The sequence below is a fragment of the Magnolia sinica genome, chromosome 18 (genome assembly GCF_029962835.1).
Source record: "Magnolia sinica isolate HGM2019 chromosome 18, MsV1, whole genome shotgun sequence".
Taxonomy (NCBI): Eukaryota; Viridiplantae; Streptophyta; class Magnoliopsida; order Magnoliales; family Magnoliaceae; genus Magnolia; species Magnolia sinica.
In genome coordinates, this window is record NC_080590.1 from 58,988,417 (window position 1) to 59,060,505 (window position 72,089).

The 72,089-nt window shown below is 39.5% G+C and overlaps 2 protein-coding genes and 1 non-coding gene across 6 annotated transcripts; 1 reads left to right on the forward strand and 2 right to left on the reverse strand.

Annotated features, from left to right (window-relative positions):
- Positions 1-2,565: 2,565 nt before the first annotated feature.
- On the reverse strand, positions 2,566-2,672 carry LOC131234147 (small nucleolar RNA R71). The gene has a single exon (XR_009165556.1). It is a non-coding gene; the product is annotated as a small nucleolar RNA R71 (small nucleolar RNA).
- Positions 2,673-8,963: 6,291 nt separating this feature from the next.
- Positions 8,964-40,449, forward strand: LOC131232454 (uncharacterized). Its single transcript, XM_058228689.1, has 11 exons — positions 8,964-9,881; positions 10,337-10,404; positions 11,546-11,628; positions 12,288-12,387; positions 12,624-12,709; positions 19,863-19,945; positions 21,020-21,156; positions 21,244-21,345; positions 24,014-24,307; positions 24,402-24,524; positions 39,830-40,449. The coding sequence occupies exons 1-11, from the start codon at positions 9,347-9,349 to the stop codon at positions 40,211-40,213; spliced, it is 1,995 nt and encodes a 664-aa protein (XP_058084672.1). The 5' UTR covers positions 8,964-9,346; the 3' UTR covers positions 40,214-40,449.
- A 5,196-nt stretch (positions 40,450-45,645) lies between these two features.
- LOC131233666 (cysteine-tryptophan domain-containing zinc finger protein 3-like) lies at positions 45,646-59,960 on the reverse strand. Of its 4 annotated transcripts, none has more exons than XM_058230457.1 (9): positions 59,691-59,958; positions 58,323-58,393; positions 54,443-54,552; positions 54,130-54,316; positions 53,660-53,934; positions 53,012-53,172; positions 50,306-50,466; positions 49,302-49,438; positions 45,646-46,047 (listed from the first exon to the last, which is right to left on the reverse strand). In XM_058230457.1, exons 1-9 carry the CDS (start codon positions 59,708-59,710, stop codon positions 45,943-45,945), a joined length of 1,227 nt encoding a protein of 408 aa, XP_058086440.1. In that variant the 5' UTR covers positions 59,711-59,958; the 3' UTR covers positions 45,646-45,942. The 4 variants fall into 4 exon arrangements, 3 of the variants coding, with proteins under 3 accessions (XP_058086440.1, XP_058086439.1, XP_058086441.1); XM_058230456.1 differs by having other exon boundaries at positions 54,124-54,316; positions 59,691-59,957; XR_009165325.1 differs by lacking the exon at positions 45,646-46,047 and adding an exon at positions 49,910-49,978 and having other exon boundaries at positions 49,303-49,438; positions 54,124-54,316; positions 59,691-59,960.
- Between the last annotated feature and the right edge of the window lie 12,129 nt (positions 59,961-72,089).

Below are 72,089 nucleotides of genomic sequence, written 5' to 3' on the forward strand. Positions count from 1 at the left end.
ACACTAATGGAGGATGTAGATTACAATGCATACATAAGTGGGTCCCATGTGGGGCCTACCATAATTTTTATTTTCCATCCAACCCATTGATAAGGTCACTCAGACCTGGGGCCCACAGTAATGTTTATTTGCCACACAACCTGGGCCCACTGTAATAGTTATTTTCCATCCAACCCTTTGATAAGGTCACACGTGACCTGGCCCACAGTAATGTTTATTTGCCACACAACCTGTTCAAAGGGTCACGTGGACCTAGGGGCCCACTGTACTATTTATTTGCCATCCAACAGTTCATAAGGTCACGTGGACCTGGGTGGGGCATGGGGCCCACCGTAACATTTATTTGCCATGCAACCTGTTGACAGGGTCACACGGTCAGGGAGGGGGCCCACCGTAATATTTATTTATCATTCAACCTGTTTATAAGGTCACGTGGACCTGGGGAAACTGGGGCCCACCGAATGTGGTTTGCAAATCCAGTCCACCCATTATGTGTGTCCCACTTGGCTGAGGGTTCAGAGCAAGTTTCAGCCGCATCCAAATTTCAGGTAGGCCCCACCAAGTGTTTTTATATGTTTAGGCATGTCTTCACATGATTTTAAATGGTGTGGCCCACCTGAGTTCCGTATACAGATGATTTTTGGGGCAGCCTCCTGGTCCGAGGGGACCCATCAAATGCATGGTGTTGATGGTCGAAACGCATCAGGGTGGGGCCCACAACTGGGGCCGTGAGGCCCGGCTCGTCCGTCCGTGCATCAGGCACAGGCGCTGCCTGCGGACGCTCTGACAACAACAGCGCTGCTGCTGTTGTTTTTTTCTTTAAAAAAAAACAGTTTTTCCATGATTTTTCTAGGGTAGGGCCCACATCAGATCGATCCGACCCAGTCATTGGATTCTACGGCCCATGATCGACCAAATGAGACCAATATGCAATGTGTTTTTGGCGAATAGGAGGATCAAAGTGGATTTTAATAGCAATACCGCTATTTCCTTTGGTATAGCCCGCTTGATTATCAGATTGGTCTAAATTTTTGGTTCAACTGCTAAAATGAACTGGGTAACAAAATAGACGGTGTGGAGCAGTCCCATACATCAAGCTGGGTCCTACATGAATGGCCCACCTCAAAAGTACATCTCTCATTTTTTTTTATTAGCTTAACAATACACACTCATGACAATACACGCACACCATGTTAGCCATGGTCTGTCCAGCGTCCAGGAACGCTGGACGTCATGGATAGAACACGAGCATCATGGTGGGTCCCACATGGATGTTTATATATATATATATATATATATACACATATACATATATATAAATATAATATAAATATATTACATATGCTTAGATCTAGTGGGTGAGATTTCCCTGATATGTGGTGAGCCACTCCGTCTGATGAATGGATTAGATCTAGCACAATTCGGTGGGGCCCACAACATTCAAGGGAAAGAAAAAGAGAGACAGAGAGAGAGTGAGTGAGTGAGAGAAATAGAGAGAGATCGGTGGAGTGGAGGGACCCCGCCACTATGGGCCCTCCATGGATATGTTGTATTCATCAAAATGGGTCCCACCAAGAAGTGGACCCAAAAATTAAAATCAATGGTGGATCACCCACCTCTAGGCCTCCTCCTTGCTCCCTTAGCCTTCTATGCTCCTTACCTTGCCTTTTGATGGTGGTTGATGAAAGATGAATGGTTGAGATGGGAGATGAGAGGGTGGGCCACACTTGTGGTTTTTGGAAAAACTTGGGAATGCTTGGACGTGTGAAATTTTGTTGCTTGGGAGAGAATTTCTTAAGAAATAAGAGAAATAAAGAATTAACGGATGAAGGGATGGGTGGAGTGGTGGTTGTAAGGAGAGGTATGGGTTGGGTTGAAATGTTGGTAAAGGAGAAATGGTGAGAGGAGAGAGAGAGTTGACTTATGGAAAAGGAGGGATGGGTGTTGTACTTGGGGTATGGTTGTACTTGACATTGATTGATTGATAGGACATGACGTAGAGATTCTCTCGATATTCACAACGTGGGGTGTTTCTTCAAAATAAATGCTGACCTACATCTCCTAGCCTGGGTATCGGTTCGGTGCGCGAGTCGCGGCGTTGGAACCGCGGCGATGGCGCGGTCCCTAAGATACAAGTTTCGAGTGAGCCGTCTTCAGTATGCAAGACTCGACTTAGGATTACGCACAATCATTGGATACAGTGCGAAGGTTGCCGGAATTCGATCGGAAGGACCGCGGAAGTTAACAGAATGGTACGGACTAGGATACAGGTCTTACAATGCAGGAAACATAGATTTCAAGTGGTGAGTGATCCAACTACTCCTAAAGTTTCATTAACTAAATTCTAAAAGTCCATATATACATCTCAAGAAATTTGATGAGATTTTAGTGACCTTACACTTTCATAATGTGTCTGACGATACCCTGAGACTAAAATTATTTCCTTTCTCTTTAAAGGAAAAAAGTCAAGTCATGACTTCACTCTTTGAGACTAAGATCTATAGGGACATGGGTTGAGACGACCCAGGAGTTTCTTAAAAAGTTCTTCCCAGTTTATAAAACAACACTCTTAGGAGCACGATCATGAATTTTTCACATAAAGAGGAAGAAACCTTCTTCCAATGCTGGGAAAGATTCAAGGATATTTTAAATGCTTTCCTACATCATGGTTACAAAATTTGACAAGTCATAAGCTTTTTCTATGATGAATTGACTTTACTCATGTGTTAATCCATAGAGATGATGTGCAGTGAGGAATTTATGAACAAAGATCCCGATGACGCATGGGACTATTTTGATATGCTTACTGAAAATGCGCAGTCGTGGGATACTTCATCTAAGCCCACTAACCCCAAATCAACTCAGTCTAAGGAGAAGGGACGAATTTATGTCTTAGAGGAGAAAGATGACATTAATGCTAGGGTGGCTAACCTTAAGGAAAGGTCGAGGCCATGGAACTAAAAAGAGTAGAAATGATTAAACCTGATGAGACCGTTAAGGTTGTTTGTGGTATTTGTGCTAACAACATACACTTGACGCGGGAGTGTTCTACAATTCTTTTGTTCCAGAGTTGTTACATGAGAAATCTAATACCGTAAACAATTATCAAAGGTTATTCAACACTCCAATCCTAAACACGTACAACTCTAGCTGGCAGAACCATCTAAACTTTAACTAGAGGATTGGACAAACGGCTAACACAGATAGAAATCCTCAAGGGGCTCTTCCTTTAATCTTCAATCCATTATTAAATCAGAAAAGATATCAAGAGGATATAATTCAAAAATTCATGCATAGTCAAGAGCAATTCAATCAAAATACGTTGTAAGCATTTCAAAATATTAAAACATTTCTGGGAGTGTTTGCATCATCCATTCAAAGAATATAGTCACAACTTGCTATTAAGGAGAATGGAACTCTTCGAGCCAACCTCTACCTAACCCGAAACCATAATGCGAAATAAGTGACCCAAACTCTTCGAATTAATATGTGGAGCAAGCAAAGTTTATCACCAATCTTAGAAGTGAAAAAATAATTGACAAAAACATCCTGATGAGAGATGAGAAGCCTGAGGACTTGAAAGAATCTGAGAGAGATGGTGGGCCTAACAACGCTACACATGAGAAAGAACCATAAAAACAATATAAGCTAGTCGCTCCATTCTCACAAAGGTTGATCTCACCAAAATTTCTACCAAGTACTCGGGATTTCTTAGGGGTTCCAGAACAAGTGAAAATTAACATCCCTTTGTTAGATGCCATAAAATATATCCCATCATATGCCAAGTTCCTGAAAATCTATGTACGGCCAAAAAACAACACAATATTCAGAAAAAAAAATATTTTGATAGAGAAGGAGAGTGTCATTATCAAGCATGATATGCCTAAAAAATACGAGGATCCTGGTAGTCCAACCATTCATGCATGATTGAGGATCGCCGGATTGAATATGCATTACTTAATTTGGGAGCAAGTGTAAATTTAATCCCATACTCAGTCTATGAATAGCTTGACCTAGGTGAATTAAAACCTGACAGGACCACACTTCAACTTGTTGATCGTTTGGTTTGTATAACGAGAGGGATGATAAAGGACGTGCTAATCCAAGTCGATAAACTCTACTACCCTGTAAATTTTATTATTTGAATACATAGCCCGTCATCAATGCTAATACTCAAATTCTTGTCATCTTTAATTGACCATTCCTAGCCACATCAAACGCCGTAATTAATTATAGGAACGAGGTTATGAAAATATCATTTGGGAACAAGACACTTGAGTTGAATGTGTTTAACATATGCAAACAATCGGAGGATTGTGATGATGTCCATGAAATAAATTTGATCGAATCATTCGTGAAAAATAAGTCATTTTTGACTTTATGCTCTAACACTCTAGAGATGTGCTTAGCCCACTCTACTAATTTAGATGATGACATAATTAGGGAGATGAATGCCTTACTTAATACTACGCCGATACTTAAAACTAACCGGTGGAGGCTTGAATTTGAAAGATTACCTCAAACTGACATAAAGCATCTATTGTATATTGTCAAGGCACCGAAGCTTGACCTAAAACTATTGCCCGCTGATCTTAAATATGCCTATTTGAGTCAAGATGAAACATATCCAGTGGTGATTTCTTCCCACTTGGATGAGGAACAAGAGAGTATGTTCATTTCTACTCTTAAAGAACATAAAGAAGCCCTTGGATGGATGATTACGGACCTCAAATGAATCAATCCTTTAATTTGTACTCTCCGCATCTACCTCGAAAATAATGCGAAAACGTATAAACAACCACAATGCCGTCTAAATCCAAGTATAAAGGAAGTAGTTAAAGTTGAGATATTAAAGTTATTGGATGTAGGTATTATATACCATATATCCAATAGCCAATGGGTGAGTCTAACTCGGGTGGTGCCCAAGAAGTACTATAGGATCACCATCATAACCAATGCAGATAATGAACTCATGCCAATCAGAGTCATTATTGGGTGGAGAATGTGCATTAACTATCGAAAATTAAATACCATCACAATGAAGGACCACTTTCCTTTGCCTTTCATTGATTAGATCTTAGAAAAGGTTAGCATGATCATTCCTATTACTGCTTCCTTGACAGGTATTCAGGATACAATAAGATAGAGATAGCCATAAAAGACTAAGAAAAGAATACATTCACATGTCCATTTAGCATTTTTTCGTACTGAAGGATGCGATTTGGACTATGTGATGCTCCCGCCATATTCCAGTGATGCATGTTGAGCATTTTATTAACATGGTGGAGAATTTTTAAAGGTCTACATGGCTGATTCCTCTGTATTTAACACATCCTCCAGTGAATGTCTAGAACACCTGAAATTAGTGCTGAAGAGATGTGAACAAAAGAATCTTGTGTTCAACTGGAAGAAATACCATTTCATAGTTCAAAACGGGATAGCTCTTGGACACATTATATCGTCCAATAGAATTAAGGTAATAAAGCCAAAATCGATTTAATCTCTAACTTATCTCCATCCAAGAGCATATTCGACGTGCGATTCTTCTTAGGACACGTTGGATTCTATCGAAGATTCATAAATGACATCAATCTCATCTCTCATCTTTTATGCAATCTTCTTCAAAATGAATCTCCCTTCGAGTGGAGCAAGGAATGCCAAAAAGCTTTCACCAAAGATAAAATCATGTTGACTAGCGCTTCCATTATGCAACTACCTGATTGGAGTTTATCTTTTGAAATTATGTGCGATGCGACCGATTATGCAATTGGGACAGTGCTAGGTCAGAGAAAAGAGAGGAAGAGATAAGTTATATACTATGTGAGTAAAACTCTAAACCCTGTCTAAGTGAACTACTCTACTACAAAAAAGGAACTCCTAGCCATAGTGTTTTCTTTTGACAAGTTTAGGTCCTACTTGATAGGATCCAAGATCATTATATTTATTGACCATGCAGCGTTGAAATATCTTCTTTCTAAGAATGATGTTAACCCTTGATTATTAAGATTGATCTTTCTACTCCAAGAGTTTGACCTTGAAATACAAGATAAGAAAAGAATAGAAAACGTAGTGGCTGATAATCTCTCTTGACTTGTTCTATCTGATTCCGTGGAGAGGACGCCTATCAATGACATGTCCCCTGATGAATATATTTTTAAAATCTACCAATTATCTTGGTATGCTAATATTGTTAATTATCTTGTCACATGTACAATTCCTACCTAATGGACGACGCAAGATAAAAAGAAATTCTTTACCGAGGTACATAAGTTCTCTTGGGATGATACATATTTTTTTAAGTATTGCTTAGACCAAATCTTTAGGAGATGTGTGCTTAATAATGAACAACAAAGTTTCATCTCCTTTTGTTATTCTCATACGTGTAGTGGCCACTTTTCAGATAAGAAAACCACAACAAAATTTTTATTGCGTGGTTTTTATTGGCCCACTATGTTCAAAGATACATATGAACTTTATAAAGCGTGCAAGCGATGTTAAAAATTTAGAGGTTTATCATGTGGAAATATTATGCTACTGAACCTCATTCTTATCATTGAAACATTTGATTACTAGGGCATCAATTTCATGTGCTCACTCTCCTAATCCTTTGGACATATTTATATTGTACTTGCTGATGATTACGTTTTCAAGTGGATCGAGGCGATTTTGTGCCGGAATAATGACTATCACACGATCATTAAATTTTTAAAGAAAAATATTTTATCCTGATTCGGAACACCTCGAGTAATTATAAGTGACATAGGATCTCACTTTTGCAATAGTCCTTTCAAAAGATTAATAAAGAATATGGTATTTCATACAAAGTGAGCACCCGCTATCATTCTCAGATGAGTGGTCAAGGTAAAATATTAAATAGGGAGATTTAACAGATTCTTAAGAAAATGGTTAACCCGGATCACAAGGATTGGTCACTTCGACTGACCGATGCGATGTGGGCTTACCATATGACATACAAAACCCATATTATTATGTTACTCTATAGACTTATTTATGGGATGACTTGCTACTTGCATGTTGAGTTGGAACATAAAGCGTATTGAGCTATAAAGAATTTCAACTTTAATTTTGATAAAGTCGGCTCGTTGCGCAATGAAGTTGAAGAAATTCATAATGATGTCACGTACTACATATCTACCTATCTTGGTACTTGGAGTCATAGTTATTCGATTTGAATTAAGGTGCAAATTTAATTAATGCACATCAACACTTGTCACGTGACAGAAATCGAAAACCTAAGCACCAACAATTTGCAGCTAAAGCATATGTTTCAATGAGCTTACTACAATCGTTGGGTCAAACATTACATACACTAATAAAAGATATTAAAGTTAATTTAATAATTAAATTCAAACCCCCATAATATATCATACATATATAGTCACTTTTGGAATCCTTCCATTGTCTGTTTGGCACTTGGATTCAAAATGCTTGGTAATGATTCATTTTTAGCATAGGGTGTTGCAAATCTATGGTGCCAAACGAGGCCTTACCATGGGCCTAAAATTTTTTGAGAGTTGGCATTACGGTCCACCTGAGATTTGGGGAAAGAGATTGGTTACTCCCTTTGCCGCCAACCTGGTGGCTGGTGGTGGGTGCTATGTGGGCCCCACCATGATGTGTGTATTTTATCCATTTCGTTCATCTATTTTTACGAATCATTTTAGGGATCAAATATCCACCATTAAAATCCTGCTAAGGTCTATTGTACTATTTATTTGACATCCAATCTATTGATTAGGTCATACAGACCCAGTGAAGGGGTAAAAAACAAAGATAAGCTTGATCCAAAACTTTTATGGCTCTCAAAAATTTTTTAATGATTAACATTCATTTAACACTATTTCCTGTAATATAGTCCACATGTGAGATTGGGATATATTTGATTTTTGGCCTCATATTATTAAATAATATAAAAAATAATTGGACGACATGGATGAAACACATATATCTTACAACACCGACCACGAGCCATTAGCTGGTGGCTGCGGGAGTAGCCAATCCTTTTCCGAGACTTGAGCCGTTTCATTCAGGATTTTGGAAAAAGATTGGCTATTAGCCCTGCAACTCGCTAGTGGTTTGTGCTCCGTGGGCTCCACCATGCTGTATGTGTTTCATCCATACTGGTCACCCATTCTTTCATCTCATTTTATTGTGTGAGCCCAAAAATGAGATTGATCCAAATCTCAAGTGGGCCATACAACGTTGATTGAGCTGCCACCATTAAAAACTTCCTGGGGTCACAAAAGTTTTGAATCAAGCTGATATTTTTCCCTTCATCTAAGTACGCATGACCTAATCAACAGGTTAGATGTCAAATAACCATTACAGTGGGTCCTAAGAGGTTTTTAATGGTGGGCGTTCAATTACTACTGCTTTCTCATGGTGTGGTCCACCTTAGATTTAGATATACCTGATTTTTGAGATCAACCCCTAAAATTACCTTTGAAAATAGATGGACTGCGTGGATAAAGCACATACATCATGGTTGGGTCCACATAGCACCGACTACTAGCCACCCGGCTGGTGGCAGCGTCACCAGCCAAACCGCGTCCGTTTCATTTTCGTATTCATGTCCCGAATGGACGCGGATTCACTGCGCTGGGATGCAAGGTGGGATCCACCGTGATGTTTACGAGAAATCTAACCCATTGTTTGAGCTCATTTTAGGACACTTGAACAAAAATGAGGAGGATCCAAAACCCAAGTGGGCCATACCAGATGAAGCAGTGGGAAAGTAATGCCTACCGTTGAAACCTCCCTGCTCCACCTTATTTATATGCCATCCACCTTATTTATATGTCATCCAAACCGTTTATAAGGTCATTTTCACTGCGATGAATTGAAAACACTAAAAACTTAGACCGATGCGAAACTTCTGTGCCATATAAATGTTTCAACGGTGGTTACAGAGCTCACGGAAGCCGGTGTTCCTGTCTGTTGAAAGCAGGCGCAGGAAGCCTAACCATTCAAAGCAGAAGAGGCAGGAAGAGAGAGAGAGAGAAAGAGTTGAAGGGAGAGAGGGAGAGTGTGAATAGCTTCCTGCAACGGTCGGATTTCTAAGCCCTCTCCTGCTTTTCCAAATCATCACCGAAGAGGGGTTTTGGATTCCGAATGCACTCTGCCAAACGACCCCGAAGGAGAGAGACAGTTAATTTCTGCCCAGAGGGATAGGGAGAGAGAAGAGTTCGTCATCGGTCGCCGGAGGTAGGGAACGAGAGCCGAAGAGAGAGAGAGAGAGAGAGAGAGAGAGAGAGAGAGAGAGAGAGAGAGAGAGAGAGAGAGAGAGAGAGAAGGACAGATTTTTTGGTTCCTCCTAAAAATTTCGATGGCAAAGGAGAAGAAGGGTTTGAAGCAGATGAAACCGAGGAAGAAGACCAAGTTCGAGGAGTATCTAGAAATGGATATGAAGAGAGGCGCCATCTCAGCCGAAGAGGATTTGGAGTTAGAACGAAAGCTTGCGAAGAAGCTCAAGGTCAAAAACGGAAAATTACGTGGTCTCGATGATGGGATCAATATATTAACGGATGGGATTACGTCAGCCGTTTATTCTGAATTCGATGGCCGTGATGATGATATCTCAATTGCCAAAGAAGAAGAACAACAACAAGCTTCTGGAAAGAGTCCTTCGAGGAAGAAACATCAGAAGAGGAAGTTGGTGAAGGACGCTGAGGACAGTGAGATGGCAGGTGGCGAAACATCGGAAGGAGCTGAGAAGGTGGCAGGTGTTATTGACATGGTAGAAGAGCCTTTTGCAGGGGTGGATGCTTTGAATGAGAATGCGAAGTACGTGCCTCCTCATTTGAGGCCGCGGGAAGGGAATGAGTCAGAGGAGTGTTCTCAAATGCGGCGGCGAGTGAAAGGTATCAAATTCATGCTGATGGAATTTCATTGTCTCTTGTAACTGTTTGGGTTTCTTTTTCGTGAATAAGAAATTTGAATGCTGCTTGTTTGAGTACTGTTTAGAAACCTGCTCACAGGTGCCCGTATGCAGGATCAGGGCTGTTCATCCCAACTGTGGATGCACCATGGCCCAGAAATCACTATGGTTTTCTGATCAGGTGGTCCTGTATTTTGAAAGCTATTGGTCAATTTCTAAAAATTGGTCATTTTTTCTTTGCATGTGGCACACTCAACTAGCTAGCCCGCCTGATTTTTTGGCCAGGGTGCATGATTTGGGACCTACCTGATGAATGGACTGGATGCCACTCCTGCATGCTGTGTCAACAGTGTCTATCTTTTGCAGCACTCTTCTTGAATTGGATGTATTTCATGTGACTTTTGTAGAATTGACTTGATTCCATTTTATGGTATTTAGGCCTGTTGAACAGGCTCTCAGAATCGAATGTCGAGTCGATCACAGAAGAGATATCTACGCTGTTTCGAGTATGGCTTTCTTCTCCTCTTTCTTTAATCACGTAAAACCATCAACATCTCATCGGGACATTTATGAGCAAATATACATTGTTTGATCGATCATTTACTCTCCAATAAACTGCACATCTGGGGCCATCATTCGGTAAACCGAATTGTTCATACGGTGAGCTGCTTGTTTGAAGAGATACCAAAAAATGTTCCCAAACGGATTATCCTAATTGTCCATTTGGGGGCCCATTAAATGTAGACTTTCTTGTAATCGCCCATTTCTATCAGACAGCTGGGGTTGTCTGATACCAGATATTAGGATGACCCAGTCGTTGCTGGATTTCATCAGATCTACAGCTTAGGTTACTAAAAGGTGGGACGTTGACACGTTGTTGAGTCTACCAAGAAGTGTTGGTTTATTGACTGAGCATCATTAAATACCTCTGTTTCTAGAGGGAAACATTTAATGATCAGCCCAAACTCCTGCATTGTTTGTTTGGTTGAGCATTTGTTAGAAACTGGGCCCGTGCTTCAATAATCTGACATTCATTTGGTTGGCGTCTTTGTGGATGACTGAACTGCAAATGCCTACCCAATTGGGCAATTCGAGCCAAGCGATTTTTGTTCTAGAAATAGATGGTTTATTGACTGAGCATCATTAAATACCTCTGTTTCTAGAGGGAAACATTTAATGATCAGCCCAAACTCCTGCATTGTTTGTTTGGTTGAGCATTTGTTAGAAACTGGGCCTGTGCTTCAATAATCTGACATTCATTTGGTTGGCGTCTTTGTGGATGACTGAACTGCGAATGCCTACCCAATTGGACAATTTGAGCCAAGCGATTTTTGTTCTAGAAATAGATGGTTATGAACAAATATAGCCATCAGTCCTGACACTATGGTTCACTGATCAGATCAGATTGTTGAAACTTGGAAGTTGGAAATTTTTGGTCCATCACCCATCCTGTGTGACTCACAAGATGAACAATGAGGATCATGTAAAGGTGTGACCCGCCTGTACTGAAGCCAGGCCAAATGAAAAAAAATAATAATCTAGTTCTGGCTAAGCATTGTGTAAACCCATTTTCTTTAGGAACTCGGCATGTAATGATTGACAAGGTTCATTCACAGCTTCCTCTTTTGATTTCTGATCCTTTTGCAGTCTTTTGGTCGCAGCATTGGTTGTCAGATAATCAGTGAGGAGGTTTTGGCATCATGCTCCGGTGGACCTCGTGGCAATGAACAGTTAAGACCCTTATCTTTGTTTTCTCTTTAATCTTTATATCTCTTAGTTTGTTTTGATGTTGAATTGAAGCTATATACTTTTCAAATGGTTTCCATCTGAACCTCTGTTTGAATTGTCTGGACAGAAATATATTGATTATTGGTTTCCTTTTTCCATCATAAAAAATGCGCATAAACATGGAATCACATGCTAGTATGACAGATATTAACTGATGTTTGCCTTTGGAACTTGTAATTTGAATGATTCCCCAGAAGAAAAGAATGTGTCATTTAATCAACAGTTCCCTTTCAATAAATAAATAAACAGTTCCCTTTCACTATTAAAGCACAACATTTGAACTCAATGGAAATCAGATCCTTTTATGCCCTCACTTCAATCAGCACAGTTAATTAATTAAAAACGCTCACTGATTTTTGGGGAAAAAATGCCAAATATGAGATTGTGAACTTTTGTGGATTCATCTCTTGTTTATTTGTGTTGTGCCCTTCCGTTTCTGCGGGCATTTGTTACCCTGTGGTGTCTTTCATGGTTAAATCTGGGTCATTCATCTTCAGTTGTATTTGCTTTGGTTGCTCTCCAGGGCTCAGTTTTACTTCTTCATCGTTCTTATTTTACTGTTGCTCGTCTTTTGAATGTGCTGTCTTTTCTGTTTGCGAAGGTATGCTGCTGTTTTTGCAGCTTTTGTGGCTGGGATGGCATGTACTGTCGGGATTGACTTTAGTGCAAAGCTGATTGCCTCCCTTGCTAAATCTTTTGAGGTATGTGTTGCAAGTTCAAATCAAGCATTGCATTACTTACTGTTGTAACCAACATTTGTGTAGTTGGACCCATGTATTATTATTTTTAGAAATTCACAAGAATGTATTGCCTGAGCTTCTTTCAAGTTTTCAGCATGTATCATGAGCTGGACGGCTATTTTATCACAAAGATGATGGTTTTCAAAGTGCTACATTCAGGGAGCTTCTTCTAATAAACGTTTTTGTTTTCTTTTCAGGTTGAATACTCAAAGGAAGATAGCCTTTCTTTACGTAATCTGACCCTGTTACTCTCTTACCTCTGCATCTTTGGCATTTGTTCCAGGTGTGCAACATACATAATGATGGAGGATTGCAGTTTTTTTCCCCCTATCATTGTGGAGAATTTCAGTTTTTTTGCATTGGTTTTAAACCAGAAACAATCTAGTAGTTGCCTACTATAACTCTTTTTTGAAGATTAGCGAGTAATCTCTATTGATAAAACTGTTAAGACAAACGTCATAACATAAAAAGTACAACCCTTAAAAAAAGGCTGAAAGAAAGCCCAAGTTACATCCCAAATAACACAAAAATTTCATCAATGATTACATCTTTAATCCCAAACACACATTCTAAAACATCTTTAATGCTTACCTCCTACAACACCCCTCCTTTCATAGACCCTATGTGACTCTTTAATGAGAATCCCCCCAACTAAGAGATTGATTTCAAATCAATCTAATCTACCTAAGATGTTAAAAGCCTAATAATAGTACGGGCAAATCTAAGAAATAATCTTCAAAATCTTCAATCACATTTTTAAATCAGCCCTATATCATCAATCACATCTCTTGCAAATAAAATATTGTAGCCCTTCATATTTAGGCTCTAAATCTATAAATAAATAGTCTAGAATCAGCATGTGCTAGGCGATACGGTTGACCTGCATCACTATGACCAAATCATTTTAGTAGACAAATGCTTCTTTTTTTTCTTTTCTTTTTTTTTTTTTCCTGGATGATGATGGAACTTTATTAAAAAAATGAGAATAACTAATCACCAAAGGGGAGAGGGGGCGCGTTTCCAATACATAAGGAAGAATGTTGAGCACATCCTTCGGCCAAGACTTATGGCAAATTATTCACTTCCCTACCCACATGACATGAGCAAATGAAATGTTTAACAACGAGGCATGGTGATAATAGAGTTTCCATGCCTTTGACTAGCCTTTTTGGAGCCAACCCATTAGACCATTACATTCAAGTATTCACCCTCCCCGGACGGAGCAAAATTTTCACTGCTAAGCAACCCCTTTCTGTGGGTGAACACCTACGTGCCTAGCTAAAAATTCCCCTTCACTGACAGGGCTGGAGGAAAGGATGATCTCATGTTTGCCGTTTCTGACCATTCCACCGATACCTAATTAGTACCCTTTCAAACTACTACCAACCCTTAAGGGTCGTTTGGATTTGGGCAAAGTTGTGTCTCAACTAGTAGGCATGGATAACCCTACATGTTCAGGATTTGTCAACTCCCTTGTGCATGGAACAAATGCACTTTTGGACTAGTCATGTGTATGTGACTGGTAGACCACGGATTGGGTATCTCTGCTGGAGAGGTGGAATTAATTGTCAATGACACTTCATAGTTTCGATGCATGTGAGGATCATATTCATCTGTGCACATGCATGGCATGTTTCAATGTGCCGCATGTGTGACCGTCCTAAGTTCAAGCATCCTACATGTGCATATGTGCCACCATCAATCTACAAGCACTTAAAAATATGGCACATGTGTCAAATGTGCACATGCACATGTGTGAGCGTGCCACCAACTAATCTTTAATTTACCCACATGTGCTACAACCTATATTGTCCATGATCCAGGTGGTTTGACAAACAGTTGGTGGAATACCAGGCAATCTGAAACTTTTTTAAATGATATTCAAGAGAAGAACGTTCTAGAAAGATTCATAGAATTAGAACAAGAAATGATAGAGTACCTGGAGATAGATACAAAAGGGATGGCATGACTAGTTAGCAACAACGTGTCCATGACCAGCTAGCCTTAACAGCATACCATGGATTGCTTGTCCCAACACAACCTTGCCCATATCCAAACTAACCCTTAGGCTGACACCTCCAAGCAGGCACATCTTTAATCATGGTTGGTTCACTCTGGACCATAGACGACAGATTGCATAAAAGATCCAAGTTGGAAATTCCCACATTCTCTTGTACCCTTTGATGGATGTGGTAGGCGTAATCTGCTTTGTAACCGTAAACCTGACATCCACCTCATCAAGCAATCACAAGTGTGATCTACTCATTTTCAGTATTTTTTTCCCCTCCCTTTGGATTGGGTTCCCCCTTTTTCATCACTTTTTTTCCATTCGTCTGGCTTCTTTCCCAACTCTTTTTCCTTTTCTTTTCTTCTCTCTCTCTCTCTCTCTCTCTCTCTCTCTCTCTCTCTCTCTCTCTTTTATTTTTTGAAAATATCTTCTTCCCCAACTTTCCCAAGCCTTTTGTTTTCCTCTGAAGGGACAAAATCTGGAGAGTCCAGCCAGTCCTTATCTTCCTGTCGTAGAATTCGAAAAACATGAACAGGCCTACCTCTGCAAATTTCCTCGCCAACTAAAAATCCTGATCCAAATAATTACATCTCCTCTCCTTTAATATCTACCTGTTCAATTTCAAGAAGCAATAACCCACTGTAGTGAACATTTGTAGGAACCAGGCATGTGTCCGGATTTCATAAATATGGGAACTAGAGACCTCTCCATCATTTAGGGGCTTTGGTCCAGGGAATGAGGTTTTGTAGTATGTAAATCAAAGCCAGGTATGTAATGGTGTTGGTCGCCTCTGAACTAAGAGCTCGGACATCAATATCATGAACTTGCTTTCTAAATTCTTCTTAGCATAAAGTTGTACCTCATCCACCGAAGTTGTGCATGCTAAGGTAAATTTGTACTCATGCGATATATCCATTCTAGTTGGCGCATGTGTTTTTGTTTTTGTTTTTTTTTTTTAAATTTTTGAAGAGTAAACGGAATTTTATTAAAGGCCCGCTGGTAACAGCCAGTGAGGAAAGAATACAAGGAGAACACAACTAAGAGAGAGCCAGAGACTCAACATTCAAGACTTTGCAAGGGAGCCCCAGTCATCACCCTGGAGACTTTACAAAGGACCCCCACTCAAAGACAAGAGCCAAGACATTAGCTATGAGCATCTCAATTGACAAGGAACAGTTTTGAAAACATCGTCTGTTCCGCTGGGCCGCTCATCCTGAGTGTGCCCCTGCATCCCACAGGCCACCCCAATCAAGTCCTGTGTGGAAATGCTTCCGCATTAATCACATCCGGTGAGGAGTCTCGAACATGAGACATCCCACTCTGATATTAATTTGATGCAGGGAAATTAACCACTTGCTCTAAAAGCTCGAACTGATAGAGCATGGCGAATTAATCCCTTTATCTCATAGTCTAGGTGCCAAATCCATGTGTTAGGTCCCCATCCGAACCCTTCTCATGAGCCCCAAATATATGGGTTCCGCCTCAAACGAGCCACCCGCCTCACACGGACTCCAAATCCATGAGTTATGTAGGCCGCCCACCCCGAGTATGCCCCTGCATTCCATAGGCTACCCCAGTCGAGCCCAGTGTGAAAATGCTCCTGCATTAGAAGGTCCTTAACGTTGCTCAGCATGGGCCATGACGAAGTGAAGGGAGAGAGGGCATGCGACCTCACCTTGGAGGTGAAGGAGCAGCAAATAAATAGGTGATCCACTATCTCCTCAGCTTGTTTACAAAGGTAGCATCTATTTGGGATGATCATAGAGTGCTTTTGAAGGTTGTCAATCATTGGGTTTTATCAGTAAAAGATGGTTCAAACTAGTGATATGTGTTAAGTTCTACCAGCGTATGTGCATGTGGTGCACACATTGTTACAGCCCTAAAATGACGGGAGATAAGCAAGATGAAGTATCCTTGTGACAGCTGGGGTAGCAATACTAGTCCTTGAGCATTTAACAACCACCTAGAAAGATGTCATGGAGATAGGGAATCCTCTTCTGAGACAACTCAAAATGAATTGGGTTAACTTTGAAGGTATGGAGGACCTGCACCAAGGACTTCAATAGCCTCACTGCCCTAGGGCCCTAGAGCCTTTGTTCCCCCTCAACAGGAGTACCTAGTACATCCTGAGGGAGAACAAAATTATCACACAAAGGATCAAACTAGGCACGTAATGATCGAGATCCTGGTTTGAGATGGTAATCCAAATCCCAAGATTGACTGTTAATTAGTGTTAAATTATTTCTGTTGGTATGAAATTGCCAAGTCTGTTAAGCTGCATTTCACAATTCTGAAACTCAAGGGCAATAGCCCAGGTGGTGGTACACAATTCGAGAAGACTTCCAATATTGTGGCCTCCTTCCACGGGAAACAAGGAGGAGATGAAGGCAAGACAGCGCAGAGATTCCTGCCTCTTGATTATGAGATGGTCACATTCTAGGAGCTTTCCTTGAGACAAGATAAATTGACCATTTAACAGTACATAGAACAAGATTATGAGTTGACAGTCCAATGTTGGCTACCTTAGACTGCCAAGCAAAAAATTGGCCAATATTGCAATGGACCGTGGGCAAGCATCCGAAGTGAGTTGGGGAATGTTCAATTGAACAATGTGGATGGGGCTTACCAGATGGCAAGTGTGGGATTATAACAGAAGCATGATGACCAGGTGTAGTACTTCTCCAGCGGCGGATATCCAACATGCTGTCCCTGGGTGAGTAGCTCTACCTCGCATTGTTGCACCGCATGCAGGGGAATCACAATGATCACCTATTATCACCAACACGGACAGTCACAGCGCTGTATGCGTTACTGCCCCTAAGACCAGTCATGAAACAGGAAAGATTCCATAGAGAGATCATGGGAATTTTTTCTTACTACGAGTTTGGAGGGAAAGGACATCATGCAGCATCATGTCCTACCAAGAACCCAACTGTTGTGATGAACCTCTAAGAAAAAAAGAAAAAAAACAGAAGAAAAACCAACCAATTTAGTCACTAAGGAAGCCGAAGATGGAGCAAAAGATGGTGTTGAAGACAATGGTGTCTTTCTAAGTGATGATTAAGCAGATTGATCGAGTAGCTAAGGAGGACAATTGAAAACTGGTTGCACAATATTGTTTTTCATACTCGTGGTACAGGTGAAGGAAAGCCCATCAAGGTCATCATCAACAACAGAAGCACCCTTAACATTGTTTTGCAGAAAGCAATTGATCGCAATTGTGAGTGTACAGACAGCCTTACCAAGTTGCCATGATGAGCTGCGAGATAATGCAGGCGACCCATTGATGCCTGGTGATCATTCATTAGGACACTATTTCACTGAGTCTTTATGGTTTGACATCATCTTGATGACTGTCACCTTCTACTCAGCTGACCTTGGAAGTATGATGGTTATGTGAAATGCCATGGGCTCACCGGCACATACAAACCTGTGCATCATGGAAAAGAGGTCACTCTCCACCCAATAAAGGATGATCCTCCATAAAAGGATGACAGAATGAAAATTTGTTACAGTGAGTGGGGATTTCATATGCCATGGTATGATGATTACGAACCAGCTGGTAGAAAGTGTGGTGGACGATAAATCAGCTACACCTTGGAAACAAAAACATCAGGCAGAAAGGAGAGCACCACAGTTTGTGAAGAAGAAAGGGAACCAGGAATAGACAAGTTGTGTTAAAGAGTGCAAACGGGATCGAAGACATGCTGTAGATTTAGGGATAAATGCTAACCAAGTACCTGCCAACAGTAATGCTGAAGAAGAAGAATTGCTACAACAAAGTAGCCGATTGGAAGTTTCTTCTTGATAATATGCAACTTCAGGTTCTTTCAAAGATGGGGGAAAACTGATGCAAGCAAAACCCAATTTTATATCGGATCACATGTGATCTCATGTGAGCCCCGCATGACCACACATGTGGGAGACTGCTGTTTATAGTGAATCATTTGGTTGTTCAAGTTGTTTTCATGCATAAAATAAGGGGAATATATTGAGATGCTTCACTTATGGTCTGTTAGGGAGGAGTTCCTTAAGTAAGGGCATTTTGGTAATTCTACATGCCATTAGGGTTTAAGGCTTTTGTTTAACACTCTACATAAATCCCTCTTGGGTGTGTGATTCTATTAAAGCGAACATTTTTTATGAAAATTTTGAGAAAACTTCATTGAAAGCATGAGTTGCTTGTTGAATCTTACTATATGTTGCAAAGAATCATTATTTTTCCTTTTTCTTCTTTCCCAAAATCATTGCTTTTATATATAAAAAAAAAAAAAAAAATCTTTGATCCACTTTGTATCTCCAGCTGTGTCAATAAGCTTCAATTCTTCCTTCTAATCACATGTCCGGCCTTCAAATGCCATAACTCTGGTCTACTCAGCGCTTATCCAATCACCTCCATCCAACCTCAGCATCCCAGAACCTTTCAAATAATCAGGCAAAGAGCTTTCATCTTTTGGTTCTTGAAGGATCAGTTTCATTTGTAATGATCACATATAAAAGACACACTGGTACATGTGTTAGTGTAATCCTAACTGTTCATCCATCGAAATGTGCCGTTTGGAAAATTTTAACCATTTAGTCAATAGGGTTTTTGTCATTTTTTGAGAGTTAAAAACAAAAGGTTAATAATCAATGGCTCGCAATCATTGGTCAAGAGTCTTCTATTCAAGCAGTTAAGATTTGTTTTACCTGCGTGACTTTTGGGCTATGACCCCATGTCTACCGCGTGTCTCAATGGAGGTGGATGTGAGGGTTTGGAGTGGTATTACGCGTGCATGGTGTGCCATAAAGGCCGTTACGTAAAGGTAACGGTGGCAACCGTTACACGTTACGGGGTCATAACGGCCGTAACAACCGTTATGGAAAAAAATGACCCGTAATTGCCATTAACGGCACGTTACATATACTATAAAAGCTATAATAGCCTCGTAATGGTCTATTACGGGACATATACAGGTTTTTCATACTTTTTAATCAACATTACGTGGCAGATAGACGTTTTTCGGGGGTTTTTTCAATAAATAAAAAAATAAAATAGAGAGACTGTAACGGCCGTTACGGGACCGTAACAGCCGTTATGCCCCGTATCGTAAAGGTAACGGTGGTGGCCGTTACGGCCACCGTTACCATTACAGAACACCTTGGGGTGTGATATTAGCATTCCTCTGGTTTAGCAAGACCATACAATAGCAATGATTTTATTTTTTCAGTTTTCCTTGACAATTCCCTCTTTACTGTTCTGATGACTGATGAGACTATTTGTTTGATGGCCATGGTACTGGAACACCAATAGGCATCTGCTTTTGATGCATACATTTCAGGATAAAAGAAAACTTTCTTTTATATATTGATTTCTCCAGTAAGCTGTATCATATGTTTTCTCATCATTCTCTGCAATTGGCTGCTTTTTTTTCGTGGTGATCTGCAGTGATTTAATATATGACTTCCTGTCCATGTTGAGCAAGCGCTTGACGGAGATGGATGTTGCTACAATCTTAACTATTCTACAATGTCAGTGATCTCCTTTCTTCTTCTTCTTCTTCTTCTAACTCCTTAATTGTACTATCTTAGATGAGCTTTGCTATGTGCACATGCATGTGGAATGAAGTTCATGCACAGGGCACACATTGCAGCATGGCACATAGGTGCGAGATCCAATCCATCTGTCAGGTTGGTTCTTCAAAAGCGCCATCAGAAACAAAGAAATGGTGCGGTTGAAACATTGGAGCAAAGGATTCGTTTTCTCATTTTTACAAATATATTATGATTATGTTTACTGGATGAATTTCCAAATCTTTTTATTTCCCTTGGCGCTTGGATTTGCCTTGCTGAATGGATTTGAATCCCTCCTGCTTTGGGAATGATGAGGAAAGAGGTTGCTCGGCATCGATCAAAAATAAACCTGGTCCACTCAGTACAGTGGCACCAATATTGGAAACAGGCAGATGGGTTAGAAAACTTCAGCCAAGTTTTTCAGAGCCGTACATTTGTTTAGCTATTTGTGCCCCAACTGACCTGTGGATCAACCTGATTCTTGGGCTAGGGCATTGATATAGTGGTGTCATTCTGATGGATGAATTAGGTCCGAGACCTATCATGCCTCACTGCCACATGTGTGGCGTGAGCTTTAATGCACACAAGTGTGGGCTTAGCAAAGCTCATGTTATATCTCGTACTTAGCGGACATTTTCTGGAATTTCGCAATCCTATCCACCTTTTTTTTTTCACTGCCACGTCCTTAGTGCTGGAAATGTGCGGGCTTGCTAGTCAGGCTTCCAGGTCCATTCCACCACATGCTAGAGTTGAGCCAGAGTTTTAGGCCTGACTAATAACCAGGCCTGGCCCCAGCCCAGGCCTAGAGTTGACAACCTTCTCTTTTGACACCAGGCCCAAGCTGGAGTTCAAACTTGTTTATGACTGTAATAGCTCAGGCCCAAACCTGAATTTCAAACCAGTCTAATAAACAAGCTACAGTGGTCCAGCCCAAACATGGAACATAGCCACCACTATATTCCCCACTCCATTTATGTGAGATTTAGCTTGAGAAACTTGTATTCAATTGCTAATTTATTATAGAAGGAACAGGTTGTGGGATGAAGTTAAGGGGCGATGATCCAACGGCCATGAAAGATTTCATACTCAGCATACAGAAAAGAGTTAACGAGTTGAAGTCACCTTCTGGAAGTGTGCCAGATGGGCAGCTGAAAATAAATAACAAAAGAGTACGACTGATTTTTATGCTTCTTCAGAACATTATATGTTTCTTTGCATTGCTTTTCTGATTATCTTATTTGAGACTATACATGCAGATGGAATTCATGCTTGAAACCATATGTGATATCAAGAACAACAAAAGAGTATCAAAAGTGGATCCTGCTCCTCATACTCGCTTGAAGAAATGGCTACAGAAGGTCTTCTTATTGATAAATTCTTTTACATTTATTCGTGTGGAACTAGGGCTGTCAGCGGCTGGGTTTGGGCCGGGCTGAGGTCTGCCCGAGCCTGGCCCCAGAGTAAAACCAGGCTTGAGTCAGAACTGAGTCTGTGACAGGTCAAAACAAGCAGGCCCAAGGCTAATCTGTGATAATCATGCATGACCCAGGTCCAAGTCGAGCCTTTTGCGTGGCTAGCCTCTTTTGTGTGAGATCTAGTCTGTTCATTTGGTCTGCCCAATTGTGCATGCTATTCACAAACATGCCCTCGAAACCTTAAATAGGTTGGGTTCGGGCAGGGTTGATGAGCTCTTAAACACAGCTCGAGCACCGCCTGATTAATAAACGGGCTTAAATGTTGGGCCATGGTCCAATACTCAAGTTTTGTATTTCAGCCCAAACCCTGCCCGAAGCAGGCCAAGCTCAAAAACTTGATGAGCCTACCTGGCCCATTGACAGCCCTATAGGCCTATACAGAATGTGTATTACTATTGCAGGTTCCATTCTTTTCTTTTTAAATTGTGCTTGTGCTACCAATTTTCGCAACCCCTAAATCAAGCATCTCGCAATTAATTTTTCATTACATCAGTAAAAAGGTGGGCAAGACTTTTCTACCATTACGTAAGTGCTGGTGATTCATATCCAGTACACACTTTGATGTACTTATAAGTCAATCTAGACCATCCCAGCCATGGGCCCCATTGTGAATGGATAACATTCTTAAAGTAACATTAATAGGGTATCCTTTACCATCTGATATTGGCTGTTCAATTTGTAGCACTGACTATTTGGTTGTCACCATCCATTGGGTGGCCACTAATTGGATGGTTAGGATCAGAGGATGAGTGTGATTTTCATAATGTTTTATCCACAATGGGGCTAACATCCTGGACAGTCTGAATTGACAGTATTTCATGTCTACGAAGGTGCACTCCATCCAGCCTTGCCTACTTTTGTATGTTAACCTGCCATGATTTTTCTCCTCTGTTCATGTTTCTTCCTGTTTAGTTGGTTGACATTTATCAATTTCTTGCTGATTTTTCATATTAATAAGTCATAGTTTATCATCTATTCAATATAGGTTGGCAAGATGTCTTGAATGTTTTAAAAATTGAAAGCAGTTTAGGAATTAGTCTTCAGATTTCATCAATTAAAAATCACTAGAAAAAATTATATGGAAAATTCATGCCAAGAAAAAGAAAAAAGGAACTGATGCTAGGAAAGAAATGAGAGAGACCTTCAAAAGAAAATAAAAAGAAAAAAGAAAAAGAAAAGAAAAGAAATGAGAGAAAAGGAAAAGAAATGGGAGTTAGTAGGAGTTTCAAGTGGTTGCAAGGAGGGGTTGAGATTGCTTATTGGATGGCTAGGATCTCTTAATCTACCCCAAAGAACTCCCTGGTTCAAAGATACTGGCATCTATTCTTTTGCTTTTTTTGGATTATTATTGAAGGTTTTCTTCTTCTTCATAACTTTCTACTAGGGGTATGGCATGTGCGACACACATGGAGCAGGGTTAGAGAGAGAAGTAAGAGAGAGAGGAGGGAAAGGTGGGGCTACATGCAGTGTGCTAGAGGGAGGGAGGGCCTTTATTGTAAGTCTCTGTAATTGAGACGCTTCATGGGGATGTGAGTTGTGCAGTGTGTGGCATGTGCGACACACGTGGAGCAGGGTTAGAGAGAGAAAAGCGAGAGAGAGGGAAAGGTGGGGCTACGTGCAAAGTGTACTAGAGAGAGAGAGAGAGAGAGTCTCTATAATTAAGACGCATTAAGATGCTTTACATTATCTTTACCATCAGATAATGATATGGCTCACCAAACCAAAGGCCATATACTCAAACTTCGGTCGTGGAAAGTGCCACCACATACTGAGGCTTCGATATCCAACTGATCGCTCCACCCGCTAACACAAACGAGTAACACTAAGTCGACCTTCTAGTCTCCACATTGCCCGCGTAATGTGAATCCACACACCCTACTAACTTAGCCCTTGATTTTTCAAATGTCAAGACGTAGTCCTGCGTACCTTGAATATATTGAAGAAGCCATTTCACTGCCTCTTGCTGTTGCTTACCGAGGTTAAACATGTATATGTTAACATCACCCATTGCATGTGAAATATCCGGTCTTGTACTGACCATGGCATACATTAAGCTGCCAACCGCACTCGAATAAGGCACATGAGATAGAACCTGCATGCAAGTCTCTATAATTGAGACGCTTCATGGGGATGTGAGCTATGCAGTGTGTGGCATGTGCGACACATGTGGAGCAGGGTTAGAGAGAGAAAAGTGAGAGAGGGAAAGGTAGGGCTACATGCAATGTGTGTGTGTGTGTGCGTGTGTGTGTGTGTGTGTGAGAGAGAGAGAGAGAGAGAGAGTCTCTGCAATTAAGGCGCATTAAGACTCTTTACATTATCTTTACCATTAGATAATGACATGGCTCACCAAACCAAAGGCCTCAGATGAATGACACTAAATGACTGATCTAGAATTTCTCAGATAATCTCTTTGTTTTTGTTAATCCGTTCTCAGAACATCAAAACTGATTGGATTGGTCAAGTTCCCAGTTTGATTCCATTTTTCTCAACTTGCGTCTTTGTTAATAACCAATTTGAGGCGTCATTAACATCTTTGAAGCTTCAATTGCAGTTGAGAGTAGAGGATTCTTTACTTCGTGGGCTCAAATGGAAGAAGCTTCTGGATCCTGACAAGAAAGGCCAATGGTGGCTGTCGGGGGATACTGCCTCTACGACAGATGATGTCCGGGAAGTTGCAAGCACGATTGACCTAGAGGTTCTAGAAGCTCAGAAATTGCTGCAGCTCGCAGCTGCACAGAGGATGAATACAGATGCCAGGAGAGCAATCTTTTGTATAATCATGAGTGGCGAAGATTACATTGATGCATTTGAGAAGATTCTGAGGCTGGATTTGCCTGGGAAGCAGGTCCGTATATTGTGCTCCTTTATATCTTTCATCTATTTCTGCCCCCCTCTATATTTAATTGCATATTGGTGTATACATGAATGTGAATGTGCAGGATAGAGAAATCATGAGAGTCCTTGTAGAGTGCTGTCTGCAAGAGAAGCTGTTCAATAAGTATTACACTGTCCTGGCTTCCAAGTTATGTAGTCATGACAAGAATCACAAGTTCACCTTACAGGTATTCATGAATTCCTCCTCTCTCTCCATCTTTCTCATAGTTATGAGATCCAATCCATCTATCAAGATTGTCCAACCTTGTACATGTTTTCCCAAAAATAGATCTGGTCTACCTCAGCATGTGGGCCCCAATATCGGAAACAGCTCTTGGGCTAGGGCATCAATATACTGGTGTCATTCTGATGGATGGATTGGATCTCAGACCTATTGTGCCACAGTGGCACATGGAGTGGCGTGTACATGAGATTTATTGCACACACGTGTGGGCTTAGCAGAGCTCTTTCTTTTCTTATCTAGGTTTTTATCTGCGTTTTTCCCCTGTCGTTCTAGTTTTGAAGTTGCAGCAATGTTTAGCAAATTGAATCAGATAAACTTGTAAAAGAACTGGACCAAATTGGGTGGTAGATGTCTTTGGGTATGTTGGGTGTTCCTACTTTCAATGATCAATGAAATGTGCTCTGCCCACCAAATAATGGTGAGATAATAATAGGTCAGAGCTGTTCTCATCGAGCCGAAAAGGTTGAATTGGATTGCCAATTACAACCTAGTGTACAATAGACCCACAAATCAGGTAAAGTAGAATATAGAAGACATCTGTGTGCAAACAATAGAAATTTGCATGGTCAGCCAATGGTAAATCAGTTCAACTTTGAGCCTTTGCATTGTTACCTAAGTTCCGAGTCAAGTCACCAATCAACTCGATGTTCATTGGGTTGGGTTTGACCTAGAGACTACTTGAATCCATTGTTCGGAGTATCCCCAAGATATTGATAATGTCCCTGATATTATCCGTATCTCCAGCTCGGAGATACCATTAACACTGGTAGTATCAGAAATTCCAGGTGTTGGTGATATATTGCTAAGTATCAATGATGTATCGATATCACTAATGTATTACAAATATTTTCTACTATGTAAATTCTAGGTGTCGGTGTCGCTTGTATCACCAATGTATCGATATTGCTAATGTAACGCCAATATTTCCAACTGTGTAAATTCCAGCTGTCGCTTGTATCGCTAGTGTATTGACGATATTTCGATAATATTGCCAATGTATTGATATCACCAAAAATCTATTTATTAAAAAAATTTCCATTTTTTTTTTTTTTTTTGGGTTGCATGCAACATGAAAGTGCATGTTTGTATGTGTTTATGTATGCATGTATACATGAATGGATGGATCATGGATTGATAGAGGCAATAACAAGTCTTTGATGCCCTTAGATGTTCTTGGCCACACGTGCATTACACTGATGTATTCAACGAGTCTATAGCCTCAACTGACGGGCCAGGGTAATCTTTGAAAATTTCATCGCGATGGGGATAGATCATTGCAATTGTTGGTCTTCAACGAGGAATGTTAGTAAAGTGCAAGTCAGCTCGCGTTGACTACGTCCCTGCCCTTTGTACACACCGCCCGTTGCTTCTAACGATTGAATGGTCTGTTGAAGTGTTCGGATCACGGCACAATGCCCTCACTTGGTGCCGCTTGAGCCCACCGTCTACACGCGATGCCCTTGGTTAGACACTCAAGCATGACGCTCACGCTCGTCGCACCAAGCTCTCCGCCCTTCCTTGGCCGCATGAGCCCAGCGCTGAGGAACAACGAGATTGATAACGAACAAGTACCGTGAGGGAAAGTTGAAAATGACTATGAAAAGAGAGTCAATGAGTGCTTGAAATTGTTGGGAGGGAAGCGGATGAAGGCTGACGACATGCCTCGGTTGGATGTGAAATAGCGATGAGTGGATTTGTCGCTCGGCTCGGGTAATCTTTGACACAAGTATATGACTACTGGTAAGATTAACTTGGTGGTAGCCCTTCACACTGCTTGTGCCACCACCGCCCCAACTCGGGGTAAGGCAACAAAGCAGGCTATCTTTCGATTGGAGCGACAAAAGGAATAGATAGCGGATGCAGCCCAACCAATAGAATCCTCCACATCTGAAAGCACGCACGGGGGTTGTGAGCCAAGGTAGTCTTCGGTGTGTATATTTGTGTGTGTATGTGTGTGTTTCCTTCAGTCAGTGATACATTTTCGGGTATCAACTATAATATCGGCGACATCAATACATGTTTTCGTATCCTCAGCTAACAATACATGTAACGGTACTACTGTTACAGACACTAGTTGAATCGACTCTATATTTAATAATTAAATTAAGAAGTTTTATATTAATAATACATTTTTTGGGAAAGGTTGATTAATAATGGAAGTTTTTAGATTAATAATACATGTTTACAATAGTATTGGTATAAATAAATGTTTGCTTTATCACAGAAGTAGCAAACATTAGAGTGGTTTTGATGTGTGCTCCTCACAAATGAGGTTGGACATTCAAGTCTCATCCAAGGTGTACCATTGGGATAACGGTGGGCGTAACAGTCCCCACTGTTATCGCCCCCTGTAATGGTCATGATTTTTTATTTTTTTCTAAAATAAAAAATAAAAATAAAAATCTATTAAATTCAGAAAATTCAAAATATTCCAAATATTCATTCATTTATAATTTTGAACATGTTTATGATAGTGTAATGATCCACTCTTTGGTGAGAAAGCTATATCGGGTGGTTTGATGAATTTATGAACCTGACAGCCTAGAATTGACTGCAAAATTCATGGATTTAATTTTCTAACTATCTAATACTAATGATAGATATATTAGAATGAATTTAATATCAAAATATCTCACATTTGTAGGTGTTTGCTATTATTTTCCATATTTTATTCTGCAATTCTACATTAGATACCTATCCTTGAGGAGTGTGAGGTGAGGACTTACATAAATTACAATGTTTACTTTATTCTATTTAAAATCTTGAACATGCTAGAGATTTCTCCTCTCTTATAATTCTCGTCCTGTCATCCTCAAGATATAAAAAGAAAAAAAAAATAAAAAATAGTAGTATCTGATTAACTCCCCTACAACTTGATTAAGAATTACTTAATTGGTTGTCAGGAGAGTTATTTTAAGCACAAGTTCGACAGTGGCAATGAATGTGTGGGTAATGGGTATATAAATACTTACCTTAAATATAAATAATGTTTTAAAAAAATATACTTACCTTAATAAAACTCTCGAGTCACCGCCAAAATGAAAATCCGTTTTGTTGTGGTTGCTCAACCCCCACGTCCTCGTCATCATTAGGCTGCGGTTGCGGAGTAGGTGTTGCATATCTATAATATCCCATGCCAAAGGGAAAGATCAGGTCAACAAAACCAGATGATGACTGATCCTGACTAGGCAACGACTCCAACCCCGAGTAAGGACATCCACCAGTGCTCGTCAAATAGTTATACTGGTGCCCGTACTCAGGTTGCTCTGAATAACTTAGATTTGGATCTGGATATTTGTAATCATATGGAACATGTGGATTAAGAGGACTACTCCAACATGAATGTGATAGAATAGGCTCTGTATAATCCCATTGCCCATAAGAATATCCATAATGCTTAGAACCATAAGCCTACTGTTGATGTTACGGACCTCCCGGTGGTGCACCACTATAGCCAGCCTCCCGCTATCTGTATCGTGACTCAGTAGACTCATAAGTCCGACCTCACGTACCCTGTCGATGCTCATCGACCTCACGATCTGTAGACGATTGTATGCCGGTGTACTGAGCAACACCAGAAGTGGGACCAACATCAGGTGCATCATCACCATCGCTACTATGATCATCCGTCTCGGTCTCGTTGTTATTACTGCTCGTACTCTTCTACTGAGCTGGACTTTGCATGAAATATGCCCCTCTTTCTGGGTCCAACACAGTTGCACGATTCTCTTGCTGCGTGTGCGTATTATTAGGTCATCCACTTCCAATTCTTCACTATCCTCTTCTATTTGTTTTTCTCTTGCTTCCAACCAAGCAGGTCATCCTTCTGATAAATATCGTCGAAGTTTATTCGACAATAGTCTGTGTCACAGATAGTTGCTGCAATAATGCTTCTATGATGTCGCCTCATTCTTAGTCCTTTGTTGTAGTGCATGAATACAAGTCTATCCAACATCCTAGTTTGCAATTTATTCTTATTCTTCGAATGAATAAGTGCAAAACAACTCCAGTTCCTTTCACATCTAGAAGAAGATGTTGTCTGGCTCAAAACTCTTACTGCAATTTTTTGGAGAGCCTTCACACTCTCTTCGAAATTCATCTACCATTCGGCAAGTGACAACGTAGATACTGCATGTTGTGGAAGAGTATCTCTAAAGCTACCTTACTGATTTCCATATGTATCTAATTCATTCAACGCCTTTATTTGCATATCTAAGTAAAGGTCTAATATCTTTATCACATTCTTTAGCCTGACATGAACCTCATCATCTGCAACAAATGATTGAGCATATCTGTATCTAGAATTTAGATAGTAACCTGCTGCATGAAGTTCGTAATGGAGTTGTTTTGTCCATCTCTTGTCAATCATCCTCCAATAGACCTCCCAGTTTGAACAATTACGTTGAATTGCCAACTTTGCCTTATCCATGGCATCATAGAGGAAGTTTATGATAGGTGCTTCATCGATTTCAATAAGGAGGACCCTCATTAGTGGCTCCATCACCTTTAGGATCTTCTAGACCTTCCAATATTTGTTGCCCCCTATGGTCTTCACAACCTCATCTGGTGTCCCTGATGTTTTCTTCCGATGTTTTATGTTCAGCCAGTCTTGGTAAGCGAACATCTCACTCAACTCTCCCCTATGCTGGTACAAACTCTCCAAGGCTATAAAGTTAGTTGCAAATCTAGTCGTCGCAGGCCTAAGCAACTCTTTTTCCTTCGTAAACATCCTCATTATTGCAACCAATTGTACAGCATGGGTTGGTGGTGTAAGACAAAGTCGAGGACAATCACATGGACCACTAGGATCAAAGGAAATAGAGCTAGAAAGTTTGATCCAAGGGTCTAATGTGTTATAGCTTGCAATGGCCATAACTTTGTGATTGTTATCTGTTTCACCTGTATGATATGTCGTTGGAAAACTATCAACGATCTCTATGCCCTAGCCAAGAACCTTAATAGCTTGGCCAAATTCAATCATTTTGGGGGTCAAATTAGGGTTTAAAGTTAAAGCTAACTATTTTTAGTATTTTTGTTTTAAGAGTCTGATTGTGACTATAGTCTTTGTTTTAATCATCTAAGGGTTTGTTATGAGTTTTAGTAGGCTAATTTCTTTTTACTATTTTTAATTTTTATTATTTCGAGAAGATGTCTTATTTCGAGTCAAATTAAGAATATATGGCTTCTCTTGCTTGTATAAGCACATCATATACGATGTAATCAACACTTTTCATCACTAATAACAATTTTTTTTTAGAGCAAACAACAATTTATTATCACGCCTACGAAGTGGGAAAATAATACAAAGCTACAAAGATGAACATAAAAGATAAAAAAGCAGTTCTAGCTGCATCTACATGAGGGACCCAATCCAATAAAAGATTAAAGATCTTCCAAATGAGGTCGTTGACTGAGGTGCATCTATTCCGGAAGCACTAATCGTTCCGTTCCTTCCAAATGAGGTCGTTGACTGAGGTGCATCTATTCTGGAAGCACTAATCGTTCCGTTCCTTCCAAATGGCGCAAAAAATAGCCATGATGAACAACCACCGAGTTGTTTTCCCAGCTTTATGAACTCCGCCATCATGCCAAGCCCGAAGAAGAACATCTACGGACTTTGGCATAACCTAGGCTAAATGCATCGCGGAGAAGAAAAAATCCCACACTCTTTGAACGAAAGGGCAATGGATAAACAAGTGATTGATAGATTCCGCATCCTTCATGCACATCAGACATGTTAGGGAGAATAAGGTATTTTCGCTGCAAGTTATTAATCGTCAAAATTCTTTTTCTTCCCACTAGCCAAACAAACATTGCCACTCTCAAAGGAGCCCCATCGAACCACTGGTGAAAAGGATGAGATGGGCTTGTGGATCTATTTGTGGATGATAGCGGATGGAACAACGATCACATAGAGAATCTCCCAGAAGGGTGGGCTTTCCATATCAAGGAGTCCTCATCCGAAGAGAGGGTCGCGGGCTTCAATAGATTCATCAGGGCAATGAAGTCATGCACCTCATCATCCATCATGTTCCTACGACAAGGTGACTCCAAACTATAGTGTCCCTAACAGTAGAAAAGCATCTGGCCACTGTAATTTGGCGATTTGAGGCAAGAAGGGCCAATCTAGGAAAAACCTCCTGGAGAGCCAAGTCATTGCACCAAGTGTCCATCCAGAAATGCATGTAAGACCCATTCCCAAGAGCAAACACAACTCTACTTTGGACTAGATGTTCAGTTGTCGCAATGCCTTTCCAAATACCCTAGGCACAATATAGCGACGACCTCTTAACATTCCATCTACCCTATGCAATGCCATATTTGCTGGCCACGATTTCCCTCCACAATCTCCCTGATTCGACATCGAACCTCCAATGCCATTTTTCGAGAAGAGTGAGATTCATGAGACTCGAGCTCTTAATCCCCACGCCTCTCTCTGTCATCAGCCTGTAGACCTCTCCCCAGCTAAGGAGATTGAACTTTCTCCCCGCATTGGCCCCCTTCTAGAAGAAATCCCCTTACGACTTCTCAAGTTTATCAACCACCTTGGTCGGGCATTTGAAGAGCGACATGAAGTATATCAGCATATTCGAAAAAGCGGCTTTAATAAGAGTAAGTCTCCCCCCATAGGATACATACCTACATTGCCAAGTCGAAAGCTTTTTCTCGATCCTTTCAATTACATTGTCCCATAGATTAACAGGTGCCTTTCCAATACACAAAGGGAGACTGAGATAGGTGGATGGAAATGAACCCATCTTGTAATCGAAAACTCCAAAAAAAGTGGCAACCTCCTCATGAGGAACATGAATTCTCAGCATCTCACTTTTGTTGACGTTAACCTTTAGCTTCCAAGCAGACAATGATCTTCCATGGGTTGTCCACCAATGTCGCATCTGCATTACAAAATAATAAGGTGTCGTCAACATACTACAAGTGGCTGATGGTAACTCCATTATCCGCAACTTTAAAACCCTTCACTAGACCATTCGACTCCACTTTATGCAACAGTTTGCTAAAAAGCCTCACCAACGACCACAAAGATAGGGAGATAGGGGATCCCCTTGCCTGAGGCCCCAAGAGGCCTTAAAGAACCTCTGGGGGAGCCATTGACCATAACCGAGAAAGATGCAACTTGGATACAAGATCGTATCCAACTCCTCCATCTCCAAAGCCCAAATGATGAAGCATGTAGTCCAAAAAACCCCAATCAACGTGGTCGTAAGCCTTCTCCAAATCAAGCTTACACACCAAACCTACTTCCGTTCTCTATGTCTTGAATTGACGCATCATGAGCAACTAAACCGCTATCAAGAATTTGCTTGCCCAACACAAACCCCCCCTGATTCTCAGCAATAACCTTTAAGAGGACTACTCGGATTCACAACGCAAGTATTTTAGCCAGAATCTTATAGGGACCCCTATGAGACTAATCGGTTGAAAGTCTTTGAGCTGCTTCGCACAATCAGTCTTAGGAATGAGAACAATAAAAGAGGCTCCCATCTCCACAAACAATCTATTGCGCCCATGAAACTTCGACACAAAGTCCATGATCAAAACCAAGGATGTGCCAAAACAACTGAAAGAAAGCCATAGGGAAACCATCCGGAGTTGGAGCTTTATCACCACACAGTCTAACACCAGTTTAACTTCTTCAACCGTGAATGGAGCTTCAAGAGATGCAGCCTCCGCTTCTGCGAAATTGTCAAAAACCAGATTATCGAGGCGCGATCTATTCCAACAATCAACAGATAGCAACCTCCTATAGTAGGAAACAACGAAATCGCAAATTTTCACCTCATCTATAGTCCTAACGCCATAAATTTCCAAGCTGGATCTACGATTGCATCTCCCCCGGGCACTAGCTATGTTGTGAAAGTATTGAATATTTTTATCCCCCTCCTTGAGCCACACTTGTCTAGACCTTTGCCGCCACTTGATTTCATCTTCTTCTACTTTAATCGGGACAAAGCTGCCCTTTTAATTCTACCCTTCTCTGACAGGGTACCCGCCTCTTGTAACAGATCTAGCTCATGAATTTCTTTTGCCATCCCATCAAACTTGGCCTCGTGGGCCCCTAGCACTTCCTTTTTCCCACCTTAATCTTTTCTTTCAAAAGTCTGAGTTTTTTACATAGCCGGAATCTACCAAAACCATCCACCTCAATGGACTTACACCATTCAGTTACCTTCTCCTTAAATCCCTCAATCTCAACCCATGCCAGCTCAAACTTGAAGGGCTTTGGGCCCCAATTTTCTTGGGCCACCTCCAAAACAGTTCGAGGCAGGCCACGTTGTGAAACCAGCGGATGTTTATCAATCCATTCCAGGGACACTAAGAATATGTCCAAACGAGATAGGATAGCACTTTGCTGCCCATTGGACCACATGAATTTTGCCCCTTGAAGCGGTAGATCCACGAGGTCGTGCCTCGACACCCAGTCAGCGAATTTCCTCATGTTGCAGGTAACGTGGCCACCATTGGATTTCTCCTCAAGGAAGCAGACAATGTTGAAGTCCCCGCCAATACACCAAGGCACGTCCCATCTTGGCCTAACATAGTCCAACTTGCCCCATAAAAGATCTTTGACTGATGGATAGCATAAATACCCACTGCTGCCCGTAGCAACCTCGCTCAACTTGACAGATGAAGAAAAACTCCCTTGAACAGAATCCACCTTCTTCCAAAGGTTGGAGTTCTAGGCTACAAGAATACCTCCTACTGATCCAACCACATCGACCGTAACTTAGTTTTTATTGGTTACACCCCAGAAAGAGTCTAACATACCTAAATCTATAAGTTGGAGCTTTGTTTCCTGCAATGTGATAATCTTTGCTTTGACCTTTTTGCAAACCTTTTGCACCTGAGCTCGTTTAATCCTCCAACCCAGACCTTTAGTATTCCAAGACAATATAGTCATTGAGAAATGGCCATACCGGATCTACCCCTTTTGCTTGCACTTGCTTTCCTAGAAGCATCGTAATTGATGGAACATTCGAGGCTAGGAAGTTCTCTCCATCCGTTAGGGGACTTCTTACTCTTAGACATCTGAACTTCTTGCAGTCTATGCATAGCTCTCTCTAACAAAATGATAGAAATCAGTGACGTCCTCATTCCACGCTCCAGAGGACAGACCAATCAAACTCTCAACTTGTTCAAGCACATCTTTCGACCATCTATGTTGTTCTGTAGAAACTGAACCGCTCGCCAAGTCAAAGTGAAGACTGACATCATCTAGCGTCCTTTCCCCCTTGCATTCCACCGCACCTAGAACAGTAAATGGAGAGGCTCGCAAAGGCATGATGATCATTGCATCTTCCAAGGAGACTTCTTTTTCCAAGCCTTCCACTCAAACTCTGCCTTCTGCTGACCCACCTCCTAATCTTCACTTGACAATTTTGTAACAGCCCACAGGGTCTCTGAAGCCTCGTTGCCATAACTCACTAATCCCAATCCCAAAGATGAATCGATAGCAGGGAGAATCTGGAGACGGAGGTTTGAAAGGGAAGATGCTCGAATCTTCGCGGTCAGGGAGAATCTGGAGACGGAGGTTTGAAAGGGAAGATGCTCGAATCTTCGCGGTCTCCTTTATTGACCCAAAGTCCAGCGTAGTTGTGGGAGAAAGGGGCTCTCTTCGTTGCTCCTTAAAGGTCTTGGAAGGTCTGGTGGCGGTAGTTAGGGGGAAAAGGTGGATTCGAGGAGCTATCGATCATGTGGGCCATCTCCTTAGGATGGTTTTCGATACCAAAGGTGAGGATTATGTGGCTCTTTTCCAGTTGGTGGAGTGTGGGATTCGTATGGCGCATGGTGGCTATCCTAGAAAAGCCGTTACTCTTAAGGATTGTAGGGAGCTAATAAACCTGAGGGTGGATCAACAAGGAATGGTTAATGACATTCCCAGAAGTGCTAGGAAGCGGTTAAGGGGTCAGAGTTGTGTTTTAATGAAGATCCTTAGTTGAAATGTTAGAGGGCTCGGGTGCCCCTAGAAACACATCCTCGTTAAAGATGTATATCAACAATCTAAAGCTCGTACATTGTCCTTCGGGAGACCAAACTCCAATCCTTGTATCATAGATTGGTTAAATCCTTTTTGGGTCGCAAAGGGGTGTGGCCCTCGATTCGGTTGGATTGGTGGGAGGGATTCTCATCTTTTTGGATTCTAATCTCTAGGTTAAGGAGGATAGTTTATCAAGGTTTTTTTTTTTTTTTTTTTCCTTTGGGGGGATACTGCAAGAAATAGGACCTAGAGGAAATTTCTTGTGCCTGAACTCATGTTTTAATACCCAATCAAAGAAGCCCTTCATACTGCAAGAAATAGGACCTAGAGGAAATTTCAACATTGTTCGGTTCAGGCACAAGAAATTTCCTCTAGGTCCTATTTCTTGCAGTATGAAGGGCTTCTCTGATTGGGTGTTAAAACATGAGTTAGTGGATTTGCCTTTGGGTGGTATCAAGTATACTTGGTCAATTGGTTGAGCGAAGCTCGCCATGACTAGATTGGACAAGTTATTAGTTTCTTTTGATTGGGTTCGTAAATTTCTTTTGGCCTATCAGAAGGGTCTCCTTGAACATGTCGCGGATCATTGTCCCATTCTCTTGGGAACAGATGAGGTTGACCGGGGTCCAAAACCTTTCCATTTTGAATTAGCTTGTCTTGAGGTGGAAGATTTCCAATCTATGATCTCAGATTGGTGGTCTTCCTTCAAAGTTGCAGGAGGAGCAGTGTCAAACTCTTGCAAAAACTCTCGATGAAGGCGAAGCTCAAGCTCTGGCACAAGGAAGTCTTTGGGTAAAGGGAGCTCGAAGTGTTCTCTATTCTGCGAGAGATTAAAGCCTTCGACATCAAGGAGGATAGCTCGCTCTCAGACTCGGACTTGGCTGCTAAAGATAAGCTCTCTGCTGCCTATAGCTATAGGCTCAAGGAGGAGGAGATCAAGTGATGTTAGTGCTCACGAGCAACTTCCCTAAAAGATAGAGACAAAAATACAAAGTTTTTCCATGGGATAGCCAGTGCCAAGGCTCAGTCCAATTGCATCACCTCCCTTGTGGTGGACTGTATCAAGCTCAAAGATAAGAAATATATATTTGATGCCATCATGAATTTTTATTCAAATATACTATCAGGTGAAGATTGGATGTGGCCGACTTTGGATAACCTTGCTTTTATGATGCAGGACAATTCAAGTATGATGTGCAAGATTTCAAGCTTTAGATCACACTAGTTCATAAACAATTACACGAAATTTCACATCCCACACAAAAGTTCAAACACTCAATCAAGGGGAATCTTATGCTGGTCCAGGCCTACACATGCTAGGGCCAGATCAATCAAAATTATAGACCAAACAAGAATCAAATGAGGGTAAATTCATCCACACATGCACAAAAATAATTCCCCCAATCCAAGGGATTTAGAAATTTCAATTCAAAGAACCTTAAGGTTGAAGAAAGGGCATAAATTTGGGGATTTGAGTAATTTAGGGTTAGGTTTAGGGATTTTGGGTGAAAGATGAGTGAAAGAGATGAGAGATGAACCAGAGAAGTACCGCACGTGTGAACAGCAACAATGGCCCAGACGCACGTGCGTATGATCCCAGCAGCACGTGTGTGGGGCCTATTATTCAGAAAAAGGCCACCTTGGCCCTAGTCGGCCAGGGATGGACTCTAAAACCCCCAAATCTTAGCTCGATCCGATGCACCGTTTGTGCATGATGCTCTACCGAAGTTTCAGCCCTCCTGCAGGGCTAGATTCTGGAAATCTACTTTAGAGAGAAAAACGGTTGTAATAGAGGATGGATTTGAAGCATAAATGATTGTAGGAAGAGAAATATGGATGGAAGAAGATGGGGGGCGAATTGAGATAGGTATGGCTTCGCACCACGGTAATCAGCCCTTCAAGGAAGGGAGGGTTTCGCACCCAATTGAATCTCCACAACTCAGAAATATAGAGGAGAAAAATACAGCGATTTTATTAATCTTCATTGAATTAAAAAGACTACAAGGGGTGCCTATTTATAATAAAACCCTATACTCCAAAACTCGCGTCATGTGCGCAACCTATTACTTGGCGACGAAGTAATAAAAAATTACAATTAATCAAAGCAATCTAAACCGTCCATGATATTCCTAATAACAATAATAAGCAAAACTCAAAGTACTAGATTACTTAGAATAGTGGGCCACAATCATGAGAACCCATAGTGGGATTCACATGACTATCGAGTCCACTCCAACGAACCAAAACGCAGCCCTCTAAATAGGAGGCCCTCCCTGGACGTCATCATCGATCTGGATCGATGGTGGGGCCCTCCTCCTTGCGTACGCGGGGAGTGGTGGGTGGTGGGTGCATGTGCGCGAGATGTCCCCATCATTTTAACTATACCTAACCTGAGGAGGCTACCTCTCTCTCGAGTTGCCTCCTCAGGAGGATGATGTTGAAGAAGTTGTCTCCTATCTCACTAGGGATAAAGACTTGGGTCCAGACTTGTTCCCTTTGGCTTTCTATCAGATTTTCTAGGACTTGGTTGAACTAGATCTTCTGGGTTTCATTGACTATAATTTCTCCTTCAGCAACATCCCATCTGAAATGGGTAGCACATTTTTATCTCTTAGCCCTAAGAGTGAAGGCTCAATTAGTTTGAAGGACTTCAGTCCTATCAACCTTATTGGAAGCCCATATAAATTTCTCGTCAAACTCTTGAGCCAGAGGATGAGGGTTGTCTGCCTATGGTCATCTCTCCCTTTCAGAGTGCTTCTATTTCTGGTTGGCAGACCCGTGATAGTGTTCTGTGAGTTGGACTTAGAAAAAGCCTATGCTGATTAGTCCTTTTTGGACTAATGCTGGGAAGAATTCGATGCGGTGTGAAATGGAGAAGCTGGATCAGGGCTTGCGTCTCTTCTGCAAAAATTTTGGTTCTTATAAATGGTTTCTTGTTCGGTTATTTCAAGGCATCAAGAGGCCTCCGACAAGGGGACCATCTTTCTCCATTCCTTTGTTATTGTATTGGAAGCATTGAGTCAGATGCTGGTTAGAGGTCAGCTGGTAGGGCTGTTTCAAGGTTTTGATGTTCCTAATTTTCCTTTTCCATCTAATCATCTCCAATTTGATGATGACATTCTCATTTTTTGCGGAATTGATGGTCATGGTTGATAATCTTTGGAAAATTGTTAGATGTTTTGAAGTGGTCTTGGGGATTAGAGTTAATGTGGATAAAAGCGAGATGTTTGGGATCCATCTTCCTATTATTTGAAGTTTCATGGTTTGCAGAGGTTTTTGGGCATAGGTCTGGTTCTCTTCTTGCTTCTTATCTCGGTCTCCCTCTCTATCTGGGGAAGCCTGCAATTCACTTGGGGTATAGGTTATAAAGAGGATGGAAAGGAAGCTTTCTTCCTGGAAAAGTAAGCTCCTACCTCTTGGAGGAAGAATTACTTCCATTAAGGCATTGTTATCTAACCTTCCTCTCTACTTTGTCTCTTTTCCATTGCCCTATGTCGGTCATTGCTAGGATTGATAAGCTGCAGTGGGATTTTCTGTCACAATGAGGTGCGGTCTTGAGCAAATTTCATTTGCTTAATTGGAAGGGTATCTGTTAACCTTATAGCAAAAGGGGGTGTTGGGATTAAAAAGCTCAATGAGGTGAATTCTGCTTTTTTGGATGAATGGGTTTGGAGGTTTGGGTGGTGGAGGAAGAGAGCTTCTAGAGGCGTATTATTGTTAGTAAATATGGCATCTCAATGGGTTGATGGATTAAGGAAACATCCCTTTTTCTCTCTTCTCATGCTTGGAAGGTTATTGCTAGGCTTACTCCAAGGTTCTCAATGGGCTGAGCTTTTCTGTGGTAGGTGTGGTTAGGGTCAGGTTTTGGGACGATATCTGGCGTGGGGATTCTTCTCTTAGGTCAGATTTCTCCAAGTTGCCTGCCCTTTGCTCAAGTCCAAATGTCTCAGTTGCTAATTGCTTCTCATCTTCTGGAGAAAGGGGGTGTTTGGGTCCCTCCCTGCCGGAGAAATCTATCTGATGCTGAGAAAGACGACTTGATCCGCCTTCTCTCCCGATCATAAGGGCTGCAGCTTAATCTAGACACTAAGGATTCTCCAGTCTGGTGGCTTAATAAATCTAGTGCCTTTTCGGTGAAATCGTTCTGTTCCTCAATCTCCTGCCTTGATTCCCAGATCTCCTGCAGTCACACTGGCGCTATGTGGTCCTATGGAGCCCCTCCTATGGTGGCTGCCTTTGCCTCGCTGGTGGATTGGAATAGGATTCTGATGATTGACAACCTTCGAAAGAGAGCCATGGTTCTTCCCAATATCTGTCACCTCTGCTACAAGGATGCAGAATCTGTTGACCACCTCCTCATTCATTGCAGCCTAGCTTCTGAAGTCTGGAGCAGTGTTTTAATGAAGTTTGGTGTTTCCTGGGTGATGCCTTCTTCAATCATTGTTCTGTTTAGTTCTTAGCACTTGCCAGGGCCAGGGGGAAAGGATAATCCTAAATGGAGGGTCGCTCTGTTGGCGGTCATTTGGTCCCTTTGGAGTGAGAGGATTGACTTCTTTTCTTTCATCTTCTTCTTATGTCTGTCTAGTTGTATTTTCATTCTCTTTTGTTTGCTTTTTTTGGCCTCTTAGGCCTGAATAAAATCAGTACCCGCCCGCCCCCCCCACAATTTTTATTTTTTTTTAATTTTAAAAAAAGGCATTAAATCAACAGAGAGGAGCTAGAAACCAAGGGGCTATTTGAATGCAACTTCTGCAAAAGGCGATGTTTTCGTCAACTCGCTGAAAAAAATCCAATTGGTTTTCTGCAAGTAGCCCTTTTAGCACATATTTCATTGGTGGATCTGGAAAACGAAGATTTTGTCTGGGTTTCCAAATGGCTGCAGAACACCAATTTCCAACTAAAACAAGGGTTCTTCTCTGAACACAGGTTTGGACATGCATGCAAATGGGCCCCAAACAAGTGTCAATATCTGTGCGGATAGCAGCTTTTTACTCGCTCCACCCGAAATGATAGAAAATAGACCCAACTAGACTTCTCATTTTGCTATACCTTTCCTATAACCAATGTGCACAAATTGGCACTCTCCAAATCTCCTTCCACAACTAACACGCCAGCACAATATTCATCTACCAACTTTAGACTGCGTGAAGTGCATGAATTTCAGCTTAATTTGATATTTGATATTCTCACTCAGCTTTCTAATCTCATTCTTTTTTCTTTTTTCTTTTTGTGCCATGAATTCTTTTTTCCAGTATTGCCTATGGGACCACTTCAAAGAACTCGAATCGATGGAGCTAAACAGGTCAATGAATCTGGCAAGATTTGTGGCAGAGATGCTTGCATCCTTCTCCCTTTCCCTTGCTGTTTTGAAATCGGTGGACCTGAGTGATCCCATGCAACTCACTGCAAAGCGGGTTATGCACTTCCGAATGCTTTTTGAATTTGTATTCGAGAAGACTGATGCACTCGTGTGGAACATCTTCACCCGCATAGCCAGGGCCCCTGAGTTGGAACTGCTTAGAAACAGCCTCGAGTTCTTCATTAAACAGTACATTGTAAGTGCCAGCAGATCCTCCACCGGGAAATTCAAGATTGCCAAGAAGGCCCTCAATAATGTGACTGGAGTACTCATGTGAATCTTGCGCTGTTGTTTTTTGAATGTCGCGAGTTTTTCTTTGGATGTCGCAATGTGAAACTGCATTATTATTTAAATCAGATTTTCAGCAGATTCATGGGGCCCATACATAGCACATACATGATGCTGATTGGATTTTTGTTTTGTGGAAGTCGAACATATGTTTCGTTTAAGCGGCCATTGGGACCCATCATGAATGGACGGTACCCTGGGAATTTCCAAACTGGATTAGTTCTAGCCACCAATCTTGGACCTTTTTTAGCTGAGCAATGGTCCACGTATCTCCATCCCGTAGCGTTAATAGGCAATCACTGACAAATATAATAATTGCACCACATCCAATTCCATCCCACCTATTCCCATCTAATTTCATGTGTCAAACGCCTCCTTAAAGTTGCTAAGAAGTCGAATGACCATGACATCACTTGATTCGAGTGGCTTTTACGATTGATCTACAACCGTAGATTCTAAGTAAGGGTCTCGATAATAGAAGAGAAATGAATTAGACACCCTCTTCCACCCGCACAACCTGCAATCTCTATTCTATGGAATTTCATATTTTTTTTAAAGACAATTTAATAGGATTTTGACATCATGTATCTATAAGACTATCAATGGGTTGGGCTAACCTGGGTCGGGCTTGGGTTGGACGATCAGGCCCTTAGGCCAGCTTGAGCTTAAAAAAGAGCCTTGTTTTTAAAGCAGGCCAAACTTGGATCAGATGTTCAAAAGCCCATACGGCCCGCCCGGACCCATTTAGTTTTCAAAAGGCAATTAGAAATTTCACAAGGAAGGTTGGACCATAGGACTAGGAGTTGCAGCTCGAGTGTGGTCTCACTGTGATGTTTATATAAAATCTACCCCAACTATTAGGTGTGTCATGATATATTAGGCTCAAGGCCCAAAGAATAGCTCCATCCATATTCAGTTGGACCACACAATTAGAAAGTGTACAAGAAACATGCACCCTCAGCCCTTTCCCTTGATATAGCCCACATAAATCACAGGTAGCTCTTCTTTTTAGGACTCAAGCATAAATATGGTTAAATTGGATTTCATATCATTATTAAGATGAGCCTTTTAAAACTCAAGGGTGGATGTATGTCCCAATTGTTTCCTTTCATGTGGCTCACCTGAAGCGCATATCAACCTTAATTTTGGTTCCTATGTTTGGGATTACACTTCCAGTGGTGAGAGTGGATCGTTCATACACATCAACATGGCACAATGGTAATGATTTTTTTTATTTTTATTTTTATTTTTTATAAATCATATGACAAACAAACAACTGGCAGATGAACCCATCTTTGATTTTTTATTTTTTATTTTAGAGGCTACATGTGAAATCCCATGTTAGGCTTGGGGCTGAAAAATCAGTTTGACCCGTAATTTAGGTTGGGCACACCAAAGGAAACAATTGGATAGGACGTCGGCCCTTGATTTCTACATGGCCCACCATGATGATTACATAAAATCCATTCCAACCATTAGATGGCACACTAAAATTTAGTCATAAGGCCGAAAAATGGAATCTATCCATGATTCAGGTGAGCCAAACCAAAAGAAAACATTTGGAGGGTGAACATTATTTTATACATTGTTTCAAATCATGTGGTCCACTTGAATCATGGCTGAGGCTGATTTTTGCGACTTGGGCCTAAAATAGGGTTATGCATAAGGTGGTTAGAGTGAATTTCACAAAAACATCACAATGGGACCCACACGAGCCACAACTCGCAGCAACATTTTTGGCCCGGGACAGGTTTGGACTTAGGTTTAATAATGTGGATCAAGCTTGGACAGTGCTTGGCCTAGCCCTAACCCAACCCGTTGACACTCCTAGGCATCTAGCCATGCTTCACATGACTCACTAGGAGGCTGGGCAGGAAAAAAGTAAAATGAACGTAACCTTACTCTGCAGAGTCAAATGGTTCCCGGTAGGCAATATAAAGTAACAACATAGTAAATGAAACAAAATGTTATCCTAGCCTTACATCACAAAGTTTAGAACTCTAGATAGGCAAATGTAATGAAGAAAAAGAGATGCAAAATAAAGAAAATTGAAAGTCCAATATGATATCAGAGATATGTTGGGAATGTGTGGAGTGCTATGTGATCCGAGTTATATTGAAATGTAGAAAAGAAAATGAGAGATCAGACACCCTTTTTTGTGCAAAAGGGATGGTCAAAGATATTCAAATCTAACCATACTCTTGACTTGGCTTTTCTAGTGGACTGATTTTTTGCAAGGGTTGGCCTCCTGAGTTACGTAGGACCTCTACGTTAGTCAAGAATCTCTAAGGTCTTTGGAGAAGAAGACCCGCCCAAACGAGTTTCTCTCAGCCTTGTCGCTCGCTTTGTCTCTCTACCCCTTTGTCCCCTCCAGAATGGCAGCTGCTACAGTGAATTTATATATTGAAATTGTTACCTCACGGTGAGCCGATGGTGTCAACGTGCATCCCTGCTTTGAAATTTCGTTGTTTGAGAAGTTAGGCGTGATATTGTTTAGGTATAAAGCATGCCAAGTTGTCATTGGCTCATGCTGGGCCAATAGTCTACTTTACCCATTTTTGCATGTGTTTTACCATGCACGATGGTTTGAGTCTTTTAAAGAGTTGGGTTTCTTTTATGATCTTTGCCAGAGGATCGACTGATTGGTTTCGCTAGATGCCTTCAAGAGTTCTCGGGATTTATTTTGACCTTTCTTGTTTTGACATCTGATACTTCTCAGGTTGGCTAAGATCAATTCTATTAGAGAGATAGCTGGTTAGGGTTTTTGGAGAATAGGGATTATCGGTTGGAATTTAATTTATTGGGGTTCAAATCTATCGATCGTGTCCGTCGAGTGTTCCCGTAACACACCTAGGGCCTTTCCCTTTTGGCCCATTGCTTTCAACGGTTCTTGAGATACTCAGGAGAGTTTTCATCAAAGTGTTTGAAGTGCAGTATTATTCTCAATTTGGATGGGATGTCTACAAAACCACTTTCACATCTCTCTTCCTCTCCCCTAAATACACTAGGGATCTACGGTGGGTTGAGTTTGGGTTAGACCAGGCTCATAAGTCCCTACATCCGAGCTCAGCCAAAATCTGGCATGGACTTATCATAACAAGCTCCAACCGGAGCCCTAAAAATTGGTTGGACCTAGGCTAGACCAAGTCCGCCTGAAAAGTAATAAAATCCCTATTTCCCATCCGAATATTCTTAATCTATCTGTTGATTAAGTAGGACACGTGTGCATAAAAAGAAGCATTTAAAAGGAACAAAATTAATGATCTACATTTGAGCTGCATTCATGGCTTAGTGGCAAATTGTCTTTCAACACTGAGGTCATGGGTTCGAGTGTCCACGTTGGGTGTGTATGCGTGTGAATGTATTAAAAATAAATAAAACTGCATAGATTTCCTAGTCAAGTATTGAATGACATTTATAAGATATAAGATGTACATATGAAATTGGGTCATGTGGCATTAGGCTGAGTCAGGTTATTGATTGAATGACATTTGTAGGATATAAGATGTACATGTGAAGTTGAGTCATGCCCTATTAGGCTGGGACGGGTCAGGCTAAAATAACTTGAACCCAAGCTCTCAAATTGATCAGAGCACGGATGTTTGGCCAAAGCCTTGCAAATGGGCCAAACTAATAAGTCCAAGCCTGGTGAAAAGCAAAGTGAAGCTCATCAGGCCACCAAACCCATTACCACCCTTAACCACAACAAAAAATGAGAAAAATGTAAATTCAAAATTAAACCATCTAAGTGGTGGGCCCCACTTGGATTCTAAACCAAAAACGTGTGTAGATGCTTCGCGGGCACTCCTTTTGTATTGTTGGTGAAATAGGGTGTCGTGTCGACATCAGCTGTTTGACAACTAAGGTGGGCCCTGGTGCAAATCAAGGTTGGCTGTTCCCTCCATCTTATTCCCTGTTGAATCGAGCTGATTTTGTATACATGGATTAACATGAGTTCACACATCTGATGGGCAGGTTTGGATGTCTGCCTGGTACCACTGTAAGCTTACGGTGGAACCAGTACCACTTGAGTGCCCCTCTTTCATTTGAACGACTCTGGTTCTCTTCGTAACTATCTGTTGTTAAAAAATCGGAAGGTTTAGATCTCGTCCCATCGAGGATATTTTTGAGGCATGGCAAAGACGCAAACCATGGGGCCCACTTGCTAGAATTTAATATAATTATTAAAAAATAATAATAATAACGTGTACTCTGCAAAAATAAAGGCCACATATCCAATATCCAATTCATAATTCCTCTCCAAACAAAAACCTGGCGATACGTCTTCATTTCTTCAAATTTCATTTCTTGCAGGAAGAGTAGTTGTGCAGTACTGATACATTATTTGTAAACGCAGAATTTTGGGATTGAATCTCTCACTGGTACGAAAGAATCGCTTTACAGTTGAGATATCAATTTACATGTATTCAGGCTTTTACCATGCATTTAAAAATAAATAAATAACAACTCATTTCACATGTATGCATTTAAAAATAAATAAATAACAACTCATTTTACATGTATTCAGGATTTCACCAGGCATTTAAAAATAAATAAATAAATAACTTAATGTTGTGGTCACTATCATACACATACATGTACGACCAGTCTTCGAATTATCTCCGATATGATCTTTATTTCCAACTCTTGATAACAATAGCAATATGATAGGATCAGAAATTCTAGGTAATATTGATAATATTGATATTATGATAGGATTAGAAATTCTAGGTATTAGCAATGTATCATTGAGTATCGTCAACGTATCAATATCACTAATATAATCGTCAATATTTTCAACTATGTAAATTCTTAGTGTCGCTTATATTGCCAATGCATCAATATCGTTAATGTATTGTCGATATTTGCAACTACGTAAATTTTAGGTAATGCTTGTATCATAAATGTAACGACGAATATTTCAATAATATTACCAACGTATTGATATCATCAAAAGTTTGTTTATTAGAAAAGAAATTATTTCACATCTTTTTTCATGTGCACATCGTTGTATGTAGTGTTCAATTTCTGATTTATTTTATTTTTTATTTTTTTATTTTATTTTTATGTTAACTTGCTAGCACACCCCACTGTCAGTTGACACTTCACTGTTAGCCACCCCCACTAGGGATCGATACCAAGACCTCAAGTGTTGAAACCAGGTATCTTTCAATCAGTCTACCACTCGAGCTATGGATCAAGGTGTGTTCTGATTGATAATATTGATAATGTCTCGATATTACACGATACTGAGACCACAATCTTTTGCTTCTTTCCAATTGTTGATGATTTCTTGATGAAATATCATGTGTTGTTGATATTTTGTAATACTAATGGATATTTAGATGGTAACTTGGATGGTTAAATAGACCGGATGGGATAATTGGTCTGATTTCTTACAAAAACACATGCAACATCTCCTAAAGTTTCGCTGAAAATTCTACTATTTTTCTAATATTTCCCCGCATTTTCAATGATATTGATACTGTTTTCATATCCCTGGCCAGCGAAACTTGTAGCGATATCGATACTTCGAACACTGTGTACAACTGGACCTTCAAAATTTGGAGTCACAGGTGTGGGCCACTATACAATGTCTCCACAAAATGCTGAGATTGCCATCCATTTGTATCTTTGTGATTGATGGTTTAAATGTCAATCTCCTCTGATGCTAGCTGGACCAGACGTATGAATCCATCCATGTCATGGAAGTGAAAATCAAGTGTTGTTTTCACAGCTGCCCACTCTGTATTTCAACTGAGCAACTTTCAATGCTGATAGTGATCTCTGAGTAGCATCAATAGCAGACCTGACATATTCAACCTGTCAAAAGAGATACACAGTTAGTTTTAGCCGATGCATGTGTCAGGTTATCTTAATAAGTGCACTGGAAAAAACTTTGATACTCAAGCAGAGTGTGATAGATGATATGCAGGCACTTAGAAATTGCTTAGAACTTTCAATACATGGCATACAAGTCAACTAAACCGTACAAATTATGTTATCCAGTGTAGATGTATCGCTAACCAAAATTTAATCTTATTTTATTATCCAATGGACCTATTTACACAAAAAGAGTTCCCACACTAATCAGAGGTTAGGACTGTTTAACTAATCTGATATTGGGATTGTGACTTTGCGACAGTGGGTTGGACTGCCACGTGTACAATTTCAGAGTGCCCGAGTATCACATAACACCTCAAGATAAATCGTGCAAAATAAACAGGTTTAAATATAATGGAATTATATTTGAGAAATATTCCAGTGGTCTTAGACAACCATAAGTTACAATGCACCAAGTTGTATTGTATTGGGACACTTAGACGGTCCTGCCAATTGATCTAGACTGTTCATTATGTACAATTCATATTTCATGGGCTACCGTGACAAAATCAAACTGATCTGACATAGTCGGTTGAAATCATTTACCCAAAAATGGGTCAAATCAACAATGTGGTTCATCTATTTGCTAGGGGAAGTCATGGATTGCATATGAATCTAAAGAATCACTTTTGTTAGGCAATCATAACCATCATGGTGGGCCCCGACACCTTGATTTGTATGTAAAGCTTAAGTGCTTAATGTAGAAACTTCTGTAGACATTATTCATAATCTGCTCATTCATTTCCTCCCAAGCACCCCACAATCCCTCAATGCACGGATCACTGAGTCATTGACCCCCATTCATACCAACCAAACTCTATGATCATGTAATTCCTCTAATCAGAAAACGAATAGAAAAATCCTTCTATCAGCTTCTGATATTGAAACCAGTGTTCGAAATATCGATACTATCGGCCGATATATCGGCCGATATTATCGGTATCGCACCACTGCAAGACGATACACCCCCGATAACCACCGGAAGATATCAAAAAATTCAAAATCTCAATATTGGCCGATATATCATCGATATCGCACGATATATCGACAATATGGCGAGATTTCCTCTCCATTATCGTCGGAAACAAATGCACGGACAGAAAATCGGATCCGGCTTGTGGAGAATTTAAAAAAAAAATTGAATTAGAAAAAAAAGAAAAAGAAATCGGAGCGTACCTGGCTGGAGGTGGGCCACTCGACAAGTAAGTAGGATTTTCTGCAAATTTTCTTCAACTTCCCCCTTTCTTGGAGATTCTGGCGAGGAATCAGGCCGTGGTCGACATTTCTGGGTCACAGGAGAGAAATTTATCGACGTCCGAAGAAATCCAAGCGAAATCCGGAGAAATCCTCTCCGAAATGTCGAGAAATCATCGTGAGATATGAAATTTCCTGGATTTGGGCGAGATTTTAGGGTTCTAGAAGGCCGGAACCCTCGCTGCGTCGAAAAACAAGGGCGTCCGAGCCCTCTTTTAGTGATTTTGGGTGGGTGGTGTACCGTACACCACCGAGTGTTGACGTCATCAAGTGCTGTGGGTCCCATCATAAGGCATGCATTATATCCAAACCGTTCTTCCATTTGGCGAGCTCGTTGTAAGGCTTGAGCCGAAAAATAAGACAGATCCAGAGAACAAGTGGACCACACCCCAAACAACAGACAATAGTGGGAGATTGAACGTCTACCATTGAAACCCTTTTGAGGTCAGTGAAGTTTTGGATAAATATGATATTTATTTTTCCTCTTCATCCAGCTCTGTGTGACCTCGTGAACAGATTGGATGGAAAATAAAAGTCATGGTGGGCCGTACGAATGTTTTAACAGTGAGAATCACTGTCCCACTGCTATTTGTGGTGTGGTCCACTTGAGCTTTGGATATTAATTATTTTTTGGCTCATGATCTAAAATAATCTCTCCAAATGGTTGAACGGTGTGGATATAATAAATATATTATTGTGGGGCCATATAATGTTAAATCTAATCCAAAAGGAAGCGGATTGGCTGGTGTACCACACGAGGACGCGGATTGCATACTACCCCCGCCCGTCCCTAGCTCCGAACGGGGAGGTCTGTGGTCGGGCCCACCGTGATGTATCTGTACATCCAAACCGTCAATCCCTTTTCTCATATTATTTTAAGGTATGAGTACGAAAATGAGGCATATCCAACGCTCAAGTGGTCCACACCAAATAATAAGCTTGGTTGCATTAAAATGCACTAAGCATTAAATGTCAGTGGGATTAAATGCAAGAGTCATTTTATAGGGCCCACCATAACGTTTATTTTCCATCCAATCTGTTCATGAAGTCACAAAGACATGAATTAAGAGGAAAAACAAATTTTATATTGATCCAAAAATTCCGTGAACCCCTAAAGGGTTTCAATGGCAGACGTTTAATCCCCCCATTACTTTTTTCAGTGTGGTCTACTTGATCGTTAGATTTATCTTATTTTTTGTCTCAAGTGGACTATACTCAAGGAAACAATGGTGGTTGAACACAATATCATTAAAAACTTTTTAGGGTGCACCTTGATTTTCCCTATATTTTATTAGGCACTTAATTTATTGATAACTTCACATAAGTTTGAATGAAGAGAAAAAACAATTATCAGCTTGATCTAACCTTTTGTGGCCCACTAACGGTCAATCATCATTGTTTCCTATGGTACAGTCCACTTGATTATTGGATCTGCTTCATTTTTTTTTTGAATAATGTCCTAAAATGATATGAAAAAACGGATGGATGGGGTGGATACTAAATATAGTTGTCATAGTTCAATCGCACAGCGCATATATTAGTACAATATACAAAGGAAACCTATTATGACCATTTCTTTTTTCAGATTTTATGATTTAAAAGTGTGTATTAGGGTCTTTTAAAATAATCCCTGAAGTTTCATTGAAAAAATCAACAATTATCTTAATGTTTCCCCATGTTTCCCAAAAGTGCGATAAATTATGCGATACAAACGATATATCCCATGCGATAACCGATACGTATCTGTATCCCAAGGGTGCGATACATTGTGCGATACCGATATTTCGAACACTGATTGAAACAACAAGCGAAAATCTTTGCATCTGTGCATTTCAAGTAGCAAGAAATTATCCAAGTTAAATCTTTTCCATATTTCAGTAGGTAGCATGTTAGGATCTTACTCGGAAACAAGGAAAGACTCGTTTTAAGATTCAGCTTACATAATTAAGGAGGTGCATGCTGCTACAGGTAGCTTTGCTGGCAAGTGGCTCGACTCCCTTCGCTTTGGACCCAGGTAGTACGCCATCCTCATGTATATTGGTTGCATCAATAGCAGATGATGGTGATGATTCTTGCCCTGAAAAAAAAAAACGTTGAATGTTGCTCAAAATATCTTCATCAAGACTAGTTTTAATATCTCAGAAGGAAATAAATTTCACTCTGGGTGAAACTTATCTTTGGGAAGTGGGCCGACTCAGCCCAATCATCTCCTAACAAGTCAAAGGAGGTGGGGCCCACTTCCCATTCACTGGACATTCATGAGATTAACCTATAGTTCACATTGCGTGTTTCAAAATGGTTCATCAAGAGCGTGACTCTTAGTGATTGAACGGCCCACTGGATAAAATCAGACAAGGTTGAAGCAGCTTCCACCAACTTCCCATGGTTGGATGGTGGTGAGGTTTCCCATAGCTAGGTTTTCACCATTAATTTTTCACAGGTACTAGACCATGCATCAATATAGAAAGAGCCCCATCGGAGCTGGATCCTTGAGTGAGTAAGATTACAATCTACCTCTAGGAAGGAACAGATAAACATCGCAATTCACAAACGTGAGAAAACTGGGCCATCAATCAGGTGAGTAACACCATATGCCTTGGCCAAAATCAGCTCTGTCCTCTCATCACAGTAGCTAAATGCATAAAAAAGAAATCAATAGTATAATACATCATCTAGTGGCTTGCATTCAGCGTATGAGTGAAGCTCCTCTCAAAAACATATTGATCTATTCTTTGGTCAGGGAACAAACATGGTGGGCCCACCAGACAAATGGGTTGGAAATCAGGGACATGCAGGAGATCGATCCAAATCAGACTTGTGCCAGTAGTCTTTAAAGTTTACATCTCTTCTCAAAAGGGTAGAAAGGTTTGCAAATCAACAAGAACGACAAAAAATGAACAGAAAATTTTCCAAATAGTTGAATAAAAGGAGCTAGTTTGATTACCAAATGGATGACCATGCAGAGATGCCTGTAATTTGCGACTGTCTCTACGTATATGTGAGCTCATAGAGAATATTACTCTCATATATGCTACTTCCATGCATTTGTACACAAGAGCAGCGGCAGCAATCTCTCCAGTACTCTCAAATGAAATGGCACATTGCCTGTGTATGGGACATCAAACCGTGAAAATGAAATTCAATTGCGTACATCCTGTTTTTGATACTCCATCCAGTGCACAACACAAATGTCCAAAAACTCTAGATAAGCGCACATTGGTAGTAGGCATAAAGTATTAAAAAATTTGCACACGAGAAATTATATTGATATGCTCTAGAAAACTGGTGAATCATACTCTTTGTTTTTTTAAGATAATGAAATTTTATCAAAGCTGAGCATAGTTCTAAAACTCACTGACTCGACTCAAAATTCAGCCAAGTCAACTCAACTCGGTCAGATTACGAGCCAAGTCGACTCAACTCAGAAAAATTTCAAGCCAAGTCCCTACAAAACTCGAATCTTAGAGTGACTCAGCCGAGTGACAGGGAGACTCATTGAGTCGACTCAATGCGACTCGCTCTAACTCAAGCAGGATTCGAACCCAGGACCTCTTATAAAGAGGTAGAGCACTCAATCACCAAGTTATGCGCCAATTGCTTGCTTATTTTCTTAGAGAAATGCTCCAGTGCTCTCAGAGCGCTGTAAGTTATTATGCTCCTAGTTGCATTGGGACATTTACACAGTCCAATTCATTGATCCAGACTGTTCATTATGTCAACACATTTCATGGGCTACCATGCAAACATCAACCCAACAAATATTAACCGTTGGTCAATGGCCTTTAATATGGGCAGTCATGATTGTTTAGACAAAATAAGTCCAATCAAACATTTGATCCATTTATTTGTTGGGGCAAATATAGATTGCCTATGATAAAGAATCACAGATTGTTAGAAAATCCATAGCTTGGAAATAGGATAGCTAAAGAAAATAAGGCCAAATCAAGGATGAATCAGATCATCCGGTCAATATGATTTTTGCATGGTAGTCCATAAAATGGTGTCTGGACCTAATAGACAGTTTAGATTTGATCATTTGGACTGTCTAAGTGGACTAATGCAACTAGGAGCACTAAAGCATTTTTCATTTTCTTATTTATAATCATTATATAAACTAATTTTAATTCTTCCTGCCATCATTACTGTTTTTAATTTATAATTATTAACTATCAAGTGAAGTCGGGTCAAGTCTTTTAATTGACGCAACCTGAATGAACATCCAGTCAAGTTTTGAATTTTCAAACTATGAAGCTGAGAAGACTGAGCTAAAGGAAGAGAATTCCAGATAACAGGGGAGAATTCCCTATACAAAGAGATGACCAGATAGAAACCCCCTTCTGCCAGCTCATCATCACTGAAGTAAGCATCTCTGACAACATGAGAAAACAAATGTTTAGTTATTCTAGATGCCAGATATCTAATTTTGTCGACAAATATCACAACTCCCATGGCTCAGGCCTTGCTTTTTCTGTTAACAGCCAAACATAACTCACCAATGGGTAGGCCTAATCTGTGCTAGATTTGCAATATGAAACCTTGAATCGGCCTGGTCCCAGAATTGGACATAAATAGAGACTGACTTTGGGCCTTTTGATCATTCTGGGCTTATTACATGTCGATTATGGCGACGAGTTGAAATCAGTCAGATGCTGATATCCATTACTTGGGTGGAGTATTCCTTGAACTCTGTGGGGAATGTTGTAGGACCAACGACTACAGTATGATCCACCATGTGCTGAATTTTTGGACTGTTGCAGTTGATTTTTGGGCTAAATTTCTAGAACTACAATTGCTTCTTTTTTTTTTTGGAAGATTATAGTTGTTGATTCTCTAATGATTTTGGGATTCTAAAATGGGTAGAATTAGGATGTGCAAGGCACTATACTTTTCAGAGTTCTTGTTTAAGTGCCCGTGGTGCAAAGATTTCAATTTCTGTAAGATAACTTGTTTATCCCTCTATTCAAGTATTCTTATGTGGTGCATTTACTTCATTTATTACAGCGATTTAGGCATCAGAATTCTCATCAATCCAAAAACCAGATTGCATCAGGAACCCAGTCTATTGGATTTCAAATGTGTGTGCAAATTACTAGATCATGTGCCCATGCTAGAATGAATTCATTTCGTTGATGTCCCAAAATGGTAAAATCGGAGCATACATTAAAACATTATTGGGAATTGCAATTCCTAATTTTGCTTGATTTTGCAATTGCATATATAAAAAAAGGAAGGATTTTCTGCATTCAGCCTTTCCACGACAAATGTGAAAGTGAATTCCTTCGGAAGGAAACAGTTGATATATTAATTTTCCTTCATTTCTTAAAATGGTGGTGACCCATCCACCATAAACTTTGCATCCATGCATGTCAGTCCAAACTACTCAAATTGTAGACCCCTGCCGATGTATATTTATGTCATGTGTTTGGTACATGAGTCACCATTGTTTAAGTGGTAGAAAAGTAGGGTCATCAATGGACTGGGCTTGGGTCAAGCGAAATCAAACTTTTGAATAAGAGGATAGCCCACAGCCTGGCCCAAGTATTTCAAAATCCAGGCTAATGCTAGTGGAAAGTGCACATAATAGTAGCCTAGCTATCTTCACAAATGATGAATCAAGCATACTTTCTTCGCGAAATGGCATAGAACTTACTTCAAGATCTTTGGTGTGTCAATATAGATGTTTGTTGACTGAGTTCTTTCTCCTAGTGCTATGCTTCCCATGTCACGAACCTCAAACATCGATGCGGCAAGTAGAAATTTTAAGGCTGCACGAAGATATATGCCACTAACTTCAACTTCCGATTCTCCATTCTGCACATTTAGACCAAAAAGTTTTTTTTTTTTTTTTTTTAAATATATATATAAAAAAAGGAGTTCAGCACTCTAAAAGGATAAAAAGACTTAAAATCTAAATTTATTCAATAGGAATTTTATGATACTTGACACAAGGATGATTATCTTCAATTTGTACATGTGGGGCCCATGATTTAGTTATCCAAATTGTTGATCTGATGGGCCGCACAGTGGATGGAGACAACCAACCATGCTTCAAAATCTTTGGCCCCTTTTCAATAGAATATGAACTATTATTGTGTTTCTTTTCTCAAATCTATTTGCATGCCACCAACTAAAAGTAGGACTGTCATCCAGGAGATTCATAAGTCATGGCCCATCCACTGTGGATCCCATCAAACTAATGGCGTGGATCACCTAAACATGGTTGTACCATTTGAGGACCTCATGATACAATGCATATCCCCAAGTTGAGGAGCATATAAATCCTCTTAATTGTATCTACCTTTAAACGGTCAGCTGAATGTTTCAAATCAATAGCTTCTTTCAAGGTCTTCTCAGCAAGCGAATAGTCCTTTCCAACTAGACTTTGAAGACCTTGGGCATTCACAACATCATTAGAAGATGAAGGTGTTGCTTTTTTAACTAATTGCTTCAGGTTATCAAGCTCGGTCGACTCTTTTTGCACTCCTACGACATCATTAGTTACCCCATTTGCCCATCCCACCTTCCTCCTTTTTGTAATGTTGGGGCAGTCTTGCATGTTACACTTCTTATGCCCTGTTGTCATGTGTGCAATCATTACTTCAACATGATTAACAAAAAAGAGAAGAAAAGAGTATAACACTATTATGAAAAGCGGTGTAGATCATAGCAAAATACTACTTACGCATAAGAATATCCAAAATCTAGAAAGCTAAATATAATTGGATGGGAAACAAGACAAAAGGAAAAGATATTCCAAATTACCATAACCTGCAGAATTTCTTTTAGGTACTTCGCCAACGCCAACTTTAAGGTGAATTTTTAGTGTCTTTTTGTCACATACTCTTGATTTCTCCACTATAGTCTCATGCTTTGGGGTAGAATCTTCACAAACTTGAGCAAGCGATAAGGATCTATCTCGCTTGAACCCTTTACACGTGGAGGTCGAGTGTATATTCTGAAATCACAAAAGCATTAAACATAGTCAACAATATAATAAAAAACTTCTACATTGACGATCCACATTTTGTTGCCATCCTATTTACAATAAAAACATATTAGCCCATTTTAAAAGTAAAATTACCTCAACTTTGTTTTGCGTCTGTGTACTTGCAAGACTCTTATGCTGCGATTGCATAAGAGGATTCTGTAGAAGCACTGGTAAAAATGATCCAAACTGACCAAATTTTGGTCCTGTTGAGAAAGAAGTCAATGAATCAACAACTGGATGCACAATTACATGTAAACAGTTAAAAAATATCAAGAAATCTTAGCCTGATGACATAGACTTAAGCAATGTTATCATAAATGGAAGCCAGTAGTTGTACAGGAAACAAATATGAAAATCTGAAGGCAGCCCCAATAAAAGATTCCAATATATTCTTATCCTAAACCTTCCTTTTTGAGAAACATAAATGCATGCACACGAAAGTAATAACATCCATGCATTATAAACAAAAATCACTAGTTTGTTAATGTCTAATATTTCACAAGTAAATCTCGAGCTTTAACAAGAAAAGAAAGAAAGCTTAATTTAACATAATTATGCGGTATATATACCAAGATTCAAGAATCAAGATATCATGGACATCAATAATAATAGCAACAAAAACTCATGATATTTCAACAATTCCTACTAATGCAACTTGGATGAAAAACATAAACATATAAACTGTAATGAAACGAAAAGTTATAATAACATGCTCCTATGGTCATATTGTCATAAGCGGAATTCCATAATCTTCAACTTGATATTTAATTCCATAACGATAAGTCATATAAATTTTGAGACCATAATAAGCACACAGTTGTAAACAAAACTCCAATAGCTATGGCAAGTTGTCATTGCTATTGTTTCAAATGAATGGGTTTCGTGATTTTCAGAAACGCACTTCTGACACTTTTTTTCTAGAAACCATCAAGCATATAAGGAATGCACTTCATACCAGTAGAATGATCTTTCAGGATATGAAATGCAAAAGGAGTATCTTGGTTTGTGCGACCCCAAGACTGACCAAACATACAATAGAGAAAAACTATGCATATCAATAAATTGAAGATTCGACAATCATCTTTGATTGTGGGTCGATTTCCATAATAATTTCATCAAGAAATACTCTATTCGTAGTAGGCCCATCAGATCAACGGTTCTAATCAACATTCTATTGACATAGTCCTCCATGACCACACAATGATTCATCTTGAAATATATCTGCACTTAGACCTTGACGGGTTTGGCCTCGGGCCTACCATTTTTAACATGTGACAAGCCCAGGTCTGCTATTTTAGCCCAATTCAACCTTGGGTCAAGCTTGGACCAATGTTCAATTCCCAGGATAGGGTTGGCTAGACCTTGTCCTAGCTATACAAATGTGCAACAAACCATGACCACTCTCCTTGAATACTAATCTACAATAAATCAAATCGCAAAAAGTGCTTCAAGGCATCTACAAAGGATCGAAGACAAAAAAGAGAAATGCACGGTCGATTAATTGTGAGATCGAAATGCTTTAGTTTTTGTTCAAGCACTTAAACCCACTTTATTGGAAAAAAGGGTTTTCTTAAAACTCGTTTAACTACTTTTCCTTAAGTTACGTAAGTTCAAAGTAGTAGCGCCAATCCCAAATTGCCATCTAAAACACCCTCCTAGTTAGGTTTGATCATCAATATCCTAAAAGCCTTTGCTACCACAATGTACAAGAAAGATGACAAAGGCGAACTTCCAATGAGACTAATGGAGAACCATTTTCTTTAAGGTTAATCAATGAAAGAAGCCCCAAATCTTTAGGTAATTTTCTGCTCTTGTAAAATTCCAAAGTATGAACCTCATGAAAAAACCAACAGATTTACAAGGTAAGGACACCAAATTACTTTTGGAAGCTCTTCTCATTGTCCATATCATGATTCCATTGTCTTGTTATACTTGCTTCTTAACAGGTCATATTTCCAACACACAATCCAATTTTTTAATGCTATGATTTTTCGGAGGTATCGATTTAAATTTTATAGCATAAGTTAGAGGTAACATTACCATTGTTCGAGAACTGAAAAACTGGACTCGACCCAATGTCTAGCTAATTCAGGTCAACTCGAAGACTCGGTCAGTCTTTAATTGAGTAAATTAAATATATCTATGGGAGCAATAAATATTCACATGGTTATGTATGTTTTCAAAGTATGAAAAATAGCAATTAAATATATTTATGGGAGCAATAAATATTCACATGGTTATTTATGTTTTAAAAGTACGAAAATAGCTATAGATATCAAAAGCCTTCATCATTCTCTGTTGGTTAGAGACGGTGACTCTACTAATAGAGGTCACAGGTTCGAATCTACTTCTCTATTTTAAATTTTAACTCCTCACCAAGAAAGTCAACTTAACTATTCTGATTACATCAAAGCCAAGTCATATAGAGGAAAGAGTTTCATTGTGACTTGGCTCGAAATCTTAACAAGTCAAGTTGACTCGGTCGAGTCTTAAGTTGGGTTGCCAAATTTTAAAATTATGAACATAACTACATATGACACATTGTCTGATCTATTCCTAGGCTGTGTTTACATGAGCAAATGGTAACATTATAAAATTTTAGTATTTTGCAGGTCATAATTTTTCTTTTTCGTTCTTTGATCATGTAAACAAGCAGTTTACATTCCCAACGTAACATGTTAGTTGTTTACCACAAATTGTATGGCAAATTGCATGGTTTATCAGATGCATTCTAATGGTACCCAAATTATATGAGATTTCTCATCAACATCAAATAAACTAAGGTCCTAGAGAGACTAGAACTAGGTGCACAAGCAAACTGGATTATGCAAATCCACTTTAGTCAAAACAAGGTGTTCTGTAACAATAACGGTGGCCGTAATGGACACCACCGTTACCTTTACGATACGGGGCATAACGGCTGTTACAGTCTTCTTTTTTTAATTGAAAAAAACCTCAAAAAACCTGTATATGCCCCGTAATGTTAATTAAAAAGTATGAAAAACTTGTATCTGCCCCGTAATAGACCATTACGAGGCTGTTGTGGCCTTTATTGGGGACGTAATGTGCCGTTAACGGTAATTATGAGTCATTTTTTCCATAATGGTTGTTACGGCCGTTATAACCCCGTAACGCGTAACGGTTACCACCGTTACCTTTACATAACGGCCTTTACGGCACACCAAAAGGAAATGACAGAAGCTAACGATGTTTCCTAGCATTTGAAACGAGGAAGCAGGACATAAAATTGTAGTTACATCTCTTTTAAGTAGAACTTGAAAGTAGTGTAACTGCAATTTGGAGCCCAGATACTTGGCTTTAGTGTTAAGGAAATTCTATTGATAGACCATAGTGATAAATCTCTTACTCAGGAATTTCTCAAGCAATTTCCAAAGTTTGAGGTTTTTCTTGGGATAAAATCGTAAAAATCTCACAAAAAATAAAAAATAAAAATTTTAAATATTTATTATTAGTTAGTAAATAGTTTTAAATTATTAATATATAATTATATAATGAACTGTTAAATTTACAAATAATTTTCATGTTAATATCGGGTTAATTTTGTGAAAATAAAATACTATTGATATTTGGAAAAACTCATGATATTATTGAAATAATATCATTATAATTTTCACGTGCGAAAATGCCATAGGATTTACAAAATCTCAATGATATTTGTCACGGGGTGCTAGACTAATAATTGTAATTAATTCAATTGTGTATACAAACGCACCTACAAGAAAACCATCAAAATACACAGTTAAGCTACTTCTCTAACAAGTAATCAAAGAAAGCCAAGAAATTCAAGTGTCGACGTAATGTACCTTCTATTTCAAACATTAGGAAACACAATGTTTATAAAATTTTGCTACATAATGGAGAAAACACAACATCAAGACATGCATGGAAATGGTACCAATCCTAGTTTGGCTTGGATTTACTATATATTCTGAGGTGGAATTCTCATGCATACCCAGATTCTCTGCAGAAATCTCTCTCGAAATCCTTCTGGCAATTACCCAAAACATCTTTAAGCCTCTGATCCTGTGGGAAAGAGAATTAAGGACTCAATAATGCAAATGAATTAGGCCGTGAGTTCTAACAAGCAGTGCCCACATTGCAGTGATCAGACCATTGATCTTCTCAGACACCACCATAACAGACCATGCCATAAATGTTTCCATATTGGAATGTGGACCTTTGTAGTATCCTCTTTCATTAACCGTCCATTTGCAGGCCACCAATCAATGGCATATTTGGGGCTTAGACCATCCATAGCGGGACCATCAAATCAATGGTCTATATCAACAAAACATGGGCCCCACTTGCACAAAAAAGGGTGGGGCTGCTATGCATACCCTTGGGCTGAGGATAATATAATTATTAATTACTGCAATGTAATGTATAGTAATTATATGATCATCAACCTAAGGATATGTATGGTAGCTTAGGTTCCTCAATATGTACAGGCGGGTCCCTACAATTCAGGGATCTAACCATTGATCTCATAGGCCCCATTGAGGATTGACGATACCCCAAAAAATAACCCTGATGAGACAACTAATGAAAGAAATATCTTCTGGCATGTGGCAAATTGATAAATAATTCAAGAAATACGACAACCATTAACATTCAAGTGAAAAAAAAAAAAGGAGGGGAGGGGGGGGAATTAGATGGCTTGCATCTCTTCCAATCTGGAAATTTGGAGAATTGGCCAGTGGGACCCATCAGAACAATGGCCCCACTTTTATGGGCCATATCCCATGAATATCCACCAAGGTTGGGTGAAGGTATCTGTTACCAGGGTACATATCAAGACCACACATACAAATCCAAAATCACAAGCGTCCATTATGGGGACCATCAGGAAGTTTAGATGACATACTTGATCCAACCGTTCAAAATGTGACTCCCACCAGGATGAACGGAAAACACAGATATCAGCCCAATCCAAAACTTCCGTAACCCTAAGATCGGGCGTTCGATCCCCCGCTGTTTCTTTTGGTGGGTCCCACTTGGGTTTTGGATCAGCCTGATTATTGCGTTCACGTCCGAACATGATCTGCCACAACGAATGGATGAGACATCACGGTGGGCCCCACCGATCTTTTTGGGTTACAGCAATTCCATCTAACCCCGTGTTTGGTCCCATCACAACCAACGGTTTCGATTACCAAGCTGTGGACCCCACTTGTGCAAACTGACGGTTGCAAGGGTACTATCCACGTCCTAGTCCTAACATTGATATCTCTAGTAAAGGAAAAAGGGGGGCCATTCCCAACGTGCGCAGGGATTCACGCCAAAGAGAGAAACCCAGAAAGAAGAAGAAGAAGAAGTTTACAATGTAAGAAAATGCAACATCGGGATCGAAGCTGAAGGCAATCTTGTTTTTTCTTCCCCCTATAGACGAAAGCATCTTCACCACTGCTTATGCCTCCGGATTCCCACCTCAAAACTGGATTTCAGAAACCCTGAAATCACTTCTACACGAAGCGCACGAAGAAAATCGTACGGACGAATGCTCGATTTCCGAATGCTGGTCTGAGTTTTTTGCTATTGCAGAAGCTTTGTTATAAGAGAAGGCAAAGAGCATTTGGAAGGTTTCAGAAAATATTTGATTGAGAGGGTTTTTGGTAAATCGGATTGCATACTAAATTCTGTGCGGCCCACCCTAAATGTATATGGTTTATCCACGCCGTCCATCAGTTTTTTCCAAATTTTTTTTTAGGACCACACCACAAGAAACAGTAGAAATAATGATCTCCACGGTTGAAACCTTCCCAGAGCCCACAGTGATTTTTATTTATCATCCAAACTATTCATAAGATCATAACGTCATGGATGAATGGAAAAAACAAGTCTCAGATCCAAAACTTCTATAGCCCCCAAGAAATTTTCAATGGTGGACGTTCAATTTACACTATTTCCTGTATGGTGGTCCACTTGAGCTTCAGATCTGCTTCATTTTTGAGTTCAAACCCTAAAATTATCTATTAAAATGGATGGACGGATTCGATAAAATGCAAAAATCACGGTGGACCCCACAGAGTTTACTCAGTACGCAATCCGCTTCTGGTGGTTGTTGGAAGGTTTCGTTTCCGTGAGATTTGTTATTTCCACGCGCGTGCGATGTCGTACATATTCACACGCGACTCACGTGCAAATATGAAATGTGTGCATGAGATCTGAGCTTTCCACGTGGTTTCAAATAACAGATAAATATACTATTCGGGTGAGCCACAGCTTACAAGGTAAACCGATGGTCACATTTTTTTTTCTAACCAATGATTTCTTTTGATATATTGTAGCCAACCAAAGGCTTAAAATGGACTGATTTTAATGTCAGAAGACCTGAGCAGTGTAGATCACATTATAGAGAGATCAGATCTCACACGTGTCATACTATGGAACATGCACCCGTGTGTAAATGTGTACATATTTCACATGTGCGTGGAATTAGCAAACCTCATTTGGGAAGTGCTTTATTTGGAGAGAGCACATCACCTGCGCCCCTTCATCTTCCAACACGGTGCGGCCCTGAAAGTGGGGAAGCGGATTGCATACTGAGTAACTCAGTACGGTAAGCGTACTGAGTAAACTCCATGGCCCCTGTGTCATTCATGCATTGTATCCACTCCGTCCATCTCTTTTAACACATAATTTTAGGCTTTATACCAAAAATAGATTATATCAAATTTTCAAATGGACCACACCACCGGAAACTGTGTGAATTGAACATCTACCGTTGAAAAATTCCTGGGGACAACAGAGGTTTTAGATCAAGCTAATATTTGTTTTTTCCCTTCATCCATGTCCTTCTGATCTTATGAACAGGTTGGATGACAAATAAACATCACTGGGGGCTTTAGAAAATTTTCAACGGTTGAAATCAATACTTCCACTTTTTCCAATGGTATGGCCCACTTGAGCTTTGTATATGCATCAATTTTGAGTTGAACCAATAAAATGATCTGGAAAAAAGAATAAACGGCATGGATAAACCACATACATTCGCGGTGGGCCCAACTGAGTTTACTCAGTACGATGAGAGCGTACTGAGTAACTCAGTACGCAATCCGATTTCTGAAAGTGGGGCCTACCGTTATGCATACATCCACTCCGTCCATCTGTGTTTCCACGTTATTTTAGGGTGAGTCCGGATCCTCTGTTTTCTAGTCAACAGAGATTTCCTGATACCCTAATCCTCATTGGTCCACGTCATCACTTACTAAAAAAGTAAAAATAAATAAAAATAAATAAAAGCTTCGGACGCCGAACCATTAGGGTAACAGGAAATCCGTGTTGACCAAATAACAGAGGATCCTGACTCTTATAGGGTGCCATCCCAAAAATGAAGCAGTTCAAAAAATTAAAAAAAATTAGGTGGCTCACACCATTAGGAAACCTTAGTGTCCACCATAATGTTTATTTTCCATCCAACCTGTTGATAACAGGACTCAGACCTTGGGGTAAAAATAAATATCCGATAGGACTGTGAACTACTTATTTGGTGTAAATATCATAAATGTACAGTAAAACAAGATAAAATATTTAGCCATCGGCAATATTCCTTTTGCACCAACCATGCAAAAAGAACAATATTAACATCAATATATTGGCTAGTGCAATAATTTCCATTAATCATGTGATGAAGAGGTTGTCATAATACTTTAATAGCCGTTGTTGCAGTTAATGAACCTTCTGCTCACAAAGAGGAGTTGCAAGTTCAATAGGTTTATGAACAATGAAATTCATTGCCTAGTCTAGTGCTTATTCTACCAAATTCAAATAGATCTTTGACATCTCGAGCTGAACCTCTTGAGATAACGTCAGCCAGGATGGTCAATATGCAAAGGGGGATTTAACACATTGTAGAGTTGTCCCAAATTTAGGCTGAATACTCACGAGTCCAAATCGAGGCCTTTAATAGATAGATGGTTGGCCACACCAAGAGTATGAATTGGTTAGTGCCTTTGTTCGCTGAAAGAACAGCTGTTGCACTTCAGCAACAGGCCAATGTAAGCTTTGTTGGGATTTGGGCACCTGTACCACCAGTCCAGCCAATGCCACAGGCACTTCCTTTGAAGCGAAATACACCACCTATTCCCATTCATGGTCCGATTATGGATGTGCAAAATTTACCGATACCAATAGATTTTAGACGTCCTGAACGTATTCCTATCCGGGAGATGTGAAATTCACCACTAACATTAGATTTCGGGCGTCCTGGACGTGAAAATGGAAACGTTATTCATGAAGTCAGGAATCAATGGATGCATAGAGGGAAACCTTTGCATAGAAACCAACCAATCAAACTAAATAGATCAATTTATCATTTATCTCAGTTTATCCTAGGAGTAGTGATAATTTAGTAGTTGTAATTCTTAGTTATAATCTTTAGTTGTAATCTAAATCTACGCTCATATGTTAGATTTGTTCTTTATCGTATATCATGCAATTCTTTCAAGAGATACATTCTTGCAGTTACTATTAGTGACGGATTATGAGTTTTTCCTTTTGTTTGATTGCACTGGCATTTTGAAAGTCCTTTCTTGTGAAATGAACAAAAGAACCTATTTTCGAATGAAGAACCCCACCCTTTAATTATCGCCTGATCATTATCAAATTTTACAAGTGACTAAGTAAGTGACCGATCTTCTCATAATCTAGTCATATATGTTCATATTGAACGTATCTGCATATTTAGGTGCTTGGGGTCGAAGTTGATTAGTTTGGATTAAGGCATTATATTGATTCTGGCACGCCCACGCACACTACATGTGATAAAAAGCAAACTGAAGTGTCAACATTTTTAGTATGCCTAATGGGACTCGAACCCACATTCGCTTGATTAGAAGTCAAATGCCTTATCCATTATGAGAAAGCCAGTAGGAGGGTGACATGTGCCATTACATATGGAATAGGAAGTGGATGAAAAGATCTTTAAAATACTTGAAGCACTCTTTTTCAAGGTTTATAGCTGTCATAAATCTAGTTTTACAAGTTAGGAGATGGTCAACAGAGTGTCGTGATCGAGTTAAAAGTGATGAGAGAAATGTGGTCGAGTTATTCAAGATACAAAAGCGACCGAGAGAAACAAAGTCTTGACGACAGAAAAGGAACTACTATGGAAAAAAAAATGTAACAAAAGAAGGACCAAGATAAGAGAAAGATCTAGAAAGACTTTTCGACTGCCATAACCATTGTAGTAATGGAAAAAGGATCTAGAAGAATAAGCTGTAAATAGCAAAGAAATCCGACAGAAAAGACCCAACCAACCAATCCAACACAAAACCAACCAAACCAAATCCATCAATTTATCTTTTATCTCATCTTATCATAGGAGTAGTAATAATTTTTAGTTATAATCTTTAGTTGTAATCCAAATCTACGCTCATACGCTAAATTTGTTTTTTATCCTTTATCACCCGGTTCTTTCAATAGATGCATTCTTTCAGTTGCTCCTAGTAATGGATTGTGAGTTTTTCCTTTTATTTTATTACACTATTATTTTGAAAGTCCTTTCTTATGAAAGGCACAAAGTAACTATAACACCCCGTACTTTTCTATACTTGGGTGTTACCATGAGAACCTGACTTAGTATAAATGCATGTAGGGTTAGCGTTCTCTCACTGGTTCATGGTTGAACTTAACACCGAGTTGGGTCAAATCAGGTGACTTATTTCCTTTGATTAGTAGGTAAAATCATTTCTATTAGAGTGGTGTTTGATCTCTAATCGCATTGTTTTAAGTAAAATAAGATATTCAAAATCCTTAATTAGGACTTTATTCAATTGAGTTGAAGCTGGGTCCTTACTCTTGCTCGAGTGGTAGATTCTCTGGAGTTTCATCTCCCGGTCAAGGGTTCGAGTACCCATAAGTGGTGAAATTCCACCCGTGTGAGTGTGGGGTGTGTGTGCGTGTGTTTAAAAAAAAATTTGAGTCGAAGCTGGGCCAAATCGCCCCTAGGGCAAGTTGAATCGTAAATCAAGGTGATTTAGTCTCCAAGCTTCTAATAGATTTTAGATTAGGGTTTAAGTTGGGTTTAATTAAATCGAATTTTGACTGAAATGTAGGAATTTGGAGTTTTTCTCATTTTTGTGCATATTGGAGTCTATACTCGATTGAAGCTGCACTCTAAGGTGAGGACCCACCCTTTGAGTTTCCCACTTAAATCCATTAATCTAGACAAATATGATGCCTTGATTCTCTCATTAAATTATTTGTCTTACTATATGAATATGATAATCTGTTGCACCCTTGATTCCTATGTTAGCTAATGAACATATCTCTTTAATTTTGGTAAGCATAAATGATTGATGATAATATGCTATCTTTAGTTGTACACATGTTAATTAATTGTATGATTGTCATTTGCGATCATTTGATGGATTGAATGGAACTTGTCATGGTCTTACTATCTTGTGGTCCATATTTGACTTACATGGCTTGAATCGCACATCTGCCTTATATGGCTTGGATCGCACATTGCCTCATATGACTTGGATCATATATTTGCCCTTTGTAGCCTTGATGGAACATTAACGCCCTTTTGTGGCTAGCTGATTCTCTCTTCATCTTGCGGTGTTCAATCGTATAGTGATTTTCAGGTGGAGTGGGTGTTCGCTTAGCGATTTCCTAGCCATCTTGCGGTGTTTACGTACGATATGATTTTCGAGTGGAGTAGAGTTTTGTATGTTGGTTTTCTAGCCATCTTGCGATATTCGATCGTATTGTGATTTTCAGGTGGAGCGGGTGTTCGCTTAATGATTTTCTAGTCATCTTGCAGTGTTCACGTACAATATGATTTCCGGGTGGAGTGGGTGTTCATTTAACGATTTCCTACTCATCTTGCGGTGTTCACGTACGATATGATTTCTGGGTGAAGTAGACGTTTGTATGCTGTTCTCTGTTCATCTTGCGGTGTTCGGTGGTATTGTGTTTTCTGGGTGGAGTGGGTGTTCGCTCAACGATTTCTTAGTCATCTTGCGGTGTTTACATATGATATAATCTCCGGGTGAAGTAGAGGTTTAAAGCTTGATTTTTCAGTCATTTTATGAAGTTTGTAAGATTGATTATTTTGACTACTTGGACACATTCCCTTGCATTTCTTAAATGTTAAAATTGCGTTGACTAACTTAGTTATGAATATGATCATGATTTAAAATTGCGTTCTCATATATTATTATTTATGTTAGATTATGAATGATAAGTGTGAAATCTTAAAGGGTGCTCATCACTACGATAGTCATTGACACTATCAAACCGTAACAGTTGATATAGGTGTAGAGTGAGCTGATGTTGTTCACTGGGTTATTAGAGCACATCGGGTAGCTGAGGAGCTAAACGGGGTTCCTGCAGCCCATATTGAGCTCCACCGTTAGATGATAGATTTTTGTTTCTTTTTAATGAACTTTGCTATTTGAGGATTGTATAACTCCTGTATGGGCACTACATTTGGATTTTTATTATAGTTGGAGTGCTTTTATACAATGCATGGTTTACTCTAGCTTCGTTGCTGTTAACTTTGATTAATGTTAAGCGGTTCAAATTTACACTAAATTTTATAGGCTAACACTCGGGATTTTGGAGAACGAGTCATATGCTCGGGTTTAAAAAATGGGGGCGTTATAGTAACCTATCTTTAGAGAAGGAACCCTATCCTCTGATTATCGCCTGATCATTATCAAATTCTACGAGTGGCTGAATAAGTGACCAATCTTCTCAGAATCTGGTCATATGCATTCGTATTGGACATATCTACTTATTTCATCGCTTAGGGTCGAAGTTGATCAGTTTGGATCTAGCCGCTATATCGATTGTAGTATGCCCCCGCACACTATACATGAGAGAAAACAAACCGAAGTGTCAACATTTTTAGCACACTTAGTGGGACTACAAACTACTTGGTTGCCATAAATATACATTGTGTATCAGTCATGCAACAATTTTAACTGAAGTGTCAACATTTTTGGCACGCCCAATAGGACAAGATAAAAAAATTTGTCATCATCAATATTTCTTTTGCATCGATTGTGCAAAAAGAACACTGTTGACACAAGTATATTTGTCAATATAGTAATTTCTTATAATCATGAGCTGAAGAGGTGGTCGTAATACTTCAACAGTCGTTGTTGCAGCTAACGAACCATCTACTCATGAAGAGGAGTTGCGAGTTTAACAAGTGCTTGAACAAAAAAATCCACTGCCTAGTTCAGTGTATGTTCCATCAAATCCAGATAGACTATTGAGATCTTAGGTTGAACCTCTTAAGATTATATCAATCGAGATAGTTGATATGCAAATGGGAATTCAACACATTGCAGAGTTGTCATGAGTTCAGGCTAAATACTCACGAGTCCAGGCTGAACACTCACGAGTCCAAGCCGAGGCCTTTAATAGGTGGATGTTCGGCCACATTAAGAGAATGAATTGGTTGATGGCTTTGTTCGCTGAAAGAGAACATGTTATACTTCAGCAACGGGCCGATGCATGCTCTATAGAGGCTTGGGCACCTGTGCCACCAGTCCAGCTAGTGCCACAGACACTTCCTTTCTAGTGACACCACCTATTCATATCCTTAGTCCAATTCTAAATGTGTGAAAATCACCGATACCGGTAGATTTCAGACTACCTGAACGTATTCCTATCTAGGATATGCAAAATTCACCACCAACGGTATATTTCAGGCATCCTAAACGTGAGAATAAGAACGTAATTCAAGAAATCATGAATTAAGGGATGCTTGGTGAGAAACTTTTTCGTATAAATCAACCATATAATGAATAACACTATTAGGATGGTTCAGAAGTACCTCCAGTTGTTACACAACAATACTGGGAGTGTAATTAAATTGTTCAACTAGTTCAGGAAGTAGCAAGTCAAGTTCTCAACCAAACTACTACTCCAGTTTATCATAAGCATTAGATCGATCAATAATATTCATTACTAAGGAACTATCAACCTAACTTTACACTATTTACAAATATTATGGGTCAATTGACCGTAGAATACATAGGTCAGTTTACCATACAATGTGGAGAATTGACTAATAATAGGTATTATAAATTACAACTATTTATTCATTTAATCACTATGGAATCTTTTACTTGGTATTCTAATTTACTACCAAATTCCATACAAAATCGATAAGAGATAGAAGAAAATTTCTATGCTCATTTCTTTTATAGGGACAAAAATTTCAATGGCCTATCTTGCTCATTTTCGATAGTTGTCAGGAAAATTGATTAAAAATTATATTTCTCAGTTTAAGATAGTAAAAAATCGATGCAAGATAGTCACAACTAAAGGGTAATTTGTTCAGTTAGCTCAAGATGGACTAGAATTCAAACTTCGAAAGAAGTTTATCAGGACAGAATTCACATAACTTTATGACTTGAGCAGGAAGGTGTCTCTCTATGAGGCCATGCTTCAAGAGTCATTGAGACAAAAGAATTCATCAGTATGAGTATATTATTATGATCAAAATTGTGATGTTGTAGTGGCTAAAGTAATGGATAAATAACAATTTATGTGTTCGGCCCTACTTAAAGCAAAAGCAACGACATCATCTTATCAAAAAGTTTAAAGGACGTACACCTTTGATATTTCTCATGTTAACGAAATCTTCGACCTTATGTTAGCTAATAAATTTATCAAATTAATTCTGTTAATCATAAGATTCCGACAGCTGAATAGCTGAAGAAAATTAATTACTGCAAATAACATGAGACTCGGTCACATTCCAATAACAAGTGTATTATTTTAAGGAATGTTATTCAAGATAACATCGATAAAATGTTGTTGAAGTTTCCTGAAAAAGAAAAAGAAGTGATCGATACTGGTCTGTATTCATATAATATAGAGATCAATATGGCCATCATTAATCATTAAAGGTTGGTTCAATAATAACAAAAAATAGATCTTTGAGTGAAAATAGGTTAACTAAATGAGCAAAATGACAATAAGAGTGTGAGGCTTAAGTCTACAGTTGACCAAACCGAAGCATATTAAAGAAAAATAATGTCAAATTATTAACACCTTTGTGAGAAACATGATAGTTTGACTCAATCAAATGAGAGATTTTATCTATCGAAGTATTAAGAAAGATAATTGATCAACTAAAACTATGAGAAAGAAAATGTCTTTTACCCACAGAAGGGAAAGCATGTCAGTGATCACCCTTGGTCTATTCATGTGCCAAGGATGGTTAAACCTCGGCTCAGTCAAGAAGGTATTTGGGAAAGGTTGAGTCATCCGAATTTCCTAGTGATACCAGAGGGAATGACTTGTACTAAAAAATGACGTTGACAAAGGCAATACGCAACAAAGAGAAGGTAGTTAGTCGTTGTTTGGGATTAACCTTAGATGTACCCGCCAACCTAATTAGAGTTGGTGAAGCCAAAGTCAGAAGGAGAAAACATAGATATTAGCCAATATGACTGAACTTCTTATGGCCCATGATTCAGTAAAAAATCAGAATCATGACAAGGCATGAATGGATATGGAAGAGTCAACCAAACTGTATGTGGGACATAACTCGGTCAAAAATTGCAATTACGATAAGGCATTAATGAACATGGAAGGATCAGCCGAATATTTAAGTGTCGAAGAGTTCTTAGAAAATCTTCTGATTGAAGAATTGCTTGCTAAAAGTAAGGGCATTAGAATCATCCTCTTATAAGCTAGATAGAAGAGCCATCAATGATGTTGTACATGAAATGGATAATCAACCAAAATCGAAAATACTTGGCGGGCAATGTCCGATTTCAATCATACAATTTATCTCATTTTCACAAATTATATTGGATTGTAATATGGTGTTGATACTACCATTAAGTTTTCAGGCTAAATCGTCTCAACTAAGCACAATGGAAGAAAATGTGGAAGAGTTAAGCCTTCCAATAATCATACAACATGGATCCTTTGATTTCGATAAGTAAGCCAAAAAGTTTCAACCATGATGATCGAACTAAGGTTCCCTTCTAAGAAAATAATTATTGAAATGTTGATTCTCATAATAACCTAACACTTGAAACCATTGTATATTTTCGTTCACCTGGAAGGGTGTCTGACTACTTGGGTTCTGATCGATAATGGAGCTGCTGTCAATATTCTTCTAGCCAGAATGATGGCTAAACTAGGAAAGATTCAAGATGATCTTATCCCGACTAAGGTTACAATGAGTAATTTTGCCAGAAGAATAACGTAAACACATGGAGTTTTACTGATCAAATTAATAATGAGAACTAAGAAGGTCTTGACCACTTTATTTGTCGTCAATACTTCATCAAATTATAATGTTTTGCTTAGATAAGATTGAATTCATTTGTTCTTTTGCATTTCATCACACTACACCAATTTGTGATTTTTTAGAATCAAGACAGAGTAGACTTGGTTTCGGCAGACAATAAAACGTTCTTAGCTATGTCTAATGCAAATAAGACTTATTTCTATGTAAATGAGATTAGATCAATACAATTTACAAGGTAAGACAAGAATGGTAAACCAATTGAAATTGATGTCAAATACAACCCTAATAATGTTGTATAGGATATTCTATTATGATTCGATTAAGCGAAGAGTTGTTGAAGACTATAATTTCTTTTCATGCGACTATAAGGTGTACGATTGAAGAAATCTCATGATGATTCGATTGTTGATTAATGTCGAGTTCACAGTCAGCATGCGATAACTCGAGGAGAGTTTGCAAAATCATGATAATTAATGTTTTGTTGATATAGCCGACATAGCTATACTTGTTAATAAGGAAATTGAAGATCGTATTGAAATGAAGGATTTGAAACTAGCTCCATAGAAATTGAAGGATTCTCAAGCTCAGGTTAAAGAGGGAGGTTAAGTGTGACTCCCTACGTGCAGTGTCTATGGAACAGGTCGGATAGACTTAGCGGGTTACATGGGAATTTAGGGTTTGGTTAAACGAGTTTTGGTACAGGCTAGGCTATCTATGTATAGGGTCCTAGAACTAAGGATCCAATAATTCGGGTCCCACAGTCGATACCGGAGAATTTAGTTGATTGTTATGGGACACGGTTGGCTCACTTGAGACCTATCAGGGTTCCAGGGTTTGAGTTCGCTCGGAGTTTCCTAGTCATTTGATCTCATCGGTTCAATTACAAACAAAGTCCCTAAAGGTCAAGGTTCCGTCGATTCCTTAGATTTTTCATCCTAAGCATGTGCAAATGCTCGAGTGAGCTTGTACTAAATTAGATATATCTATTGGTGATGACAAAAGACGTTCAATACTCGAGTATTAGAGGGCCAAGGCATTACAAAAACTTATTAATATTAATAATAATAATATTATTATTATCACCATCGTTGTTATTGTTGTTGTTGTTGTTATTCAATCTAATTCCTCAACTGCCAAGCCAGTGTAATGTTGTAAAACCAGTCCGAATTAAGTAAGTTAGAATAAGGTAGTTAGACACCCTATGTCATGATCATATCGTCATACCTTAAAAGATTTCTAGGTCTCGAATGGATGGCTAGCTGGGCTATCTTGTCATATGCCTAGAAATTTTGCTTGGCCATCTTGCCATGAAGTTAGACCAAGGAACGAACAAGTCGTCGTTTAACTACAATTGCCTTATCATGTAGCTTAGTCGAGTGACGAACAAATGGTCATTCCAACCTTGCCCAGATAATCATGATCTAAGCAACAAACAGATAATAGTTTCCATGACTATCCTACCATGAAGTGAGGACATGAAGCAACAAACATGCTGTCACTCACCGATCTTTTTCGTCACAAAGAAATGTGGTTGAGTACTGAATGGTTGATCATCTAAATAATAATTGACTTGCCCACAAAGCTCAATTGTGTTGGATAACGAATAGACTATATATTTTTTTAACGACTATCTCGCCATGAAACATCGATGTATGATAAATAAATTGTCGTAGATCCATCTATCATTGGTCATTTAGGTACAGAAACCTAGCCATGCGCGACAAATAGATAGTTGCTACAATGACTATCCAATCATGAAGCATGCTACATAAGAACAAATGTCCACTCTTTTTACATGAAGAATAGACGTCCACTCCTTCCTACAAACCACAATTGTCCTACATAGTGAAGCATAGTTCACAACGAACAGATTGCCAATTCCAATGACCATCCAGTTATAAAGTTAGTTGAGCAGTCGATTCATCTTTCATACTCGAAAACCTTTAGGCTAGAAAAATTATCATTAATTTTCTTTTTTCTTCTTTTTTATTTTTCTTATTATTATTATTATTTAACTTTTTCAGCTGAGCGTAATTAAAACTAATTTATTTAATTAATCAATTTTACCCTCTTTTTTTTTTTTTGTTATATTATTCCATTATTAAATGGTATAAAACAAATCACATGTTTATTTAAAAATAAAGTACTTGCTGCATAGATAAAAAGAACTAATTAGAATAACAAACTTTTCCGATCACAAATTACTTAATTTTGCTTGATTGGTGGTTGAGTCAGGCAAATCTTTAGAGATTCGTCCTTAAGCTGATTATTTTAATACCCAGGCACAGAAGGCTCACAAGGGGTTTAGTTCGAATTAAGCCGGGCCACTATTGACTTAGGGGGTGCTTGTTTTCCTATTTACCACCGTAAATGGTGGTAAATACGTAATAATCATCATTTCATCCTTTTAAAAATAGTAAATCCTCCTCCAATTGCATCTTCATTTTTGGGTTGCTTTTTTTAAAAACTGACAAGCATGTGTGGATG

Excerpts from the sequence above, each read along its gene's own strand:
- LOC131232454 (XM_058228689.1), top strand. The coding sequence starts at position 9,347 with ATGGCAAAGGAGAAGAAGGGTTTGAAGCAGATGAAACCGAGGAAGAAG. Across the intron at positions 12,710-19,862 it reads ATCTTTGGCATTTGTTCCAG|TGATTTAATATATGACTTCC; the intron begins GTGTGCAACATA and ends GGTGATCTGCAG. Across the intron at positions 19,946-21,019 it reads AATCTTAACTATTCTACAAT|GTTGTGGGATGAAGTTAAGG; the intron begins GTCAGTGATCTC and ends TAGAAGGAACAG.
- LOC131233666 (XM_058230456.1), bottom strand. The coding sequence starts at position 59,710 with ATGTTGCATTTTCTTACATT. Across the intron at positions 53,935-54,123 it reads AAGAAATTCTGCAGGTTATG|GGCATAAGAAGTGTAACATG; the intron begins GTAATTTGGAAT and ends ACATGACAACAG. Across the intron at positions 49,439-50,305 it reads TCTGCATGGTCATCCATTTG|GGCAAGAATCATCACCATCA; the intron begins GTAATCAAACTA and ends TTTTTTTTTCAG.